At 36.4% G+C, this 60,948-nt stretch overlaps 1 protein-coding gene across 1 annotated transcript; it reads right to left on the reverse strand.

Annotated features, from left to right (window-relative positions):
• Positions 1-8,849: 8,849 nt before the first annotated feature.
• On the reverse strand, positions 8,850-54,092 carry hs6st3a (heparan sulfate 6-O-sulfotransferase 3a). The gene is made up of 2 exons (XM_073852304.1): positions 53,193-54,092; positions 8,850-10,592 (listed from the first exon to the last, which is right to left on the reverse strand). The coding sequence occupies exons 1-2, from the start codon at positions 53,726-53,728 to the stop codon at positions 9,860-9,862; spliced, it is 1,269 nt and encodes a 422-aa protein (XP_073708405.1). The 5' UTR covers positions 53,729-54,092; the 3' UTR covers positions 8,850-9,859.
• Positions 54,093-60,948: the final 6,856 nt, after the last annotated feature.

A 60,948-nucleotide genomic window follows, 5' to 3' on the forward strand; every position in this document is an offset into this window, starting at 1 on the left:
CACACACACACACACACACACACACACATGTTGGGTTTACATGTTTTATGGGGACATTCCATAGGCGTAATGGTTTTTATACTGTACAAACCGTACTTTCTATGGCCCTACACCTACCCTACACCTAAACCTAGCCCTCACAGGAGATTGTGCACACTTTTACTTCATCAAAAAAACTCATTGTGCATGATTTATAAGCTTGTTTCCTCATGGGGACCTGAGAAATGTCCCCACAAGGTCAAAATCTACTGGTATTCCTATCCCTGTGGGGACATTTGGTCCCCACAACGTGATGAATACCAGGTACACACATACACACACACACACACACACACACACACACACACACACACACACACACACACACACTGGTTTACATGTTTTATGGGGACATTCCATAGGCGTAATGGTTTTTATACTGTACAAACCGTATTTTCTATCGCCCTAACCCTACCCTACACCTAAACCTAGCCCTCACAGGAGATTGTGCAAACTTTTACTTCCTCAAAAAAACTCATTGTGCATGATTTATAAGCCTGTTTCCTCATGGGGACCTGAGAAATGTCCCCACAAGGTCAAAATTTACTGGTATTCCTATCCTTGTGGGGACATTAGGTCCCCACAACGTGATGAATACCAGGTACACACACACACACACACACACACACACACACACACACACACACACACACACACACACACACACACACACACATGTTGGGTTTACATGTTTTATGGGGACATTCCATAGGCGTAATGGTTTTTATACTGTACAAACCGTACTTTCTATGGCCCTACACCTACCCTACACCTAAACCTAGCCCTCACAGGAGATTGTGCACACTTTTACTTCATCAAAAAAACTCATTGTGCATGATTTATAAGCTTGTTTCCTCATGGGGACCTGAGAAATGTCCCCACAAGGTCAAAATCTACTGGTATTCCTATCCCTGTGGGGACATTTGGTCCCCACAACGTGATGAATACCAGGTACACACATACACACACACACACACACACACACACACACACACACACACACACACACACACACACACACACACACACACACACACACACACACACACACACACACACACACACACTTTCTGTTTCTGTCGTCTGGAATGTTTAAAGAGAAACCTCATCAAAAAATCAGACAAGATAGCAACTAAAAATATCACTGTATGACAATGTGTAGTCAACTCTATCAAGAACCCAAACTGTGTTGACAAGGCTGCTAGATTCAATAATTCATTTCAACGATCCTGCGGTGTGACAAATGAATATTTAAAAGTACAGTAGTCAGTAGTCTCTAAATGAATGCAAGAGCATGAAAAAGGCATGCATAATTATAACCCCCCCCCCCCCCCAAAAAAAAAAAACTGTTTAAAATAGTTTTGAATGAAGTAACACCACAAGACATGCCACACTGTCATCTATAGAGATAGAGAACAATCTATATACATGATTTTTTCCTGAAATATTGTTAAAGGGAACCCTGGGTATTATCACATGTGTGGCTGAATATAACGTTATTATATTTATTATATGCTTTGTGTTTCTTATTGAGATATGTAATAGAAGACCAACGAAAATATGTAAAAATGGTCACTTTATGCATGTTTTGGACTATGGGGGCACCATTTTTTCATGAAACGTGACATGGCTTAGTAAGCTACTACCACTCCCTGTTGCTATTTTTACAAAGTAAAACACTGATGCAGTGCCACATTGTGTGGCTTTTGGTTGCAATTTTCAGTCGAAGGGCAACAAGAGTAGCAATGTAAGTCTTCACTGCTTTCTTAGCAATTAGAAGAGGAGAAAAGAATAGGAAGATGCCTGTGGATGAATAAAACTTCCTAAAGACCTGCATATTTGTTCTCTCTACTTTAGTCCTGATGCCTTTGAGGCTTTTAGTAGACCACAGCTACTGAAAGAGCTTACAAATGGCAGAAACAAGAAACGCTAGATGCCATCCTGGCAGGATGTAAACATGCCGAGTTTCTCAGCACAGATTGCACTTGATTTCAGAGGCATTAAGACTCCTTGTGGTGAAAAATAGATGGTACAGCATTTGGTTTAAACCCACGCTTATATCCATCGCAACCTGTAAGCTCTTTTAGTAACTGTGGTCATTGTATAATGTTAATGTTATTTTTCGAGTGGTGTTGCCCTCCATAGTCCAAAATATTTATAAAACAATGTGGATTTTTAAAGGTGTCATATGATGTTTGTGCATAGATAAAATCTGTAAAGTTGCAAAGCTTAAAGTCTCAAACCCAAAGAGATATTTATTATAAAAGTTAAGACTCGTTCAAACATGCCCCCACATGTCCACGTCACGGGGTGGGTAGATTTGCATAACACCACCCATATGTATATGGAAAGAAAGAAGGCGTAACTTTTACCGGCTGTAGTATTGTTGCAGCCACCATGTTGTGGAGACAGTGTGTTTCATTACGAAAGTGAAAGTACTTTGTTTAGCCTTCCAAATGAGGACACAACTAAAAATCAGTGGTTAAGTTATATTTACAACACTGTTCTGGAACAGTACAACGCAAATATTCCAGTGGGTGCTGCGCATTTCACGGAGGACTGTTTACTGAACCTGGGAGAGCAGCTTACAATGCCAGCTGTACACAAAGGGTTAAGGCTATAAAGTGGGGCAATTACAACATTGCAAGGACAGTCTGCGCTTCTGACTGACGCCCGTAAGTACGTTTTCATATTTTAAGAATTTGCTACTGACTGTTCAAACGCGAGTTTTGAGCAGTGTAGAGTAGTGCTCGTTGTTTCTCGTTCTGTGTTCGCAAATGCAGACATGGTGTTATGTTTACGCAACACAACACGAAAGACAGTATGAGTCAATATAATCAGTAGTTATATCCCACTGGATGCAACAAATGTATTGTTTATAATGGGTTTTATTGTTTCATATCGTCGTGCCGAGAAACGACATCACAACATGGTTAGGGCCGTAACATTTCCTTCACACGCTTGAGGTGTTTGGCCAATCACAACACACTGGATAACTGGCCAATCGGAGAACACCTTGCTATTCATCAACGATGAGTTTTGTAAAAATCGAAGCATTTCAGAAAGGCGGGGCAGAGAGGAGCAACAATAATGTACAGTATGTAGGAAATAATATGTTTTTTGAACCTCAAACCGCATAAACACATTGCATTACAAAATAATGCTCTTTTTCGCAACATCATATGACCCTATTAAGATAACGTAAATCTGTCATGTGTTTTCCACTACATATTTCAGTTAAGAGACATCATTTACATTATATTTAGCCATACATGTCATAATGGGTCCCCTATTAATCTTTATTGCTCAAAATGTGAAGGAATATTATATACCACTGTTCTACAAACATGTTTGACAAAATATCCAAGGTATTTCAACAAGAACTTTATTTTGATCAGAATTAGAGAACAGTAACCACTGTAGTACAGAAGATTACAACTAAAATTTTGGAGGCATACAGCTTTCAGAAATTATTAGGTAGTGTAGAGGCCCTTGTTTTAAATTACTTTAGCACATCTGTGGCTGCAGGACATCTCACACTGTGCTGGTGTAATCTTGGTCCACTCTTCTTCCACTCTTTTCCATAGTTGGGTTGCTTAAACATAACTCTGACACAAAGGATTTTCCAGACGGTTTAGATCAGGACACTGGTCTGGCCATTTCATTATTTCAATGTTCTCAGCTTTAAGGAACTGCTTTACCTGTTTTGATTGGAAGATGCTTGCTGGGAAGGATACACCGTTGTTTTGGATACACCGCTTGTTCCCTTTGTTAAATCATGTCGCATAGCGTTGCATCTTGTAATTTCTTCCTGTTTTTGGTTTGTTTTTGTATTTGGTCCATAATGCGTTCATATTTCATTCAAACTGCACCAGAGTTCGTTTGGAAGCGGACTGAGACCCATCTTTTTAGCGGTCTCGGTCAGCTTGTTTGGTGCGCACCAAGGTTTGGATGGCAGCGTTTACACTTACTCAAATGAACCACACTAAAAAAAAAAGTCGCACCGGAATTCGTTTTAATCGAACCAAACATGACAAGTGTGAACACACCCTTAAACATGCTAAGACAGATCCAGACCCTGTTCAACGCTGCACTGGCAAGCAATTCCAGCTGCAGTGTTGAACCCATTCCCCATCGAGAGTCTCTGCATTGTGCTGTCTTCTTATTTATTTGTCTCACATAGATGACCAACCTTTTTGTGGGACTTGATTGAATTAATGTCATTGTAAACATTCAAGAAATCACAGATTTGGAATGATTAACTTCTCTTGCAATGGTTGAAAGGGTCATCCTTTTGGCTTTCATCTGGATAACTCCCTGTCACAGGGTTTCAGTCACAATAGAGTGCCCCGCCATATTACAATCTCAGTGAAAATTAGAGAAATGCTGCTAGTTAAATAGGGTTTGTCATATAATTAAGGAAATTAGCACCAGGTGCCAGATTAACACCAATAATCTGGAAGTATCTGTAAGTGTTCTCTGATTTTGATCAGAGTCATGTTTGGAGCAAAATGAACAGGTATGATTATTTTCAGATATATAATACTTCTTTATTTGACTCAATAAGTACACTTGGAAAACAAATCAATTTACACCTGTAGTTGTAACCATGCAGACGTCATTCTCGTTCTATTCATTTTTAATATCTCACAATCTCACACACATTACAAACAGAAAACAAGCAAACATAAAAAGATTCAAGTAGACAAATTGGTCCAGTTAGACCTTTTGGACGTCTGTCCACTGTATGTCCCTTATTTTAACATTTTCCAAAACAGAACAACAAACACAGAAGTGCTGTTTGGTATTGCAAAGTTGTGATAAACCATAGTTTTCAGTCAAGTAACATTCATTGCTCCTCTTAGATAAATGTATTGGCTCTTACTGTGGTATTTAGTCTAATCAGTAACAGTCTCATGTGAGGAAAGATATCTTTCACATGAAGACTTTCAGCTGCTTTAGACAGCCGTATTGTGATGTGCAGAACAGACAGTAAAGCTGCAGGGGGAAACAAGTTTTCAATTTCATCAGAATGGATTTAAACCTTACAATTGCTGGTACAAAGTTTTTTATGATGGTCTTAAATGAGCCTGGGTTCACTGGCCATCAGACACAAGAGGACAAGGACAAGGAGACCTGTTAGAGAGGATGAAAACCGACTGAGGCTTTGTTCAGAATAGAATACTAGCTTACCATTTATCCATGATAAATGTTTCAGTAGTGTTGCTTTGGATAAAAGTATCTGCTAAATGATTAAATGTAAATGCTACATTGCTGTCACATGACAGGAAACCAAAATGCTTATTTTGTGGTTTAACTGTATGCAAAAATGTTGACACGTTTGGCAAACACAACACAATAAAGAAATTTATGAATGCACGGATATTGAAATTGCAAAAGTTAATTATTTTACCTAAATAAGAGGGATCATACAAAATGCATGTTGTTTTTTTATTTAGTAATGACCTGAATAAGATATTTCACATAAAAGACAATAATAGTTGAATTTATAAAAATTACCCTGTTCAAAAGTTTACATACACTTGATTCTTTTTTTTCTTTTTTTTGTTTAGTGATAGTTGTTTATGAGTCCCTTGTTTGTCCTGAACAGTTAAACTGCCTGCTGTTCTTCAGAAAAATCCTTCAGGTCCCACAAATTCTTAGGGTTTTTCAGCATTTTTGTGTATTTGAACCCTTTCCAACGATGACTGTATGATTTTGAGATCCATCTTTTCACACTGAGGACAACTGAGAGGCTCATATGCAACTATTACAAAAGGTTCAAACACTCACTAATGGATTAGAATGAAAAACGCTGAATTAGGTTAACATTTAACTTGTTTGTCTTTTGGGAAACTTGTAAGTATCTTTTGTAGTTTCTGAAGGGCAGTACTAAATGAAAATAAAAATATGATATTTAGGCATAATAAGACAATGGATGTCAGCATCCTCATTCCATTCAAAAGTTTTCACTCCTGGTTCTCAATGCATAGTTTTTCTTCTGAAGCATCAGTGAGGGTTTGAACCTTCTGTAATAGTTACATACAAGTCCCTCAGATGTCCTCAGTGTGAAAATATGGATCTCAAAATCCAGTCATTTTTGAAAAGGGTTCAAAATGCTGAAAAACCAAAGAATTTGTGGGACTTGAAGTATTTTTCTGAAGAACAAAAAACAGCTGTGGATCATTCAGGTAACAACACAGTATTAAGAATCAACTTTTGAACCGGGTCATTTTTATAAATTCAAATATTATTTTCTCTTGTGGACTATACTGTATGTAAACATCTTTTATGTGAAATATCTTATTCAGGTCAGTACTAAATAAAAATAACATGCATTTTGTATGATTCCTCTTATTTTGCTAAAATAATTAACATTTTGCGGATTCTGCAAGGTGTATGTAAACTTTTGACTTTAACTGTTTATTCATGTTATGGCTGATATTAAAACGCTAAATCATTTTACCTAAATGATATGAAAATATTACACTAAGTACTTTTTCTTTTCAAATGCAACAAATTAATTAGCAGGAGCGGTATGTAATATTGACGGCTAATTTAAATACTGGAGAGAATTGTTTCTTCCATCCCTCCTCCTCAGACTTGACGCTCACACGTGTTGCCAGATTGAGGACATGCTACATGAACAAGCACAACTAACAATGGTAGGCGATAAGCCTTACAACTGTAAGCTGATGAGTTGATTTATCCACAATTTAATATGCCTCTTGCCATAGAGCTTTTCAAATGGATGCCAATGCTTTTTAGGTCGGGTAGAATCTGTGATATCTGACCCAGTTAGTTTGCTGGCTTCCATGGTTGCAGAAAAGTTGTGTTTTCCACCAAATGGCAACCCGGGGTGTCAAAATGCTATCAGGTAAATCAGCAGTGGGCGGAGTCACACAGACTAAAACAAAAACAGACATACTGACATGGAATGCACATTTTAGAACTGGCTGTAGCAAACAACTATGTCAACATTTTTTAAATATCTGTAAACATATTATGGTATTTGTTTGGCTTTAGTACAGTCAAAAATGACATACAGCACCTTTAAGCATCAACCGTATGACTGTATGATTTTGAGATCCATCTTTTCACACTGAGGACAACTCATATGAAACTAGGTTCAACGCTCAATGATGCTCCAGAAGGAAACAATGCTTTAAGAGCCCTGGGGGTGAAAACTTTTTGAATTTGAAGATCAGGGTAAATTTCACTTATTTTGTTTTCTGGGAAACATGTAAGTAGCTTCTGTAGCTTCTGAAGGGCAGAACTGAATGAAAAATATATGATATTTAGCCAAAATAAGAAAAATGTATGCATCCTCATTCCGTTCAAAAGTTTTCACCCCAGGCTCTTAATGCATCATGTTTCCTTCTGAAGGATCAGTGAGCATTTGAACCTTCTGTAATAGTTGCATGTGAGTCCCTTAGTTGTCCTCAGTTTGAAAATATGGATCTCAAAACCATATAGTCACTGTTGGAAAGGGTTCAAATGCACAAAATGCTGAAAAACCAAAGAATTTATGGGACCTGAAGGATTTTTCTAAAGATCAGCAGGCAGTTTAACTGTTCAGGACAAACAGGGGACTCATGAACAACAAACAAACAAACAAAACACAGTTGTGGATCATTCAGGTAACAACACAGTATGAATAGTCAAGCGTCATTTTTATAAATTCAAAAATTATTTTCTCTTGTGGACTATAAGTAAACGTCTTTTATGTGATGCTTTATAAAATTTAATCAATTTAATCACAGCTAATCTTACTTCTGATTCATTGATCATTCTGGGAAAGGAAGGTCAGGTTGAGCACATTGCACTGTGGGATACCATATTCTTTGCAGTGGTTCTCAACTGGTGGGTTGCAATCCAAGGGTGTTCTGGAGTTGTGAACTCAAACCTAAATACAATTACTAACCCTATAAATCTGTATCATATTTGATATGCAAAAAGGCATTTCTTGAAAGACCTACTTGATTATCCATACTATTTTAGAAAAATCATGTTAAACCTGTTCCATAAATAAATAATTTTAAATAATGACGCAGTGAGAAATGAGTGACAAACACGCACATGTCATTGCAAAGTGAAAAGTATGTGGAGATGATGCTCACTCAGTGCAGGTAAAGCATATACTGCTTTCATCCATTCACACGATGTGTTTTTGTGCTCCATCTGCTCTATTTTTAAACAACTGAGCTATGTAAACATGCATCAGATGGACATATTTGGCCATTGCACCACATTTGTCAAGTAAAAAGAACTCGCCTTCCGCATTTGTGTTGCTCCTTCCACCTGCAGGATCTTCCATTTCAGTTTATGTAATGTTAATCATTTTCAAACTCTTAAAGAGAATCATTTTCACACTCTTAAAGAGAAACTTCACCCAAAATGTAAAATTACCCCATTATTTACTCACCCTCAAGCCATCCTAGGTGTATATGACTTTCTTTTTTCAGACAAATACAATTGGAGTTATATTAAAAAATGTCCTGGCTCATCCAAGCTTTATAATGGCAGTGAATGGGTGTTGAGATTTCAAAGCAAAATAAAGTGCATCCATCTATTAGGGCTGCTCGATTTTGGCAAAAATCATAATCACAATTATTTTGGTCAATATTGTAATAACGATTATTTAACACGATTATGACTGGTCCAAAACTTTATATTAGTAATTCATTTAAAGATAGCAATACAGCAGAAAAAAAGATACAATTTAAAAAAAAAAAAAACAGTGCTTTAAAAAAAAAAAATACTGAATACTTTTATGCAAGTCTAAATTAGTCTAATGATACTACAGAAATTGAATGTAATTATTTGAATGTAAAATAAAATGGTGTCTTAACTGTAAGAGTTAAACATGCTTTGTTTCTTATTAAAACTACAAAAGTTCTTCATTCAAGAGCAGTGAATGATTTTTTTTTGTATTTTTACGTTTTATTAATATTAAGCACAGAGACGGCAGAAGGAATATTATTTGTTGCCACTTTAAGTGCCACACGGATCAATATACTGTTACGCACGTATTTTCATTCTCTACTGTTTATGATCATTTAAGACGTAACTGACAAGGGTTTACACGAATAATCACCAAGCGCCTTATTTTGAAATACTTTTGCATGTATTTGACCGTTTAGGCGCACACCTTGAGCTAAAAGATAACTTTACGTGTCCATGTTCTGCTCCGTCTCTGAGCGCATACACAGAACAGCGCAAGTTTTCTTATGCGCTATTAAAAACACATCAAAAAAACATTAATAAATCAAGCATGTCCCGTTTTATGAAAGTCACATTACATGATTTTGCTGATTTGCATGTGAAATTGGGCTTTTATGGAAGAGCGAAATCTCACCACTGGTAATCTGAAGTGAATCGATGCATTTGTGTAAGAAAAATATTCATATTTAAAAACTTTATTAGCTGTCGTACGGTCCACTGAAACGTGAATGCTCATACGACAGTTAGCAGAAGCTAGAGGCTTATAAAGTTCTAAATATGAATATTTTTCTTACACAAACACGTTGTTTCACTTCAGAAGGTCTTAACTCCCTGAAACGTACTTTATTGGACTTCAAAATCTCAACACCCATTCACTGTCATTATAAAGCTTGGATAAGCCAGGACATTTTGAACTCATTTGTGTTCATTTGAAGGAAGAATGTCGTATACATCTAGGACGGCTTGAGGGTGAGTAAATCATGGGGTAAATTAAAATTTTGGGTGTACTATCTCTTTAAAAATGCATACTATGCGCATACTACCAAGATAGTATGATGTTAGTATGTTATTCTGAACATAGCCAGAGAGCAAAGCCTCACCACCTCACCACCTGACTGCTGTAGTCCTCTGTCACCCCAGTTAACTCCATTTTTTCCTGCTCTTTTCGTTCATTGTCGTCCTGTTGTTGAATCTGTGATGCTTTCTGTTCCTTCATTCTCCTGCGTTGCTCTCGTTTCCTCTCCCTCTCCTCCTGCCGCTCCTGATGGTGGCAGTACTGCAAGCGTCGTGAGAAAAGCTCCCGCGCATATTCGTATAACTGCATGTCTAGTGCGTTCAACTCCTCTATTCGCCTCCGAGTGGGCGTCGCAACCGTGACCCCGGCCGCCCGCGTCCCGTTAATCTGAGTGAAGGCGGTGATAAAGTGCAACCCAAACGTCCTCTCAAAAAGGAATTGTGTTTTGCGCTGGTACTCAGTTAGGCCGAAAAAAGCCATGCGAAGTAGGTTGCGCTTGGCGCTGCTGAGGAGCAGCTCGGCGCGGCGTTCTTCGCTCATGGACGACAGGTTGTAGCAGCCCACCAGGCTGAGATCGGCCAGCATGCGAGTCTGCCGGTTGTTGGCCAGGTTTGAAGGACAGGCCATGAACTCCTCTAGAGACACGCCGGTCCAGTCTTCACTGCTGTAGCAGGCCGGCAGCTCGTCTGGAGTGGGAGGACGCCCGTCGCACATGTGCAGTGCTGTCTTCCACGTGGCGCCGCGCTGCACGTGCTTCCACTCGCTCAGGTAGCGCGAGACAGGGTCCCGTAACAGTGTGATGTAGTAGAAGTTCCTGCGAAAAGAAGACAGAAGATGACAAATCTAGAATACAGTCAAACCAACATTTCAACATTTCTCACATTATAATATATAGTATTTATACAATAATAAATCAGCATGTTATAATGATTTCTGAAGGATCATGTGAGACTGAAGACTGGAGTAATGATGCTGAAAATTCATTTTTGTAATCACAGGAATAAATTAAATTTTAAAATATATTCAAATAGAAAATACTTATTTTATATTGTAATTACTTTTTCACAATATAACAGTATTTTCTTGTAAAACATACTAATGGAAATCATACTCACAAAAACATGACAAATCATTTTTACAAAAAATATATCAATTATAATACTTATTAAAAGTGTCTAAAATATTATCTGGATACATCAGGTTTTTAACATCCTTGCAAATTTATTAAAATGAAAAAACTTAAATGATTCCATTGCATAAGTATTCATACCCTTATCTGGGAGAGTCAAAATTTAGCTCCGGAACATTCATATCGCTTGTAGATATTACTACACTTTAAGTGGAGTTAACCTGTGGCAAATTCATTTGAATGGGTATATGATTTGGAAAGGCACACACATCTTAATAAAAGGTCTAACAGCTAAAAATGCATATCAGAGCAAAAACCAAGCCCTGAGGTAAAAAAAAAACTTCCTCAGAAACAAAATTGGATCAAGCCACACATCTCGGGAAGAGTTCAGAAAAAAATTTGGCTGCATTGAAGGTTCACAGAAGCATGTAGTCTCTGTTCATTTTAATGGAAGAACTTTGAAATAACCAAGACACTTTCTAGAGTTGGCCTACTGGCCAAACTGAGCAATTGATGGAGAAGGGCCTTGGTTAGAGTGGTGACAAAGATCCTGATGGTCACTCTAGTTGAGCTCCATGATCGTATGCAGAGATAGGAAAGATAGAGAGACAAACATAACTGCAACACACCACCGATCTGGGCTTTATGGTGGTGTGGCAAGACTCAATCCTCTCCTCAGTGAAGACTCATGAAAACACACTTGAAATTTGCAAAAAAGCACCTAAAAGACTCTCAGACTGAGAGAAACAAGATTATTTGGTCTGATGAACCTCAATTCCAAGAATCATGTTTGAAGGAAACCAGGCACTGCTCATTACTTGAAGAGTACCATCCCAAGAGTAAAGTGTGTTGGTAGCAGCCTCACGAGGAGCTGTTTTTCAGCGGCAGGGACTGAAGGACTCATCAGAGTAGGAGAAAAGAAGAAGAAAAGTAGAAGAAAAGCTCAATGCACCAAAATACTGAGATAGCCTTAATGAAAACCTAGCATTCAGAACTTTAGACTGGGCAGAACAACAGGACAATGACCCTAAGCACACAGCAACAGTGGCTTATAGACAACAGTGAATGTCTTTAAGTGGCCCAGCCAGAGCCTAGGCCTGAACCCAAACAAATATTTTTGGAGAAACCTAAAAATGTCTGCCTGCTCCCATCCAAGCTGACAGAGCTTGAGAGGTGAAGAGGTGAGGTGGAAAATGGTAGATAATTGGCAAATGTTGATGTGCAAATCTTGTTGCGTCATACCCCAAAAGACTCAAGGCTGTAAAGGTGCTTCAGCTAAGTACTGAGTTAAGGGTATGAATATTTATGCAATGTACTTATTTCAGGTTTTTTTGTGACAATTCTATTTTGCTTTGTCATTATGGTGCATGGAGAGTAGACTGATGTAGAAAAAAGTAGTTTAAACTTTAACTCAATTTATTTATATAGCACATTTAAATGCAACGTTGTTGCCCAGAGTGCTTCACAAATTTTTAAATAAAATAAAAATACACACACAAACTTACATACAAGTAAAACAACATTTGTAAAAGGTTCCCTAAATCAAACTTTCCCTACTTCAAAGGCCAGACTAAAAAAATGTGTCTTTAACTGGGACCTAAAAACCTGTATAGATCTTGTTTTCAGACAAAATATCTAAAAAGTCTTAAATCCAGAAGGATTTTCTAGATTTTCTTATTTTCTTGTTTTTAGAAAAAACAAGTCAAAATTAAAGGTTGTATCAGCGATTTCTAGCCTGAAACATAAAGCGTCAAATTCAGCTGACCTTTCATCACGATCCGCTCGCTGCCTGCCCCATAAATTGTCTGTGAAAAAACCGCGTCTCTCTGGTCAGCCTAGGGTCCGAGATATGCCAAAAAAACAATCGGCACTACCAACCTTTCCACACATAAACAAACATTGTTCCAACCAATCAGCGTCAGGGGTTTGGTGTTGTGGACTTTCGCTCCGCCTCCCTCACATCCCAGCACCAGTAGGAAAGTCCACAACACCAAACCCCTGACGCTGATTGGTTGGAACACTGTTTGTTTATGTGTGGAAAGGTTGGTAGTGCCGATTGTTTTTTTGGCATATCTCGGACCCTAGGCTGACCAGAGAGACGCGTTTTTTTCACAGACAATTTATGGGGCAGGCAGCGAGCGGATCGTGAAGAAAGGTTAGCTGAAATTGACACTTTATGTTTTAGGCTAGAAATCGCTGATACAACCTTTAAGTGAGTTTTTGTTTAGAACAAGCTAAATAATCTGCCAGTGGGGTAAGCAAATTTTTTTTTTATTTCAAACAGAAAACAAGCTTATTTTTCTTACCTCACTGGCACATTATTTTGCTTGTTTCAAGAAAAACGCACTTAATTTTGAGTATTTCTTTCGGAAAACAAGACAATTTTTATTAGTCTAGAAAATCCTTCTTGATTTAAGAATTTTTAGATATTTTGGCTGGAAACAAGATGAAAAATCTAAGTAAGAAAAGCATTTTTTGCAGTGTGGAGCCTGCCGAATATATAGAGGAAGACTTCTTTTTGACTTCTTATTTGATTGAGGAACAGCAGTTTAAAATAAGGCAGCAACATAAAAATAATGAAGGGGTATGAATACTTTTGCAAGGCACTGTATGACTGTAAATAGAAAATAATGAGATTAATCTCATGATTTTCTGGTGTTTAGAAAACAATAACTGACAAATTCTGTACATTTTAACATTCATTTCATTACTGAATGCTTCCACAGGTCCCAGTCGGTCAATTTTGAAAACCCTTGTTAACTTGTTTTAGGATGCTTATACATTATTTATATATTGTTTACTGGCTTTTTGATATAATGAGTAGAAAAACAACAGGGACAGAGACAGAGGACCAGGACGTGACCCATAGGTCCTCATGTGCACAACAGCTCCGACAATGTGCGTTTTACTGAAAAACAAGACAAAAGCACTGATTATAAATAGTATTTTTGGCAGTGCTCCTCATTAAAATCACCATGCAGGATTTCCTGAGCATTTCTTGTTAATTACGGCAGTATAATTTAGTGGTAGACGAAAGCTAATGATTCAGACAGAAATGCAGTTAAGGACAGAGGAACATTTGCTCATAGTTCATTACGACAGCCTGATCTAAACCACATTACATTCACACAGTCTGAATGCAGCAGGTGATAGAAACTTCTGCCATTAATACTTCACAGCCTCAAAGAGAAAACAAGCTTGCAAATGATATTTATCAGAAAATGAGAAAAACAAGCCTAATAAAACATCCAATTTTCTCGCTCTGCAATGAAATCTCTCAGCGCTCAGAATAGCGCGATCATGCTGGAGCGAACGCGTGGTGAGATGTGGTCTGCTCATTGTCACTGAGTTCCTCGTTATTTGTCTCATTTCCTCTTGCTGGGATTGTTACCTCCTGCGCGAGGAGCACATTATTTCCAATCAGCTCAATAAGAGCTGAGCGTATCTCCACTGACACATGGACACAAGTCATCCAGGAGATTACGGAGACTCCGAAAAACATTCATTTACATCCTATAAGCAAATGTTTTCTTCTGTGCATAAGAGACATGACATGCAAAAACAAATGGGTATGAATTTCATATTTTAGCTTGCAGGGAGCCGTTAAAATCTCTGGGTAAAGGGATACGTCGGGTTGTGATGTCACGCCTGGAATCTCGTCTACGATCTATCAAGTGATCTGCCACATCACGGTCAAATTACGGCCCAGAATGTCATACTGGCTATGGCATTATAATGCAGCGAAATCAATAACGCTCCACTACGGTAATCCATCTGCTCTTCAGCACTGACCTATTGGAGAAGCGCTGTCAAATGCTAACCCGCTCGATACAGTCAAGCTGAGCAGGATATGATATGATAATGAAGGTCAGATCGCTGATCAGAGGCTGCGCAGAGGTCAGTCTGTTACTGCGTAACGCATTCATGAAGCATTGAGAAAGTGTTTTATAAGTGCTCAAAAAAGAACTTAATTAAACTGAGGAAAAGTCTTCTTTGCAATTAGGCCTTTTCAACCAAAATAACCTTTTTAAATGGATTTGGGTTAGTGTTTCTGAAGCTTTAATTCATTTAGCTATGCCTACCGTATGCAATTAAAATCTGAAGGAGTGGGCGAGATTCAGACTCCGGTCAATGGCACGCATGAACCACCACGTAACATATCAGAGCAGATTTCACAAAAACATTATCATTTATGAACAAAGACAATAAAAAAGGTTATTTAAGGAGGATTAATTATCGATATTATCGTTGTCACATGACGATATGAAACGATAGGTCTTCGGTGCAAAAAGTGTAGTTTTTAAAATATATGTAAACTTCTTATTCTAACATAAAAGGTCTTTACAGTTATGTTTTGGGTCATTATGCCTTGGCACAACGTCAAACGAAGTAAAACCGAAAGCGCAATATGGCTTAATCCCTTCAAGTCTGTTTTTGCTCCTTCGTTCAGGTGATCAGCTCATGATCTGGTGTTTTTCTCACCTCAGAACGGTTCAGTTCAAAGTGAATGCAGTGAACTTGTTTATTGCACGTGCTGTGAGTTTAGCGCTTGTTTGTTTCACTTTTTTCTGACTTCAGTTTTCTTAGTTAAAGGTTGTATCAGCGATTTCTAGCCTGAAACATAAAGTGTCAAATTCAGCTGACCTTTCATCACGATCCGCTCGCTGCCTGCCCCATAAATTGTCTGTGAAAAAACCGCGTCTCTCTGGTCAGCCTAGCATCAGGGGTTTGGTGTTGTGGACTTTCGCTCCGCCTCCCTCACATCCCAGCACCAGTAGGAAAGTCCACAACACCAAACCCCTGACGCTGATTGGTTGGAACACTGTTTGTTTTTGTGTGGAAAGGTTGGTAGTGCCGATTGTTTTTTTGGCATATCTCGGACCCTAGGCTGACCAGAGAGACGCGGTTTTTTCACAGACAATTTATGGGGCAGGCAGCGAGCGCATCGTGAAGAAAGGTCAGCTGAAATTGACACTTTATGTTTTAGGCTAGAAATCGCTGATACAACCTTTAAGAACATGGGTTGGAGCTCTTAATTTTGAACTCTCAAAGTGCATTAGATAGAATAATTTAACTTTAAAATTTTATTTTTTTCCCCCTAAGTCTTCATTTGTCTTTTTTTTTTTTTGAATATCGCAATAATTACGTATCATGGACTTCATATTGTGATATCATCCTATCGTGAGGTTTTGATATTGTTATATCCCTATTATTTCTATACTGTATCTACATTAAATAGTTCACCAAAAAATGTAAATTTATTTACCCTCAGGTCATCCAATATGTAAATGAGTTTGTTAATCAGAATAAATTTGAAGAAATTTAGCATTACATCTCTTGCTCTGCAACAGATCCTCTGCAGTGGATGGGTGCCGTCAGAATGAGAGTCCAAACAGCTGTTAAAAAACATTACAATAATCCACAAGTAATCCAGTTCCAGTCAATCAATTAACATCTTATGAAGTAAAAAGATTAGTTTTTGTAAAAAACACTAATCCATCATAAAGATGGTTTTAACTTCTGGCTTCTTGTTTTCAGCTAAAATACGAATCTGCTATGGTTTCTTATCTGATTCAGGAGAGAAATATGCACAGATCAAGCACAATTTAGAGTGAAAACAGTGCAAAACGTCCCAGGTTACGTGTGTAACCCTGGTTCCTCTCCAGGAACTCAAGCTGCATCCAGGGCCATAATTCCGGCATCCCCGGAGTGCTTACTTCATTTTCCAGAAGCTGACGCCAGTTCAGCCGCACGTGCTTTTATACTTCCTGGTCGCTTACGTCACCCGGCCGTGACGTCATGCCTGTCATTCGGATTGATTAAACACGATATTCAGAGCGTGGTTCGCCAATGGCGTTCCCACATAGCGTTTTTGGATGCAGTTCGAGGGGAACAGTTCTTAATTGTATGTTTGTGGATTTTAATGAGAGTGGACCACAGCGGAACAACTTTTTCCTACTAGATCTCATGACGAAAACACACTATATTGCCAAAAGTATTGGCATACCCCTTCTAATGAAAAGGTTTGACTACTTCAGTAATTTCAGATAGGTCACATAACATACATGACAGTACATATTTTGCATCTTGCGAAAAACATTCCCACAGGTACATTTTCGTCAAGATTTCAGGTTGACGTTTTCACTGGCGGAAGCGTTATTATGGATTATGGACATTTAAAATGTTTTATGATGCATTTGTTTACTACAAACACATATTTTTCACATAACAAGATTAGTTGTGGATTATTGTGATGCTTTTATCAGCAGTTTGGACTCTCATTCTGACGGCACCCATTCACTAATGCAATCACACTTACTGGTTTATGAGCATGTTATACTCTACACAAGCACTAACAAACCGCAATATACTTCAAGCACTCAAATCCGGCGTCTCATGAGCAGAACAGCTCTTAATATGTCAAGAGCAGCACAAAATCCTCTGTACCACAGCTCAAACCCTGAAAGAGTTTAAAGCAGATTACATCTAGAAAAGTGTCTATATATATATATAACTGAAATTTCCACGCATGACTTTTAACCTTAATTTCCATTTATTTTCCAGGCCTTGAAGTTTTCCAACCCTGTAAAAGCATGACTGAGCGAGAAAGACAGATTTCCAATCTATTACGACAGAGTAGAAGCTTCCTTCCCGACTTCACGGAGGTGTGCTAATTAATCTCATGAAATTGTTTTTTAAGCGCACCATTTAATTAGTCAGCTCAAAGTCTATTAGTGTTGCTCAGAGGAAGCCAGTCTCTTCTCATTACTGATATACAATCAATGGCAGTAATACTTTCTATCCGGCTGGCAGTCCGGCAGATTACAGGAATGAATCACTATAATGAACTTCATCAATTCATTGAGCATCCACTGATAAACTTACACTTTCTTAAAGTAAACACACATTTAGGAGACTGATACTAGTTGCCACACATTTAGCTGTGAATATTTCTCAGGGTAGCTTTATTTTTGAAAGTCAGTTTCTGTATACACAGAACGGGGAATGTTGTCACACTGTGGGGTAGTTTGCCACAATAAAAATGTCCATTAAATTGCCTTTTATAGGATGTTTATTCAGTTAAATTATTATAAAACACAACAATTCATGCAAAAATAATGTAAAAGGTTGAAAAATATCAAACTATTTAGTTTGGAGGACAAAATTCAGCAAAAATACAATACTCTTCAGAAATTAATACTTATATTCAACAAGGAGATACAGTGGTGTGAAAAAGTGTTGGCCCCCTTCCTGATTTTTTTTTTTTTTTTTTGCATGTTTGTCACACTTTAATGTTTCAGATCATCAAACAAAATCCAAACCCACATGGCCCTGTGTGAAACAGTGTTTGCCCCCTAAACTTAATAACTGGTTGGGCCACCCTTAGCAGCAACAACTGCAATCAAGCGTTTGCGATAACTTGCAATGAGTCTGTTACAGCGCTGTGCAGGAATTTTGGCCCACTCATCTTGGCAGAATTGTTGTAATTCAGCCACATTGGAGGGTTTTCGAGCATGAACCGCCTTTTTAAGGTCATGCCACAGCATCTCAATAGGATTCAGGTCAGGACTTTGACTAGGCCACTCCAAAGTCTTCATTTTGTTTTTCTTCAGCCATTCAGAGGTGGATTTGCTGGTGTGTTTTGGATCATTGTCCTGCTGCAGAACCCAAGTTCGCTTCAGTTTGAGGTCACGAACAGATGGCCGGACATTGTTCCTCAGGATTTTTTGGTAGACACCAGAATTCATGGTTTCATTTATCACAGCAAGTCTTCCAGGTCCAGAAGCAGCAAAACAGCCCCAGACCATCACAATACCACCACCATATTTTACTGTTGATATGATATTCTTTTTCTGAAATGCTGTGTTACTTTTACGCCAGATGTAATGGGACACACACCTTCCAAAAAGTTAAACTTTTGTCTCGTCAGTCCACAGAGTATTTTCCCAAAAGTCTTAGGGATCATCAAGATGTGTTCTGGCAAAACTGAGACGAGCCTTTATGTTCTTTTTGCTCAGCAGCAGTTTTCGTCTTTGAACTCTGCCATGCAGGCCATTTTTGCCCAGTCTCTTTCTTATGGTGGAGTCATGAACACTGACCTTAACTGAGGCAAGAGAGGCCTGCAGTTCTTTAGATGTTGCAAACACTTTTTCACACAGGGCCATGTGGGTTTGGATTTTTTTTTTCCCTTCATAAAAAACCCCTTCATTTAAAAACTGCATGTTGTGTTTACTTGTGTTATCTTTGATTAATATTTACATTTGTTTGATGATCTGAAACATTAAAGTGTGACAAACATGCAATAAAATAAAATAAATCATTAAGGGGGCCAACACTTTTTCACACAACTGTATTTACTTTATCTAAAGAGACAGTATAGACATTTATAATGCTACAAGGTTGAACCTGAAGGAAAAATGTTTAAACCTTCTGTAATAGTTGCAAATGAGTCCCTCAGTTGTCTTGGATCTCAAAATCATACAGTCATTGTTGGAAAGGGTTCAAATACACAAAAATGCTGAAAATCCAAAGAATCTGTGGGACCTGAAGGATTTTTCTGAAGAACAGCAGGCAGTTTAACTGTTCAGGACAAACAAGGGACTCATGAACAAACTAAACAAAAAAAACAAACACAGCTGTGGATCATTCAGGTAACTATACAGTATTAAGTGTATGTAAACTTTTGAACAGGGTCATTTTTATAAATTCAGCTATTTTTTTCTTGTGGCTTATATGTAAAAGTCTTTGTCAGGTCATTACTAAATAAAAAAATAACATGCATTTTGTAAGATCTCTCTTATTTTGGTAAAATAATTAACATTGTGCAGATTCTGCAAGGTGTGTGTAAACTTTTTACCTTAACTATATATAGATATATATATATTACTGTTTTTTATTCAAGTATAAACTAAGTCACAAAAAGAAACAAAAAGATATCTGGATAGATCTAAACACAATGTTGTAGAAAATATTCTTAAATTTTTGTGGGAACAAAGTGACCGCTACCCACACAGTAAATCATATTTCATCCAAATACTGAATATATTCAAAATGGAGTGATCCCATCGTCGCCATTGATTGATGCTGCGTAATTCAAAGTGATTGCGAACTGACAGGCAAAGAAAATTTCAGAAGTCCATTAGTTTCTGTGGGCCTAAGTGAGTGGTCTAGTGCAAATGCTAATTTAGTTAGTGAGAAAAAAGGTCTGTATGTGGTGGCGGACAGAGCGGCTAGCACATTAGACCACTTACTTAAATGACCAGAGGAGTGAGGGATAATGTGTTCTCTGCCTCCTGGACAGCTGAAATATCTACTAATATCAACCGAATTGAATTACTGAGGAGGCGGTGTGCTTGAATGCCAGATCATGCTAACTCATAATGCTAACTGAAATTCCTTTCAACATCAAAGGCCAGATTTACTAAACGGGGCAAATTAGCGTGAGAGCGCAATCCGATTAACCACTGATGGAAGTGGAAAGTTCTGTGGCTGAACTAATGACAATGCGCAACTGAAAGAGCACAAACACAGACAAAAGCACCAAAAGCAGTGCAAATTAGTGTAGGGGTTGATAATAATCAGGTGTACTCTACAACACAAGCGCAAAATAGCTTAAAGGGGTCATCAGATGCAAAACTCACTTTTACATGTTGTTTGAACATTAATGTGTTTTGGCAGTTTGTGTAAACAACCACGCTACAATGATAAAAATCCACCCAGTGGTGTTGTTCTAATCTTTAAAAGTAATATCCCCTTTTTAAAATCAGGTCATTCTCAGCTTCTTGTCGGTGTGACGACACACCAACAGAGGCCACTCCCACAACAGTTGATTGACATGAGCGCCTTACCTTAGACCCGCCCTCACCGAGCTGAAACAGTCCGACTCTGATTGCCATTGTGTCGACTCAGGTGCAGGGAAAGACAAGAATGTCTCTGATTGAGTGATTAAGTTGTTCTGGTGTTGGATGTAACTCAGCCACTGAAGACGCAGAGGATTAACGTTACTTTCGTTTTTGAAAGGAAATCACCAATCCCGATGTACATATGCATCTATGTTGATGCAGCTTCACCCACAGCAGAAGTAGGTATAAGGATTTTTATTAATAATGTGCTAGTTAGTCTCAAGTCTCAAGTCTTGTTTATTTATATAGCCCTTTCTACTACAATGTAGACCAAAGGACTGTACATCTAAAAAAAAAAAAAAACACAAGCCACATACCATACAATGACAGAATCAAGAATTAAAAGCCACAGAGTACAGATACGTTTTCACATGAGTTTTAAAAACATCAACTGATGGTGCAAGTCTAATATCAGGGGGAAGCGCATTCCACAGTCTAGGGCCAATGACAGAAAAAGCTCTATCCCCTTTAGTTTTTAGACGAGTTCTTAGTTATCAAGTTTCGCAGCTAAATGCGGCTAAAGTAAACATTACAGCTTGTCATCCCACGGCAGAGAGGGGCGGGGCGAGCTGAGCTTATTAGCATTTAAAGGAACATGCAACAGAATAGCTCCCTCTAAAAAGGGCTGATTTTGACAAGGTAAAAAGAGTGTTTTTTACACTACCACTGAGAAATTTTAACCAAAGTATGTTACAGACCTTTCATTAAGACCCTAAAGAATCATAAAACAATTGGGCATCCGATGACCCCTTTAAGGCATGCTTTTTGGGGGGGGATTAAATAATGGCACAAATACCAGTAAACTGACTACTGAAAACCTTAGTAAATCTCCTTGCGTGATTCATTTAAATACTCTCCTCCCATAAATTTTTTGTCTGAGGGGGAAACTCCTGCAAATGCATATGCAATAAGGCTAGGCACCAAAATAACTGTCCATGCCTTTTCAGTGCTAATTTTTCACAGTGACAGTAGTTTTTTTAATGCTGACGCAAGCTGTAGTAAATCTGGCCCCAAATCAGTAAACACAAGCTTTTTTGACATCTAATAGCAAATAACCCATGACAAGCAGGCATGGTACATGCAAGAAAACAGTCCCAAGTATCCATCAAAAATTGCTAATTGGAATTGGAATAAAGCACCGTTTCCATCCAAAGAGCCAAAGAGGACAAAACTGGCATTAAATATCACTAAGAAAAGTAAGAAAAGCCACTGAATATAATTATTTTTATATATAATAAATTATTTGCGACTCAGAGCGATAAGACGAAACACAGTAAATGCGGTCATTGCTTTCAAAGGTGAATGCCTGCTTTGTGGGAACACAAAGCATGTGTAAGACAGTTCTGGTAGGCAATTATACAGAAATACTTTGACAACAGACTTTGCTTGGTCCTTTCAGATTGAACATAACATTTCAGATGCTGTGCAACACGACTGGTCCGCTGGTTAGTCACGTCCCACAGGCCAAAGTCACATTTTTTAAATGCATTTCAATGTCCCATTATTCACATTAACTCTTTTCCCACAAGTCAAAAATCACTTTAACGAGTGTAAAAAACATTTTTGCAAATCTAAGGATTTTCTCGAAAATGTGGTGTTTTCATCACACGTTTCTTATGAGATACTTCAAAATCTGCATAAAACAGGGTGATAGTTAGTGTTAAGTATAATTTAAATACCATTATAGTGTTTATTTATTTTAGTAGTTTTAGTTAAAAATAACAACACTATTGTCACAACTATATAGTATAATATAGACCTAACTGTAACTTTCCGGTACATTGGTTCAAACCAATAACTTTTTACAAGATGTAATATAAGTCTCAGGTGTCCCCAGAATGTGTCTGTAGCTCAAAATCCCACATTTCATTTACTATATGATTTTCAAAATGCCGATTTGGAGTGGAAACAGAAACACGCTGTTTTCATGCCCCCTTTTCCAGAATATGACTGACTTTACAGCTTGTAACTCAGATACTCTGGCAAAAACATCTGTTTGGTATTGATTATCATGTCTATCGTGCTGGAATCATGCATTATAAAGCCATATTAATTTAAGCTTCTTATAAACGGAGCGCACACATCCAAAGTACGCGCACAGAAAGCAAAGTTCTCTTTTAGAAACAAAATTATAACATGCATAAGTTACAAAAACACAGTCTGTTATGTCTGTGAAGTTAAACAGTTGGGAAAGAAATCACATGTTTATATTATATCAAATAAAAGATCTAATAAAAGCAGAAAATCCCTCACTTCTCTGGACTGAGCTTTAATAAGAAGACATTTCTTAGCTGAATGCTGCTTGCTCTAGCGTGAAGATAAACATGGAGGATTGTGTGCAGCTCACTCAGGGCTGGGTCTTGGATAATATGGTAGTGTCTGTCAACAGTTGTGGGCAGGGCTTGTAAAATGTCACATTTTATAGTTTCTGTGATCGGCTTGCTCTGAGACACTGCTTATCATTTATCGGGATTAAAAAAAAGGAGTGGGTGAATTTTTTATCATTATAAGGTGGTTGTGTACACACACTGCCAACACACATTTATGTCCAAGCCACATGTAAAAATGAACTTTGTTTCATGACATGTTAAAGAATCTTTTTAAACAATTCGTATAAAAGAACTGCAGAATCGCAGCAAAAAGATGTGTCTTCGGAGCTCATCAAATTCAGCTCAGACTGCAGACACTCAGCCAAAAAAAAAAAAAAAAAAAAGCTAAAACAGCATTTCTTTTGCAATGGTGTTGTAGAATAATCAGTGCTGAAAACCTACAGGAAACAATGTCAGAATATTTTAGTGTAGCGTTTTCCATATGCAGCATCAAAGAACTTTTAATGGAAATGAAGACACTAAAGAAACAGGTGGCATTTTTTGGAAAATGGAATTGTTCTGAATACAGAGTACAGATAAGCTACAGATATGTAAACGGAAACCTTTAATAAATATTTAATATGGTTCTAATCTTCACCGTCCCCTGCTGATGTCATCGCACAGGACAGCTGTCATTCTGTAGATAAATTTATCTTGAGAACACAGTTACCTAACGCAGAACACAAGATGTCCCTGCTATCTCTGGCATTTTAAAATATGTGATATCTGTGTGTCAGAATGATTCATAGGACAGATAATATATCAGAAGAACCACAGGCCATATGAATATTTCTGAGAAGATATGATACAGGTCACGAAATGCCATTTACAGTTCCTCTGTGTGGTTTATTGATCAATCAGTCATATTTCATAAGTGTTCTGCTTGAACCCCAGTAAGACGAACCAGAACTGAGAATTACTTGTATACATTTTGATTAAACGTTACAGATTTAAAAAAATACATTTTAAATTATATATATCAGGGGTTCCCAAACTCTGTCCTGGAGGGCCGCTGTCCTACAGAGTTTAGCTCTACCCCCAATTTAACACAGCTGAACTAGCTAATCAAGCTCTAGGCACACTAGAAACTTCCCGACAGGTGTGTTGAGGCAAGTTGGAGCTAAACTCTGCAGGAAACTGGCCCTCCTGGGCACCCCTAATATATATATATCATGCCTGATAAGTTGAAGACATTGATATTTAAATATTAGTTTCAGTTTGGTTATAAAGGCAAAATTCGTCAAGAGATGAATGGATTTACAGACAGATAGATAGATGAATGGATACACAAATGGACAGATGGATGGATGGATACACAAATGAATGGATGGATAATAGAAAGACAGATGGATGGATAAATGGACAGATGGATGGATGTATGATGGACAAACAGATGAATGGATGGACGAACAGACAGACAGATAGACAGACAGATGGATGGAAAGCACAGATGAAAGCATGGATGGATGGACAGATAGATAGATGGACGGATGGATGGATAGACAGAAGGACAGATAGACGGATGGAAGGATGGTCAAAGGACAGATAGACGGTTGGAAGGATGGATGGACAGAAGGACAGATAGACGGATGGAAGGATGGACAAAGGACAGATAGACGGATGGGCGGATAGACGGATGGACAGATAAATGGATAGACAGATGAAAGGATGGATGGACAGAAGGACGGATAGACGGATGGATGGATGGACAGACAGATAGACAAATGGAAGGATGGATGGATGAATGGATAGACATATAGAAGGATGGATAGATGGACAGATAGATGGATGGATAGACAGATGCAAGCATGGATGGATGGATGATGGACAGAAGGACGGATGGATGGATAGACAGAAGAACAGATAGACGGATGGAAGGATGGACAAAATGACAGATGGATGGATGGATGGATGGATGGACAGAAGGACAGATAGACGAATGGACAGAAGGACGGATGGACAGATAGATGGATAGACAGATGGAAGGATGGATGGACAGAAGAACGGATAGACGGATGGGCGGATAGACTGATGGGGACAGATAGGCGGATAGACAGATGAAAGAATGGATGGATGGACAGAAGGACGGATAGACGGACGGGTGGATGATGGATGGATGGAAGGACGGATAGATGGATGGACAGATAGACAGATTGATGTATGGATGGATGGATTGATGGACAGACAGACAGATAGATAGACAAATGGAAGGATGGATGGACGGATAGACATAAAGAAGGATGGACGGATAGATGGATGGATAGACAGATGCAAGCATGGATGGATGGATGGATGGATGGACAGATAGACAGACGGATGGATAGACAGATGGAAGGATGGATGGATGGACAGATAGATGGATGGACAGATGGACGGATAGATGGATGGAAGGATGGACAAATGACAGATAGACGGATGGATGGATGGACAGAAGGAGAGATAGATGAATGGATGGAAGGACGGACGGATGGACAGATAGATGGATAGACAGACGGAAGAATGGATGGATGATGGATGGATGGATGGATAGAGGGATGGATGGATGGACAGAAGGAGAGATAGATGAATGGATGGAAGGACGGATGGACAGATAGATGGATAGACAGACGGAAGAATGGATGGATGATGGATGGATGGATGGATGGATGGATAGACGGATGGATGGATGGATGATGGGTGGATGGAAGGACGGATGGATGGATGGATGGACAAATGGATGGATGGATGGATGGATGGATGGATGGAAAAATGAATGAAAGGACGGAAGGCTGGATAGTCGGATGGAAGGATTGATGGATGGATAGACAGGAGGACAGATAGATGGATGGAAGGATGGACAGAAGGACAGATAGATGGATGGATGGATGGACAGAAGGACAGATAGACGGTTGGATGGAAAGAAGGACAGATAGACAAATGGATGGAAGGACAGATGGACAGATAGACGGATAGACAGATGGAAGGATGGATGGATGAATGATGGGTGGATGGAAGGACGGATAGATGGATGGACGGATAGACGGATGGATGTATAAATGGATGGATGGATGGACAGAGATGGATAAACAGATGGATGGACGGATAGACAGATGCAAGGATGGATGGATGGACAGATAGACAGATGAATAGATGGATAGACAGGTGGATGGATGGATGGACGGATAGGTTGATGGATACATGGATAGACAGATGGATAGATGAATGGATACACAGAAAAAATAGCCAGATGGATAGTTGGTTACATAGATCGATGGATGATAATACAGCACAAGGATCTTGTAAGGCTGGTCTAAGAACAGCACTAACAAACTCTTAGACATGTTAAGCCATTTCCTTTTGAGGAACGATTTATCATAAAAGGGTCGGTTGACCTAATCAGCCTTTCACCTCAGTCAGACTCACTCTCTAGCTTCATCGATCAGGACGAGTGCCGACTAAACCCAATGCTTTGTCTCCTTGAATCAGGAGGGGAGCCCCCACAGAAAATCGATATGAGCCAAAACAATTTTATTTCATTAACATTAAGGCCACCGGCGTAATTAAAGAGCGGGTTCCATTTGCTTACGTTAGCATGCTTTCAACATCAACTTCTGAAACAACGAGTATCACTGAGAAAAGCAGCCAGATTTAAGGCTGGGATTGCAGTTCATCTGAGGATAGATTTCAGAAGCAACATCTGCTCTGGTTCTTCATGCTCTACTGGGTTAACATTAACTGATGATTTTAAAATCTTCTGTTTCACTAAGCAGGGTGTTTGCTTGAATGAAGAACAGTTTCACAGCACATTTAATCTGCTCTGATAAATTAGGACAGCAAAGATGAGGGTCTGCTTCATTGCAAGAAAGACCTTAAAGGGATAGTTGACCCGCAAAAATAAATGTCTGTCATTATTAATCCAAGTTATTCCCAAACTATATGACTTTCTTTCCTTCGTGGAATTGATCATTTCAGATTATAGATTATTAGTGAAATTTACTAGCAATTTCTGAGTGAAAATTGATTTCTACAACAATTTTTTTTTTCGAAGATTTTTGAAGACTTCTGAGCTTCTATATGTATCTGAAGATGAAGTTTGCATGAAGTGTAGACGCAGACACTGAAGACACGACAAGCTAGATTTTGAAGTCATCTGAAGCCAAACTATAGCTTTTGAGAGCAGAATAGACTCATTTAATTCATTGTTCTCTGAAAATCTTGACATCCACATTCAGTGAAACCCAAATTGTGAGCAAAACCTTCTTTTGAGCTGTATTTTATCAAAGAACTGGCTAAATCTGAATGATTCACACATGGGACCAATGGATTGCAAAGAAAGTCCTACAGGTTTGGACCAACATGAGGGTGAGTAATCTTTGAGTAAATTATTCCTTTAAGATTATCTACTGGTTGGCTCAGGAATACTTCTAACCGTGCTGTTTTCTAAATTTTCTCTACCGCAGCATATTCGGAAAGTACACATTCCTTTCAATTGCATTTTCACTTAAGAAAAGCAGATGGCAGATTTTGCAGTCATCAGGCATGCGGCGGCTCTAGTCATATCATCAATTGCAGAGGGCTGTGGCAGGAACAGCTTGCCATTTCCATACAGACAGCAAAGCATGAACGCCCTATAGGCCGTTTCTGTCTGGATGTGCTGAGTCATCGGCCGCTCGCCGCAGTTATCGCCACTGCTCCAGGCTCTTACACAAATGAGATTGGGTATAGATGGAGAAAAAATATAAAAGGATAAAAATCAAAACTATAGAGAACTCTGTCATCCCCGATTCACTTAATGCTCCGTGAGGAAAGCTTAATGACCTCTGTGGTGATTATGCATTACAACATTTTACTAAAGCAGATTGGTTTGAGCCACTAAGTCTTTCAAATTCTACTTCATGTAAGTATTATTTGAGTATGCAAAATAGAAAGACTAATAAAGGGCTCATATGATGTTGCTAAAAAGAACATTTTGTGTATTTGGTGTAATGCAATGTGTTTACGCATTTTGAGCTTCAAAAAACTTCAATTGCGGTTACTCTCTGTCCCGCCTTTCTGAAACACGGAATTTTTTTTTTTCACAGCTCGTGTGCTCTGATTAACCAGCTATCCAATGCATTGTGATTGGCCGAATATCTCAAGTGTGTGACGGAAATGTTACGCCCCTACCATGTTGTGATGCTGTGTCCCGGCACGATGAGACAAAAACAATAAAACCCATTATAAATTAGGCATTTGTTGCATCCAGTGATAATAAGTTATACTGTCTTTTCATGGGTTATGCGTTGTGCTGCGTAAATATAACAGACACCATGTCTGCATTTGTAATTGTAGAAAGGACAAACAAAAAGCACTCTACACTGCTCAAAAATTGCAATTAAATAGCCAGTAGCAAATTCTTTAAATATGAAAACGTACTTACAGGCTGTGAGTCAGAAGCACCATACTGTCCTTGCAAAGTTGGAATTGCCCCTCTTTAAAGAAACAGCTTTTGTGCACAGCCGGCATTGTAGGCTACTCTCCCAGGTTCAGGAAACAGTCCTCTGAAAAAAGTACTTTTGCTTTCACAACGAAACACACAGCGTCTCCACAACATTTCTGTCACCTGTGGAGTTTTGGTTCCTTGCCGCTGTCGCCTCTGGCTTGCTTAGTTGGGGACACTTTCCAGCGATATCGTATACTATTTGAACTGAACTGGATGATGATATCACTGAATTCATTGATGAACTGCCATTAACTGAAAATTGATTGTTTACAATAATGCGTTACTTACACACTATTGTGCTGTTTAAATACTGTGAAGTTGCTTTGACACAATCTGTATTGTTAAAAGCGCTATATAAATAAAGGTGACTTGACTTGACTTGACATGGTGGTAGCTGCAACAATACTACAGCCAGAATTAAGGTTATGCCTTTTTTCTTAGCATATACAGTACATTTGGATGGTGTTATGCAAATCTTCCCACGCTGTGACGTAGATTGGTGGGGGCATGTTTGAATGAGCCATTTTAGGAAGGTGTACACTCTTAAAAATAAAGGTGCTTCACGATGCCATAGAAGAATCTTTTTTTGTCTAAGTGGTTTCATAAAGAACCTTTAACATCTGAAGAACCTTTCTGTTTCACGAAAGGTTCTTTGTCGCGAAAGAAGGTTCTTCATATTATAAAAAGGTAAGAAAGAGATGGTTCTTTAAAGAACCTTTGACTGAATGGTTCTTTGTAGAATCAAAAATGGTTCTTCTATGGCATCGCTGTGAAGAACCTTTTACAGCAGCATTATTTTTAAGAGTGTAGATGAGTCTTAACTTTTATAAAGAATATCTCTTTGAGTTTGAGACTTTAATCTTTGCAACTTTACGATCTTATATATGCACAAACTGCTTATAACACTCCAAAGACAAAGGAAAACATGAAATCGCATCATATGACCTCAACAGAGAGCACATCCTGACAAAAACTCACAAAGATGGCAACAGGAGTGGGCAAGTTTGCTCACTTTATAATTCAGAAGCTAGAAATGGAATTGGCCAAAACCCACAGGATGCTGAATTTCAATTAGAATGACAGGAAGAACAATTCAATAAATTGCAATTCACTTAAAGTCACACAGCAGAAACAACACAATTTAATTGCATTAAAAAATCCCTGATAATGTACTTACCCCTATGTCATCCAAGATGTTCATGTCTTTCTTCAGTCGAAAAGAAATTAAGGTTCTTGAGGAAAACATTCCAGGATTTTTCAAATCAATAGGAGCAAACTGGTTGAAGGTCCAAATTGCAGTTTCAATGCAGCTTCAAAGAGCTCTACACGATCCTAGCAGAGGAAAAAGGCATTTTAACCACAAATGCTTGTCTTGGACTAGCTTGACTTCACGCATTACGTAGTCACATTACGAAGGTCATGTGTGACGTAGACAGAAATACCGGCCCAGTGTCTACAAAGCAAACGTGCAAAGAAAGTCAAACGCCATTTCCAAAAAAGGTTAAACAACAATGTCAGGCGATTTTGAAGTTGGAGGAGAAAATGATACCATAACTTTTTAAACCAAAGGACACAGACAAAGAAATAACCACACATGACTTTTCCAACGTGGTTACGTAATGCATAAAGTTGTAGACTCGTATCGTAGAGCTACAGGAGTCCAAGATGAGCATTTGTGGTTACAAAGTAAATACATTTTTAGTTATTTTTTTAAAAATGACTGATCATTTCGCTAGATAAGACTTTATTACTCGGCTGGGATGGTGTACAACCCTTTCAAGCATCACTGAAACTGCAATTTGGACCTTCAACCCACTGATTCCAACTGAAGTCCACTATGGAGAAAAATCCTGGAATGTTTTCCTCAAAAAACATAATTTCTTTTCGATTGAAGAAGGAAAGACATGAACATCTTGGATGACATTAGGCAGGTAAATTATCAGGACATTTTTATTCTGCAAGTGCAACTAATGCAACTAATTCTTTAAAATATCTGAAGGTCCGTAAACTCAGTCTAAAAATAAGAGTCAAAACAATGCATTTGCATTTAAAAAAAATCTAATTCAGGAATTCCAAAGCCATTCTGTGTTGAGAATAATGCACAACCTTTCCATCTATAATAAGTTATTCCAAAGTATGAGAATGTATGAATTTTTTGCCATTAATTAATATAATTGTGTATCAAAGTGTATTCATCATGTCACAACTGCTGTTCATTCTCTGTATCATCATCCTGTTAATAATTGGTCCTCATGTAATTACAGTTGTCTGCTGCATCCTTTGACAAACCATCATATATCAAATGCTTTTCCATTATGAAAAGCCAAGATCAGTTTCTACTACACAGCTAATAATTTTCATTTTCCACAAAACTGCATGGAGGACAAGATAGTGATTGTTAATTGCAGTATTGTAAATCAAACTTGATGCCAGCCTGTCGTCTGTCTTAGCCTGTTGCTAAGCATCCAATTAAAGTCACGCTGACTTGACATGCAGACAGCAATATATACTTTAAAGGCACATTGTGAACATTACATTTTACCATATCAGTTTACAGTATCTGAGTCATTATGTACTCGCATAAAGAAACAAGTTGGACATTCTTCTCTTTTGTTGAGTTTCAAGGAATATAACAGCATATGGGTTCTGAACTGCAGTCAAACCAAAATTTATTCAGACACCTTCAACATTTCTCACATTATTATAGTTTAAGAAAATGGTCATAAAATATGACTTGTCAAGAGTTAAACTGTGTCAGAACAAATTCAGTCTGATAATGTCAGATAACTTTGACAGTAATGTAATGGATTACAATCAACCAAACATTTAGACATCTGTTAGTGTGACAATATTTACTGAACTATACATTGTTGGCCAATTACCAAGCAATGCTTAGTTTTGTTCAGTCTTTTTGTGTAAGAAGGTCAGATTAGCAATTAAAGAAAAACACTTAAGCAAAACGTGGTCAATAATTTTTGCTCCCAAATTTTATCAAGTTTACTGGTAGTCCACTGTATGAAGATTTGTATAATATGTCACAGTTTTCTTTATTTTGCTATCCTCACTTACATAAATGAACTATAGTGTCCTGGACCCACTAGTATAAACATATCAAAAATTATATAAAATTATATAATGGTGTCTGAATAATTTTTGGTTTGACTGTACATGAAGGTTAATAAATCATGACAAATTTTCATCTTTGGCTAAAATCTCCACAAAAAAGTATCACAAAAACATTCCAAACATTATTTGTTAATGTTGCAGTCTCATCCAATTATTATTTTGTTGTGTTAGATTTCAAAGTACATTTTTTTATAGAACAAAAAGCCTGCAAAAAGAAGTGACCAGGGCAGAAACTAAACAGACTATCACGGCTCTGCCACTTTTCTCTGGCTTTCTTACTAGTTGCTTCTTCAGTAGCAGTTTAAAACTAATCTAAAACAGGCCAAAAGTCAATAAAACTGCCAGGGATCAGGGCTAAATAAAATTGAGTCTGTAGCCTCAACAACACAGTGTAGGAAGGCAGAGGTGGAGAAATGTTCAACCACCAAAGCAACAACAACAGATTTGTAATTTGCTGCAAGTTCACTGACAGGAACTGCTCCTGAAAACTGAGTATTTCCACATTCGCACAGATCGGATAGTTCTGAAAAACTGAAGGAAGGACTGCATGAGGATTCACACTGGGGGAAATTGCCAGGAAACTGTCATTTGTTTTCCTACGACTTATTATTCACATAATTAGCCGTGAAAAGCTGCGTGTTTATAAGAAACTATTCCATCATTAAGATGTTTTACATTCAAACAGCCCTCTATCCATAATATTGCTTTCTCTAATGAATAAGTTGAGAGAAATATATACCGTTTTACAAGCAAAAACAGTTGTGTGGGTGGATTTTAATGCACAACAGGGGTCTTTTTCATTTTTCAATCATTTTTGAGTTATGGATTATTGAGTCAATTTAAAATTAATGACAATTTAAAATGCCTTAATAATGGATTTGTTTCTCACAAACAAGCAGTTTTATTTCAAAAGATGTTAACTGAATGGAGTGGAACTGTGGATTATTGTTTTTATCAGTTGACTATTTATCTTCCAATTACAAGCATATTTCTCACAATTCTAAGAAAAAAGTCATAAATGCAAGATGCAATTAAAAAAGACACAATTAACTTTTTTAATTTATTAATTTTTTTTTTTATAAATGTCAGAATTCTGGTATTTTTTTCCCAATTGCAAATTTTATATCTCGCAAAATGATAGAAACTCACAAATCCAAAACTCAAAACTGTGAGATAATAAGTTGCAATTGCCTTTATTGTTTTTGTTCAGTGGCGGAAATAAGCTTCCATAGTACAAAACTCAAGTAAAATTAGCAAAAAAGCAATAAATGTCTGAATTGTAGGACGTAAACCTGCAATCAGACTTTTTTTCTCACAATTGTGAGTTATGTAGTCCAGTTCTGTTAAAAAAAGACTATTTTCTTACATTTGTTATTTCCAAGAAAAAAGTCATAAATGTAAGATGCAGGAAAAAAAGTCAAAATTGTGAAATAAAAAGTCACACTTAACTTTTTATCTTTTATTAAGTGGTGGAAACAAGCTTCAATGGTGCAAAGCCCAAGCAAAAAGAGTTAAAAAGCAATAAATGTCTGAATTGGGGGATATAAACTCGCAATTCTGGTATTTTTTTTCCCAATGGCAAATTTTATTTCTCGCAAAATGATATAAACTCACCAATACATGTTTTTTTTTTTTTTTTGCTAAGAATTCTGAAGGGAAAAAAACTTTTCTTACAGTTAAGAGTTTATATCTCGCAATTCTTTTTTTTTTTAAGATTTATTTTTTGGCCTTTATCATGATAGGACAGATCAGATAGGACACGAAGGGGGCGGGATCGGGAAAGATCCTCGAGTCGGGATTCGAACACGGGACGCCCGGAGCGCAACTGCGCTATATGTCGGCACGCTAACCACATGGCGATCGGCGCCAACATATCTTGCAATTCTGAGGAAAAAATCTAAATTGCAAGATGTTAACTCACATCTGTGAGGAAAAAAGTCAAAATTGTGAGATAATAAGTTGCAATTGCCTTTATTATTTTTATTCAGTGGCAGAAATAAGCTTCCATAGCACAAAAATCAGAATTGCAAGATGTAAACTCACGACTATGAGGAAAATAGTCAAAACTGTGAGATAAAATTTGAGTTGCAATTGCCTTTTTTATTTTTTTTATTTTTATTTAGTGCCAGAAATAAGCTTCCATAGTGAAAAGCGCAAGTAAATTGAGTAAAAAGCAATAAATGTCTGAATTGTGGGACATAAACTCGCAATTCTGTTATTTTTTTGCAATTCTGACTTTTTTTTTTGCAATACTGACTTTTTTTTCTCACAATTGTCAGACATAAACTTGCAATTGTGAGTTATGTAGTACAGTTCTGTTAAAAGAAGACTATTTTCTTACAGTTACGAGTTTTTATCTCACAATTCTGACTATTTATCTTCCAATTACAAGATTATATCTCACTATTCTAAGAAAAAAGTCATACATGCAAGATGCAATAAAAAAAAAAATAGGTGGAAACAACCTTCCATAATGCAAAGCCCAGGCAAAATGGGTAAAAAAGCAATAAATGTCAGAATTGTGTGCAATTCTGGTATTTTGTTTTCCCAATTGCAAACGTTATATCTTAAACTTACAAATCCTAGTTGTTTTTCTCAGAATTTGGAAGTAAAAAAAGACTTTTCTTACAGTTACAAGATTTATATCTCACAATTCTGAGGAAAAAAAATCTGAATTGCAAGATGTAAACTCACGACTGTAAGGAAAAAATGTAAAAATGTAAGATAAAAAGTGGCAATTGCCATTTTTATTTTTATTCTTATTCTGTGGTGAAAATAGCGCAAAACCCAAGTAAAATGAGTTAAAAAAAAACAATAAATGTCCAGTTCAGCCTGAGGAAAATTCATCTACATCTGATTTTTGGGTGAAATATACCTTTAACAAGCAGCTATGCCTCATAAAGTGGCCTCTGAGATGAATTGTGTTCGCTACAGAACAGGTTAAAGCAGGGAAAACTGCTGCCATTCCTCCTACTATATGTGTCAAACACACTTTGATAATGAGCAGCAGATGAGGGAGCATAAGAAACTGCAGAAGGAAAATGTGCCTACACACATACTAAAATAAGAGGACAAAGGGAAGATAAGGGTAGCACTCGTTCACTCATTTAGCTCATTTGTGCAACAACAGGCTTTGATGGAAGAAGGTTTGCTTTGATCTGTTATCATTACATGTGAGCCGCAGACAAGGCGTACCGCTGTGATCCCCGTGCGCTTGGGAGAAAAAGCATCTATTCATTGTCTTTCTGTGGAAATATCTGTGTGTGTCAGCATTTTAACCACAGAGGTTATTCTCTTCTTTTCTCATGGGTCCTTAACAATTAAAAGGTTTTCTACAAGAGAGTAAATGGCAAATAAAAACCATTTTTAAAGAAATTTGTGAATTGTGTAATATGAAAGCCTGTTTCTACCCCTGAAGAAAATATTTATATAGGTAATTGCAGCTTTTTACAATCTTTTTACAGCTGATCCTACAATTCAGACTTTTTTTATTACTTGCAATTGCAAGTTATAAAATCAGAACTGCAAGATATAAACTCGAAATTGCAAGAAATAAAGTCAATACTCACAATTCAGACTTTATTCAGAAATACATGATATAAACTCAAAAATCCGAGTTATAAAGTCAGAATTACAAGATATGAATTCGCAATTGCGAGAAATAAAGTCAGACCTCAATTCAAACGCTTTTTCCAGAAATATAAACGTACAATTGCAAGTTATAAAATCAGAAGGGCAAGATATAAACTCACAGTTGCAAAAAATAAAGTCAGAACTCACAATTCAGACTTATTTTCTAAATGACATGATGTAAACTTACAATTGCGAGTTATAAAGTCACAAAATATAAACGCAATTGCAAGAAAAAATCATCAGAATTGTGTGATGTAAACGCGCAATTGTAAGAAATAAAGTCAGAACTTACAATTCACACCCCCCCTCATAATTACATGATATAAATTCAAAAGTGCAAGAAATAAACTCAGAACACACAATTCAGACTTTTTTTTATATTTTTACTACATAAACTACATAAATAATTTTGAGTTATAAAGTCAAAAGTGAAAGATATGTACTCCCAATTGCAAGAAATAAGGTCAGAATAATTGGGAGATTATAAACTCACAAATGCAAGAAATAAAGTCAGAACTCACAATTCAGACTTTCTTCCCCACAGAATTACATTATATAAACTCACAATTGCAATTGGTCCACAATTGGTCAGAACTCACAATTTAGACTTTTTTCTCAGAATTACTTGATATAAACTCACAATTGAGAGTTGTAAAGTCAGAATTACATGACATAAACTCACAATTGCAAGCAATAAAGTCAGAATTCACAATTCAGACATTTTTGCCCTCGGAATTACGACATAAACTCACAATTTCAAGGTATAAAGTCAGAAATAAAAGATATAAACCTGCAATCGCAATTAAGTCACAATATGGAAACATAAACTCGCAACTGCAAGAAATAAAGAACAATTCTGACTTGTTCTCACAATTCTGACCTTTTTCTCACAATTGCTAATTTATCTCACTTTTTTTTTTCTTGCAATTCTGACTTGCAATTCTGACTTTTTTCTTACCAGTCTATATTCTTTGATTGTATCTCACAATTCTGACTTTATAAGCCCAAGCAAAATGAGTAAAAAAGCAATAAATGTCAGAATTGTGGGAAATGAACATTTCTCTATATATGTCACAATTTTGACTTTTTTTCACAACTGTGTGATATAAACTCACAATTCTGACTTATTTTCTCAAAATTATGAGATATAAACTTACAATTGTAAGTTATAAAGTCCAATTCTGAGGAAAAAAATGACTATTTTATTTTTTTCACAATTGCTAATTTATCTCACAATTTTTTTTCTTGCAATTCTGACTTTTTTCTTACCAATTCTGACCAATTATGAGTAAAAAAGTCTATATTCTTTGATTGTATCTCACAATTCTGACTTTATAACTCACAATTACAAGTTTATATCTCACAAAAGAAAAAGTCAGAATTGCAAGATGTTAACTCACAACTGTGAGAAAAAAAGTAACAATTGTGAGATAAAAAGTCACAATTACCTTTTTATTTTATTTTATTCAGTAGTGAAAACAAGCTTCCATATTGTAAAGACCAGGCAAAATGAATAAAAAAAGCAATAAATGTTGCAATTTTGACTTTTTTCTCAAAATTCTATGATATAAACTCACAATTTCGAGTTATAAAGTCCAATTCTGAGGGAAAAAAAGACTATTTTCTTACAGTTGCAAGTTTTTATCTCATAATTTTGACTTTATAACTCACAATTACAAGTTTATATTTCACATTTTCTAGAAAAAGTCAGAAATTAAAAATATGTAAACTCACAATTGTGAGAAAAAAAGTTACCTTTTTATTTTCATTCAGTGCTGAAAACATGCTTCCACAGTGCAAAGCCCAAGCAAAAAAAGTAAATAAGCAATAAAAGTCAGAATTGTGGGACATTTTTTTTTTCGTAATTGTGTGGCATAAACTCACAATTCTGACATTTTCTCACAGTTGTGTGACATAAACTCACAATCGTGAGTTACATAGTCCAGTTCTGCGGAAAATAAGACTATTTTCTTACAGACTTTATCTCCCAATTCTGACTTTATTTTTCAGAATTTTAAGTTTATTTCTCACAATGGCTTTTTAATTTGCAGTTACAAGTTTATATCTCAGAATTCCGCGCACTGGCAGGGGTGGCTGACAGATCTCCTGAGGGCCCCGAAGAGAGGCGGGCACCATGTGTTGCGATGAGACCCGCTCGTCCCCTGGGAGGGGCTGCCCTCAATGACCCTGACGCACAACCGTCAGGGTCTTTTGGCCGAGGACCTCCTTGACTGGAGGACGACCCTAAGGTCAGGCCTGGTCTTATAGGCCCCCAACCCAGAGCGTCGTGAATCCCTGCCCCTAGATGTTGGGGGGGCAACTTACATGTGATATAAACTCACAATTCTGACTTAATTTCTTAGAATCATGATATAAACTCCCAATTGTAAGTTATAAAGTCCAATTCTGAGGAAAAAAAGACTATTTTCTTACAGATACAAGTTTTTAACTCCCAATTTTGACTTTATTTCTCAGAATTTTGAGTTTTCATCTTGCAATTCTGACTTTTTAACTCACAGTTACAAGTTTATATCTCACAATTATGAAAATTTTTTCAGAATTGCAAGATGTAAACTTGCAACTGCGAGAAAACTGTCAGAATTGTGAGACAAAAAGTCGCAATTACCTTTTTTATTTTTTTTTTTCAGAAACAAGCTACCGTAATGCAAAGCCCAAGCAAAATGAGTAAAAAAGCAATAAATGTCAGAATTGTGGGAAATGAACTTGCAATTCTGACTTTTCTCTCACAATTACGAGTGTACATGTCACAATATTGACTTTTTTTCACAACTGTGTGAGATAAACTCACAATTCTGACTTATTTTCTCAAAATTATGAGATATAAACTTACAATTGTAAGTTATAAAGTCCAATTCTGAGGGAAAAAAGACTATTTTCTTACAGATACAAGTTTTTAACTCCCAATTTTGACTTTATTTCTCAGAATTGTGAGTTCATATCTCGCAATTCTGACTTTTTAACTCGCCGTTATGAGTTTATTATCTAACAATTTAAAAGAAAATGTCAGAATTGCAAGATATAAACTTGCAACTGTGAGAAAACAGTCAGAATTGTGAGACAAAAAGTCGCAATTACCTTTTTTATTTTTATTCAGAAACAAGCTACCGTAATGCAAAGCCCAAGCAAAATGAGTAAAAAAGCAATAAATGTCAGAATTGTGGGAAATGAACGTGCAATTCTGACTTTTCTCTCACAATTACGAGTATATGTCACAATTTTGACTTTTTTTCACAACTGTGTGAGATAAACTCACAATTCTGACTTATTTTCTCAAAATTATGAGATATAAACTTACAATTGTAAGTTATAAAGTCCAATTCTGAGGAAAAAAAAGACTATTTTCTTACAGATACAAGTTTTTAACTCCCAATTTTGACTTTATTTCTCAGAATTGTGAGTTCATATCTCGCAATTCTGACTTTTTAACTCACCGTTATGAGTTTTTTATCTAACAATTTAAAAGAAAATGTCAGAATTGCAAGATATAAACTTGCAACTGTGAGAAAACAGTCAGAATTGTGAGACAAAAAGTCGCAATTACCTTTTTTATTTTTATTCAGAAACAAGCTACCGTAATGCAAAGCCCAAGCAAAATGAGTAAAAAAGCAATAAATGTCAGAATTGTGGGAAATGAACGTGCAATTCTGACTTTTCTCTCACAATTACGAGTATATGTCACAATTTTGACTTTTTTTCACAACTGTGTGAGATAAACTCACAATTCTGACTTATTTTCTCAAAATTATGAGATATAAACTTACAATTGTAAGTTATAAAGTCCAATTCTGAGGAAAAAAAAGACTATTTTCTTACAGATACAAGTTTTTAACTCCCAATTTTGACTTTATTTCTCAGAATTGTGAGTTCATATCTCGCAATTCTGACTTTTTAACTCACCGTTATGAGTTTTTTATCTAACAATTTAAAAGAAAATGTCAGAATTGCAAGATATAAACTTGCAACTGTGAGAAAACAGTCAGAATTGTGAGACAAAATGTCGCAATTACCTTTTTTATTTTTATTCAGAAACAAGCTACCGTAATGCAAAGCCCAAGCAAAATGAGTAAAAAAAGCAATAAATGTCAGAATTGTGGGAAATGAACGTGCAATTCTGACATTTCTCTCACAATTACGAGTGTACATGTCACAATTTTGACTTTTTTTCACAACTGTGTGATATAAACTCACAATTCTGACTTATTTTCTCAAAATTATGAGATATAAACTTACAATTGTAAGTTATAAAGTCCAATTCTGAGGGAAAAAAAGACTATTTTCTTACAGTTGCAAGTTTTTATCTCCCAATTTTGAATTTATTTCTCAGAATTGTGAGTTCATATCTCGCAATTCTGACTTTTTAACTCGCCGTTATGAGTTTTTTTATCTAACAATTTAAAAGAAAATGTCAGAATTGCAAGATATAAACTTGCAACTGTGAGAAAACAGTCAGAATTGTGAGACAAAAAGTCGCAGTTACCTTTTTTATTTTTATTCAGTGGCAGAAACAAGCAATATATGTCTTATTGGTTCCTACAGTGCTAGTGTTAGATCAGTCCTACACACTGTGCAAATCACTGCTGAAGTTTACACTTGTCTTTAGTGAAGTAAATAACTGCCTGGATGAATTATTCTGGCTCAGGTATTGTCGTGAGACTCTGAGCTGTACTGAAGTGCTTGTCACGCTGTGACAGATGAAATGCTCATGCTTTGTGCCACCAGGGCCCCAAAGTAAACAGTCTGTGCTCGAATTTAAATTTCCACTCAGACGTTTGACACTTCACGCTTTCATGACCTTGTTTGGTTTAATAATGTCTTGCTTATTTATTTACTCGTGTTTTGAAACGGTTATCACTGCAGGACTTCGGCTTTCACTCACGAGGGAGCTGTCACAATCAAAACACAAGTGCCCACACAAGAGCGCTCAGATGTGAAATTATTCAGGTACAAATATATGAAAGGAAGGGACAGTGATTAAAAACATCAATCATTCAACTGTCTGGTTAGCTTGGACAACAAAAATACATTAAAGGGACAGGTCACCCAAAAATGAAAATTCTGTCATTACTTACTCACCCTCATGTTGCTCCAAACCCATAAGACCTTTGTTCATCTTCAGAACACAAAGATATTTCTGATGAGATTTCTGATCCTGCATAGGGTAAGTATGAGGGTGAGTAATTAATGACAGAATTTTCATTTTTGGGTGAACTATCCCTTTAAGAAATAATAGTTAAACAAATTTGGACTGTGGAAGAAGTTTTGGGTTTCAATTACAGTAAGAATGTTTATTTGAATAGACAAAGGAAACTTGGATTTCTCATGAGTTTTTAGACAGGAACACTTCACTAATCCACATGTTCAACATACAACTGCGGCAAACTACAAAACACGTATTCTCTAACAATCATGTTCTCTCTGTCTGCCTCCTTCATTCTCTCCGTCTGTCTCCTGTCCACCTACACGCATAGGAAACCATGTCTTTCTGTCTCTCTGATAAAGAGGTCTGCAAAGGAAGTGATTTCTCATGGCTGATGCCAACTGGTTGGCACTGGATCCCTGACTGACACTCAAATATAAAAGCTGCACAAAGATGCTGACACTCTCACTGCTGCCCAATTTGATCTGTGATACTATTAGAAAAACAAGCCTGAGCCAAAGCCTCACTCAGAGATTCCTGCTCCATCTGGCTCTGACGCGACAAACTAGTGCTATAGAGGGCAAATCATGCGTTCATATGCACACAACGAGCAGTACCTGTGCATTGTGTGCTTTCATCATAAAATTCTCTGATATTAAACACTTTTGGCATAAACCATGAGTCAGTAATTGTTTATGTAATGGCCAATAACCAATACATAGCTGATATTGAAATTCAATATAAAATGCAAAAAACAAACATACAAACAAAAAAAAAAACGAATGACGTGAAATCGATTAATCTCGATTAATCACATCCAAAAAAGTTTGTGTTTACATAATGTATGTGTGTGTGTTCATATATAAATATTTCTAACACAAGCTTTTATTTTGGATGCGAATAATCGCAATTAATTGATTTGACAGCAATAAAAAACACTCAAATTAATTGTTTTAAATGCTACAAATCATTCTGAAATTTGTGTGTGTGTGTGTGTATATATATATATATATATATATATATATATATATATATATATATATATATATATATATATTATAGATATTATATAAACACAAGCTTTTATTTTGGTTGCGAATAATCCCATTTAATCGATTTGACAGTAATAAAAAAATACTCAAATTAATTGTTTTAAATGCTACGAACGCTAAAAAAACTTTCAGAAATTTGTTAAATATTATATTTAAGAGTGTTATTAAATTATTTGCATTTTTAATCCAAATCTAAAACAGGAAAAATGACTATGCATAACTATATATAACTATATATATATATATATATACACACACACACACACACACACACACACACACACACACACACACACACACACACACACACACAAACACACACAACATATATCAATAAATAAACAATAAGATACAGATATATTGTACATACCCAATATAATAAGTAAGTGATCATATAAAGTATTTAAATTAATTTAAAAGAAATACTGTGTCAAGTGTGAAAAAAATCTAAAAAGCAGATGCAAACAGATTCAGCGTAAAAATTATTTCTTTATTAAAGAATATTTCTTAATATTTTCTTAATATTATTTTCTTTCTTAATATTAAAAACTAGAAAGCACTATTTGTCAATTTACTTGTGGAGCAAAACTGCAAAATATTAAGCTTTTTAATACATACACTACTACCAGTCAAAAGTTTTTGAACAGTAAGATTATTAATATTTTTTAAAAAGTCTCTTCTTTATACCAAGCCTGCATTTATTTGATCCAAAGTAAAGCAAAAAACAGTAACATTTAGAAATACTTTTACTATTTAAAACAACGGTTTTCTATTTGAATATATTTTAAGATGTAATTTATTCCTGTGATCAAATTGACATTTTCATCATCATTACTCTTCAGTGTCACATGATCCTTCAGAAATCGTTTTAACATGCTAATTTTCTGTTCAAGATTTTTTTTTATCACATTTGCAATTTTTTTTTCTTCTTGTTTTAAGCAAAAATCTGAATTTGCTTTTATTTTAATATTAAAAACAAGAAAACACTATTTGTCAATGTACTTGTGGAGCAAAATTGCATATTAAGATTTTTTTAAATACATATTTAATGAATTATTTTTTTTCTAATCACATTCGCAAATATGTTTTTCTTCTTTTAAGCATAAATCTGACTTTGTAATTTAAATATTAAAGTGCTATTTGTCAGTTTACTCAGAGCAACATTGCATAATATTAAGATTAATTTTTAAATGCATATTTAATGAATTGAAGTTATAATTTTTTTTAACCTTATCTGCAAATAGCTGTTTCTTGTTTTAAGCATAAATCTTTTTATAAATATTTAAAATGAGAAAACACTACTTGTTGATGGGAGTACATATTCAGAATTCAAGGTAACTTTTTGTGAGAACTAGCATAACTTTGCTTCTCAGGTAAATTTATCTTGTTTTGAAGACGTTTGAATATTTTTACTCTTAAATGTGACAACTACTAATTAATAAAGTGACTTTTATAGTGTGGCGGAGGCATTTTATTTATTTTTTCTTGAAAAGAGGCCACTACATGAAGCAACGCTAGCCAGCTGTGTGTGTACAAGAAAGTAAGAGAGACCTATAGGCTCAGAGACTAGCTAGTTCACACATATCAGTTTCACTGCAGCCTGTACAGTGTGCCTCAGTACTGATCCCAGACCAGAGTGCAGTCTATTCTTGGAAGACGCTGGAAACCCCAGGGGATGCAAGACTGGAAATGGAGTAAAAGGAGAATTTAACAAAGGCAGCGAGAGTGTGTGTGTGTGTCTGTGTGAGCAAACGTGTGCAGTGTGTTCATGCATAAATCTGCTTCTGACTTTGCATACCCAAGCCAGGACTCTGAAACCAGATAGCATTTAAGAGCTCCAGCACTGAACCCTAAAGGCTCTTGGACCAGATTCAACACACCTCTGGCATCAAGCGCTCTGTGCTGCACTCTCTGCATATCTCTCTACATCGGCTCTTAAGTTGATTGGTGGCCACATCACACTGTGTCTCAAAGTTTATAATATATGATCCGTCCCGAACTGTTTAAAGGTACGCTGTGCCACCGGGCCGACGTTATTTTATTGCCACATGTGATAGAGGCACAATCATTCAGACCGGTCTGAAGATATTTGTGTCCGGTCATTGAAATAAAATAGATCATAAATTTCCAGTTCTGTTTTCACATAATGAAAAGGCTCTTTTTCCCTGGACATTTTTTTGATGGATTATGAGTATAGCTGAATCAAAGTGAAATGTCTGTAGTATGTGAATTATTCTTGCTAGACAGCAATGATGTGGTTTATACTGTAGCTCTACATTTTTACTGTACATAAAAAACTGTTTTTTATACTACTGTTCAAAAGTTGGGGAAGCCATTTTTTTTTTAATTTGAAAGAAATGAAGGTCAAGTTTATTTATATAGCACCTCAATAGCATCGAGTGCTGACCAAGGTCAGAAAATCAGAAAATCAACTAACAAAAGCATTAAGACACATAAAATATAAATAAATATAAATTAAATTAAATATAAATATAAGTCATTGAAAAATCAATAAGTAATGCAAACATCACAAGACAATTAATTAATACTTTTTTTCAGTAAGTAGTCTATTCTAATTATCAAACAATCCTGAAACGAATGTGTCATGGTTTCCACATAAATATTAAGCCGTTTTCAACATTCATAATAATAAGAAATGTTTCTTGAACACCAAATCAGCACATTCAAATGATTTCTGAAAAATCATGTGACACTGAAGACTGGAGTAATGATGCTGAAAATTCAGCTTTGCATCACTAGAATAAATGACATTAGAAAATATATTAAAATGGAAAACAGTATTTTAAATTGTAATAATATTTACTGTTTTTTCCACAGTTTATACCTCAGAATTCAGACTTTACTTTAGATCAGTTGCAAGATATATGCCTGCTTTCACAGACAGGGCTTAGGTTAAGCCAGGAGTAGGCCATAGTTCAATAGGACATTTAGTTTTTATAAAGATGCCTTAGATAAAAACATTACCGGTGTGCATCTTGAGACAAAACAATAAATCTGACGTATTTTAAGATCAGTCACTGCAAGTTTCCTTCAGTTGAAACAGCTCAGACTTACATTTTAGCCTGGGACTAGGTTTAAGCCTTGTTTATGAAACCAAGGGATAAACTCAGAATTCTTTCTTACAATTCTGATTTAAAAAAATGAAACTCTGAATTTTAAGGTATAAAGTTGCAAGAAATAAAATACTTTTTTCTCTAAATTTTAAGTTTGCATCTTACAATTCGTTTTTTGTTTCCGCCACAAAAAAAATAAAAAAGGTAATTCCAACTTTTATCTCATAATTCGCAGTTCTGAGCTTTTCTCAGAATTGTGAGCAAAAAGTCTAAATTGTGAGCTTAAAAAAACACAAGAACCTTTTCCATTTATATATATAAAAAATTGTATTTCATGACAGAAAAAAGTCTTCATAGACAGTCCTTTGCAAAAGTATACATACCCCTTCATTTTTTTAAATGTTTTGTTATGTTGCTGCCTTAGGTTAAACTGCTTTAAATGACTTTTTTTCCATTTCAATCTACACTCCGTGAACCATAAAGACAAAGTAAAAAAACAGAATTGTCACAACTTCGTACATTTACTAAAAATAAACTGAAATAAGTACATTGCATAAGTATTCATACCCTTAACTCAGTACTTAGTTAAAGCACCTTTACAGCCTTAAGTATTTTTGGGTATGATACAACAAGATTTGCACATCAACATTTAGCAATCATCCGCCATTCTCAAGCTCTGTGAGGTTGAATGGGAGCTGACGACCATTTTCAGGTTTCTCCAAAAATATTTAATTGGGTTCAAGCCCAGGCTCTGGCTGGGCCACTGAAGGACATTCACAGAGTTGTCTATAAACCAATCTTGCTGTGTGCTTAGGGTCATTGTCCTGTTGGAAGGTGAAAATTCTGCCCAGTCTGAGGTTCTAAATGCTCTGGACTCAATATTTTGGTGCACTGAGCTTTTCTTCTTCTCTGACGAGTCCCTCAGTCCATACTCAGATTTTTTTTTTTTTTTTTTTTTAAATTTGCAAAGATGTTAGAACACTGTTTTTTTTTTCTTTGCCATTATGGTGTATGGAGTGTAGACTGGTGTGGGGAAAAAGGATTTTAAAGCACTTTAACCTAAGGCAGCACCACAACAAAATGTGAAAAATATGAAAGGGTATGAATACTTTTGCAAGGCACTGTATATTTCATAAGGAGAAACATCTGAGACAAAGTTTGATACTTCAAGGAAACATAACTGAGAACTGATTGAAATAAATGTGCTTTTCACACTTATAACATTTTCTGCTGGATAAAGCTAAAAAAAACATTAAGTATTACATACTGATGTGTTTGCATATTGAAAAGGAAAACCATTCTCGAGTGCTGGTGCCAGTGATGGGTATCATCAGCCTGATTTCCATTAAAAAACGCCATGCTCTGAATTCTGGAGGAGTGAAAGGGCACGACATAAAAAACACATTAAGAATGAACCCACGGGAGCTGATGGCAGAGATCCCTAGTGCAGCGGGAGGACACACAACTGGTATTAAGACAGAGACTTTTGCATAAATCTGGATGGTAATCTCTCACTCAGATGATGAGATTGCCGCTCTCGCTTGCACTAATCTTCCTGAAGGAATCCGAAGATTACAAGCATCTCAAGAATACCTTCTTGGAAGCGATTGATGCCTCTCTGATTAGTGTCTGATGGCAACAGGGGCTTAGACACAAGTTTGATATGTAGAATGGGATTTATCTACATAAATGGGAGGAAGGGGGTGAAGAGAGAGAGAGAGTTCAAATAAATAGACCAAACCTGTATTTGTGCTTATAAATAAAAATCGTGTCATGGCTAAAGGAGAAGTTCACTTTGTAATGCGCTGAGTCAGGGTTAAGGGATAGCTCGCCTAACTCACGTTGCAGCAGAAAATTAACCAAACCGCACATGGGTCGCATTCCACATCTTGAGCTTTATTCTCCTGGCGTGGCAACAGCGTTACTTATTAAAAGAAGACAACTTAAATGAGCAACAGAAATTAAAAGTAAAACCATCGCACCTGCACACATGCGGTACTCATGGCATATGCAGACTGTGCACAGAACGGAACTCTGCTCTTAAAGGAGCCACAACATTTTCACCCGTTACAACTTCCAAAATGAAAATTTCCTGATTATTTACTCACCCCCATCTAATCCAAGATGTTCATGTCTTTCTTTCTTCAGTCACCAAGAAATTAAGGTTTTTGAGGAAAACATTACAAGATTTTTCTCTATACAGTGGACTTCAATGGTGACCAATAAGTTGAAGGTCCAAACTGCTAAGTTTCTTCTTTTTTTTTTTTTTTTTTTTTTTTTTTAGAAAATGCCAGATCGTTTCACTAGATAACACAATTTCACACAATTCCTCTGCTGGGATTGTGTAGAGCCCTTTGAAGCTGCACTGACTTGTCAAAATTTACAATTTGGACCTTCAACCCGTAATTGAAGAAAGAAAGACATGCCTCAAATAAACTTTTCATGTTTTGCATTTGCAAAAGAAAAAATTAAGCCAGCCATAAATACTAGTATTCATTTTAAAATTAAAATAACAATTTTTATTATATTTATATTGTTTTACATTTGCAAAAAAAAAAAAAAGGCAGCAATAAACACTAGTATTCATTTTAAAATTTAAATAACTATTATTATATTATATCATATTTTTTTATTTTACCGTTTAAATTTTAAATTACATTTTACTGTGTAAATTTTAAATTATTATTTCTAAAAAAAAAAAAGTTATTATTATTATCATCATCTATCATTATTATTATTACTCATTATAGCCATACTGATGTATAATTACAAAATTTTGTCCAACCTGTGCAGCCCAACAATCTGGAATGTTTTCAGTTTTATTTTAAAACCACTTTTTTTTTTTTTCAGAAAAATCGAAAAAACTCAATTCGACTTTTTCCCAGTTGTATTGACTTCCACTGTACGAACAAAAATAGAGTGGAAGTCAATAGGAAACTGTTTGATAACCAACATTTTTTTAAATATCTTCTTTTATGTTCCACAGATTAAATAAATGCATAATAGTTTGGAACGACATGAGGGTGAGTAAATGATGATGTGAATTTTTATTTTTGGGTTGGACTATCACTTTAAGTTCCCTTTCTTTGTTGCATTCCGGTCAAAACTCTCATTGTGGTTTTCCCACTGCTTCCTTATGGATATTCAGGGAGTAATAAATAAATAATAAATAAATAACACAAACTGACAATGCAGCAAGCCTTTTAAATATCCCAGAAGCAGCTAGATTAATGAGACACCAACAGAACGCGCTTCTATTGCGAGAATGCCAAGCAGTCTATATAAAGGATTGTTATTCTATCGCTGCACATAGGACATGCTGCACTCCTTCATGCATTGCTAATGTAATGTCTGTAGTGCTCCATTTCCAAACATGTCTGATGCCTTATGCTGCCTTATGCATACACACACACAAACTCATCACAGGTCATCTCTTCTCCAATGCACACGCTTTCCACAATCCTGCATCTTTACTTACAATACAGTAGTCTTTCTCAAATGCCAACGCAATAATACATGATTATAGGGGACAAGCACTGCAGAAGCACTTGTCTTCAAAAGTACCCAATAAAAGCTATTAATGTGTCTGAAGTTGGATCTCAGAGCTATCTCTTCTGGTCTATCACATCTCGTTTTGCCTTTATCCGCTTGAATGCTGGAGTGCCTGCTTGACGAGGCATTGCCAGCGAACGGAGGATTTAGAAGATGAGAGATTCGGTGTGTGTGTATGTGGGGAGGGGATTAATATCCTGAATCGTGGCAGCAGATGGGATTTTTTTCACTATTGTCTGCCGTAGACCTCTCAACGTAACACGATCGTGTAAATGAAACCACATTCATTGTTGCATGCGGAAAAGTGAGAAGCTGCGGTGCAATACATATAGTTTTCCACTGCGTTCTGCACTGTGCCTTGCAACATTTCTGCATGCATTTCTTCACACTCTCAAAAGTTTTAAAATGCCACAGAAAAACGATTTTGGGTTTTCCCAAAGAACCAAAAATCTGAATCTAAATCTAACATCAGATGCTAATATAGAAGCTCTATTTTTTGTGTATGTGTAGAAACTATTCTTATTTTTTAAAGGGATAGTTCACCCAAAAATGAAAATTTGATGTTTATCTGCTTACCCCCTGGGCATCCAAGATGTAGGTAACTTTGTTTCTTCAGTAGAAAACAAACTTATTATATATTTTTAACTCAAACCGTTGAAGTCTGTCAGTCATATATTGGCAGTCAATGGGACCCACGGCTTTGAGAGTCAAAAAAACAGACACAGACAAAATTAAACCCTGCGACTCATGGCGATACATTGAGGTCTTAACACATGAAACAATTTGTCTGTGCAAGAAACTGAACGGTGTTTATATCATTTTTTTACCTCTGATCCACCGCAATGTCCAACTGTCCTGAGCGCGTTCACAACAGCCGTGCATGTACGTCACTCATTATTTACACAGAGATTATGGATACGACAGCTACTCAAAATGGTAATTATTTGTGCTTATCCTGATTTTTGCAACCTATTAAAAACTAAAAGATTATGTTTTCACCGACTCCCAACTTTTGAGCCTGATCGACTGAAGTTATGGTTTTCTTGCTCTTCGTCAAGCGGCGGCTGTTGTGAACTTGCTCAAGACAGTTGGACATTCCGGTGGATCAGAGGTAAAAAATTATATAAATACTGTTCAGTTTCTTGCACAGATTGACTGTTTGGTGTGTTAAGACCTCAGTGTATCGTCACAAGCCGCAGGGTTTAATTTGGTTTTGTCTATGTATGTTTTTTTGACTCTCAAAGCATTAACTGCCATTATATGACTGACAGACTGCAATGGTTTGGGTTAAAAATCTTTGTTTGTGTTCTACTAAAGAAACAAAGTCATGTACATCTTGGATGCCCTTGGGGTAAGCAGATAAACATCAAATTTTCATTTTTGGTTGAACTATCCTTTTAAAAGTGTAGCAGCAGATCATGCATCACACTTGGACTATTTTGTCAAACTAATGAACAACAAGACATTAAATCAACTCAAAACAAACAAAAAAGCTGTTTTTCTGTTGTCTCAGTAATTTAATGCATCATAGCAGGATGTTTATAGTTGATAATGCAGTACTTTGGCTATTCTTGTCCATAATAACATTATAATGATAGAGTATACAAGCCCTGTGCAGTGGATCAACACCTCTGACTCAGTCAGCTGAGAGTATCGATTTATGTTCTGTGGTAAAGAGACCCTTTAGAGGAGGATCATAAACATGCTTGAAGATGCTCAGCAAGGCCAACTGAGACGAGGAGGGTAATGAGAGGGAATATTCATGTGGCTGCAAACACATGTTACAAGAGGTGTGCGTTTTATAGCACAAACAGGCCTCGTAACCTATCCATCAAGATGAATCTCTCTCACTGTAATCAATAAACAAGTCTTAAACAGACAGTTCATCCAAATTCATCAAACCTGTATGACTTTCTTGCTTCTGCAGAACACAAAATAAGATGCTTTGAAGATATCTAAAGGACACTGGACCTCACTGACTTGCATTGTGTCTCAAAATATCTTCTTTAATTTAAGGTAACATATCATGAAAATCTGACTTTTTCCATGTGTAAGATGTTTAAGTGCTATAACTGGGTCCCCAGTGCATCTACCAACCCAGAAAATGTGAAAAAGGACAACCCACTAACTTTGTTTTGGTAAGCGTGAAAAAATGAGTCAGATTTCACTCCCCTGTGATGTGGTAAAGGGATCTTTTTATAATATTACCCCTAATCTGCACCTTTCCACCTACGGTGCTGCCATTTTGTTTTCGCAAGTGACAATGGTGTACCAGTTCTTACGCCATGGTGAAAGTTTAAGCAAAGCATGCTATTGCTAACTTTTCTTTCTTTGGCTGAGTCCCAGCCTCAGAGGAGACAAGAAAGCAGTGGATTTATTGATTTATTTACTGTATATCACACCACTGCCACACAAATCTAATATAAACGTACAATTTCTTTAATAGACATAAGTGACTATTTTTGTAACTCCTGTGTGTTTTTAACATACACTTGTGTGTATTTGACCGTTTAAGCACAATAAAACATGAAAGAGAACTTAGTTTACTACTCACATGCTGAGAGACATCTGCTTTCTGTGTGCATGCTTCAGATGTATGTGCTCAGAAAACTCTATATTAGAAGTTTAAACTAATATGGCTTTAAAAGACATGAGAATCAAAACCAAATAGATGTTTTTTTAGCATAGTATCCAAGGTATTAACTGTAAAGGCACAGCCCTTCTGGAAAAGGGGGCGGGGAGCTGCAGCTCATTTGCATTTAAAGAGTCATGCACGAAAACAGCATGTTTCTGCTTCCACTTAAAATAGACATTTTCAAAATGATATGCTAAATGATCGGTGGCGTATTTTGGGGTAACGTCACAGACGCATTCTGGGACACCTGAGATGTAGATTACATATTGTAAAAAAGGGTCACAACAGACCTCTTTTAAGTAAATTCCAACAGATATTTCAATTTTGCATGAACTGTCCCTTTAAATCTTATTTAAGTAGAAACATACAGTAGACATTCCATTCCTATTAAGCTTAGTTTGACATAAGCAGTTGTGCAACATATTTACAGCTGTCTAAAGCTGTCTCACACTCAGTCACACACATATTCAAAACTGCATGACTCAGAATGGCCCTCAGCAGGGAGCTGATATTCACAGATGTGGATCATTTTTAGACACAGACAGTGAAGAATTCAAACTCATGACACAAGCAAAAATAATGCAAAGCACTGACAAAAAATAAAGATATATCATTTGTTGCCAAGGCATATCGCTTCCATGCAATGCTGATGCACATGTAATAAATGGTGGCAACTTATATTTTTACATATGCGTAGGCTTTAGCTTCAGATATTCATAAAACCTCATATTTTCATATGTCTACAGGCCTATATGAAAATTAAAGTGTTGTAACACAGGAAGAGTTGTACCATCAGTTTAACCAAAATGAGCTACACTTAAAAATAAAGACTCCAAAAGTGGGGTTTTACAGTGAAGCCACAGACAGAAGAACCATTTTGGGTTCCACAAAGAACGTCTCAGTGTAGGGATGTAACGGTATTATCAATATCGTGGTATCGTGATAGCAAAACTATCTTGATATTATCACAGTCTCATGATGATATGAAATGATAGTGTTTTTAATATATATTTTTAAACTTCTTATTCTAACATAAAAGGTCTTTAAAGTTGCGTTTTGGGCCATTATGCTTTGGCACATCTGCATCTGTCAAACAAACATCAAGTCTGTTTTCACTGCGTGTTTCAAAGCAAAGTGCGCACTTCGTTCAGGCGATCAGCTTGTGATCTGGTGTTTTCCGCGGCTCATAACGGCTCAGTTTACAGTGAATGCAGTTAACTCATTTATTGCATGTACTGTGAGTTTAGTTTGCATTTAGGAACACAATGGTCACCAGTTATGCTTTATTTCTGTGGCAGATGATTACAGCATTTAACTAGATTTGTAGTGAGACACATTTTTGTAAGCCTATTTAACTGAAGTCTATGAAATATTCATTTTCATTTATTTTACAGTGCAATTGTTTTACAATATATGGCTATTACTGTCAAAGGAATAACATTGTTGTTGTTGTTGTTGTTATTATTATTATATTCTAATTTGTTTGGCTTCCTAAAACACTAGTGTGACTGTAATTTAGACTGAGAAAGTATACCACAAATAAAAACAGGGTTGAGTCCCCTTTAAAGTTCAGGTACAAATCAATTCACTGACTTTTTTCTGACTTAAGTAAATGAACTGGAGCTCTTAATTTTGAACTATCAAAGTGAATTAGATAGAATAATTTAACTTTAAAATTATCAAAATTTTCTTTTTTTTCCCAGTGTCATTTGTCTTTTTTTAAAATATCGCAATAAAATCATGTGGCAGGCTTCATATCGTGATATTATCGTATCGGGAGGTTTTGATATTACTACATCCCTAGGTTTTAAAAGATCCATTTTCCACTATGAAAGAACATTTTGTCCAATCAAAAGGTTCCATGGATGTTAAAGCTTCATGGAACCACAGATGCCAATAAAGAACCTGTTTTTAAAAGGGTGTGAAATCACTATCATGTTTGACCACCACCCTTCTGACTAAAGATCTCTGGCTCTAACATCTGTAATGGTACAAATGTATACATTTCATCATTATACCAATACAGTAGCCTAAATCTTTGTTTTTGTTGGTGTTACAACTCAAAGTTGTAACTACAGCACTTTTTGTACTTCAGGTTACTTTATACCGTTTGGTAATACGGTTTTAAAACTAATTTGTACCATACAAACGTGTATGTTTATCAAATTTCGACACGTTACAGATGTTGAAACCAGGGTTCTTTCCTCAACTTGTTTTATATTATAGCTGAAACAATGTTAAATGTATGATTTACTACTGAAAGTAATTTTAAAATCTCACCAAATTAACTTTGGATCACTTTTATGAGGAGCCAAACACTTACCGCCTGTTCAATGGCGCGTCTTTCTTTTGCTTTTTATTCATCACAGCAGGGACACAGCTCGTGAGCTCGGTCCAGTCCGCGTGCAAACCGCAACTCCAGCCCGTGGAGAAACGCGAGAACAGCCACGACTCCGCTTTACCGGGTCGGTGACACGTGCATTTCTTCTGGCCGGAGCGGCAGTCGCACGGGCGTTCCAGGTGGATGTTCCGCACCAGGTGCCTGCCGAACGTCGTTCCTCCGGTCTTCTGGATGTGGAGGAACACGATCACGTCGTTCCCCTTCATGTCGAAATCCACGTGTCGTTCGAGGTCCTCCCGCGTGAAGTTGAATTTAGACTGGAATCGAAACGAAGCATCCTCGTCCGGATCCGAAGACTCTCTCTTGGCGTCTGCTGGATATTTGGAGAAGGGAAAACTCTCTCCATTACCGAACCGACAGGACGTGCTGCCCGCAGGACAGATGTACTGATAGCCGATCATGACAAATAAAACGGTCAAAACAGGAACTAAAAGGAGTTTGTTGGATTTATCATCCATTGCAAAGACAACGATCCGTGATCACGCCATTGGTGATGCTGTAGCCGCTGAATGATTCCTCCAGGTGCTTTCAAGATGATGCTCACAGGCAAAGTCTGATCCGGCGAGAAGAGCGTCTCAACGCAGACGAAGCGCCTTCAGTTAGATCATAGTTACATAAAGGACAGTTGGACCGTCAAAACGTAGTCAGAAAGGCAAACCAAGCCTTGCGTTTCCACATTGTAATCTACTAAACTTGAAAATGATGCTTTTACAAGCAGCTTCATAAACTATCAGATAAAACGACGCACGTTTTTGAGCATCCATTTGCAGTGCAGAGCGTCTTAGTGTTTAACGTAAATTTAAGCCGTATTTTGGCTGTGGAGATGAGATCCGGACCCATTGTAAAACACATCCAGAGATCCGCTCTGTCGCGCCGAGCTTTAGCGCTGATTGCGCTGCTTTGTAATGCAGCTTTCCGAGATGAGCTTTGAGAAGTTGAGTTCCTGTTGCAACTTGCTCATCGTGTGAGGAGAGAGAGAGAGATGCCTCTAGAAGTCATTTGGTGCGTTGCAAGAGAGCTTGTTATTATGTTGGGTCTGTCTTGCTTGCGGAAGGGTGATCCTCAGAACTTGTTATATCAAAGAGATCAGATGAAAGTACTTATCCGGTAGTGTACAAATATCCAATACAGAGTGGGCTGTACAACAGAAAAGATGGGCAGTAAAATTTGTTAATTAAGTTATTCTGACAATCAACTGACCTCTGCAGCCACAAAACCAGCCAAATAGCCAAAAAGACATTGTATGGGTAGAAATGACCAAAAATCATTAGGATATTAAAGGAGTAGTTCACTTCCAGAACATAAATTTACTATAATGTACTCACCCTCAACCTCAAATGCTCAAACTCACAGAACCATGGAAGTCCACTATATGGAGAGAAATCTTGAAATGTTTTCCTCAAAAAACATAATTTCTTTATGACTGAAGAAAGATAGGAAGACATGAACATTTTGGATGACAAGGGGGTGAGTAAATTATCTGTAATTTTTTGTTCTGGAAGTGAACTTCTACTTTAAGTAGCACTGGTATATTTGTTGCAAAAGCCAAAAAATGCATTGTATGGGTCAAAACGATTTGTTTTTATTTTATGCCAAAAATCATTAGGATATTAAGTAAAGACTATGTTCCATGAAGATATTTTGTAAATTTCCTACCATAAATATATCAAAACTTAGTTTTTGATTAGTAATATGCATGGCTAAGAACTTCATTTGGACAACCTTAAAGGCGATTTTCTCAGTATTGAAATTTTTTTTGGCACCCTCAGATTCCAGATTTTCAAATAGTTGTGTCTTAAATTTCAACCAATCAAATGATGTATAAATGTCAGTTTCAAAAAATTGACCCTTATGACTGGTTTTGTGGTCCAGGATCACACATCTATTTTTTACTTTTGGGGTCTTAAATCGATGACGCCCCATCGAGGAGCATGGCAGAGCTCAATTCACAACCAACCGCAAAAAAACTGATGAGGAAAACAACAAAAATCTAAGGTAAAACTTGTTAATGTATAAAAAGTAAAAGGTCATTTAAAGTTAAAGAACAAGGAAAGATGACTTGAGTAAGATATTTTAAATCAGATAAGTGAGAACTTATAATCGAATATATGGAAATGCTTAATTTTATTGATATTTTAGGGAGAATTGGCTACTTATGTTAAAGGGGTCATGACATGGATTTTTTATTATTTAAATATGTTCCTTGAGGTTTAATTTATAATAAGTTGTTAGCACAAAAAATAAGAATAAAAAATCTGAAAAAATGACCTGCTACCTGTTTTAAGGGGTGTGTCCTGTAAGTAGGGCTGGGAATCGATTCCAAAAATCGATCCCATCAAGGGGAATCGACTCCTCATTCAGAGCCATTTTTAGGTCAACAACGCTTATCTAAACAGAAGGCTACGTCCAAAGGCTGCTTATCTCAGCTGCTACGTCATTAAACATCAATGAACGCTGATTCACAAAAATAAAATTGTATGAAAACGAGTCAACTAAGCTCGTGTGAGTTTGAGGATGCAGCCTTCTGTTAGAGAAGGACCCATTAATTCACCTTTTGCTCGCTAATAGTGATTAGAAGTTTGATTCGTTTCCAAGTCTTAATGAACCAGTTCAAATCAAGTTCAATGATTCATTGATTTTATGGTGGAACTGTCCACAATTTTTCAAGAATCGAAAACAACAGTGAGGAATCAGTTCTTTTAATTGAATCCCATCGATACCAGAACCAGGATTCAGACTTGATTTGCAACATTTCGGAATCGGACAACCCTACCTTTAAAGGAGTAGTTCACTTTCGGAACAAAAATGTACAGATAATGTACTCAACCCCTTGTCATCCAAGATGTTCATGTCATTCTTTGTTCAGTCGTAAAAAAAATTATGTTTTTTGAGGAAAACATTTCAGGATTTCTCTCCATATAATGGACTACTATGGTGCCCCCGAGTTTGAACTTCCAAAATGCAGTTTAAATGCAGCTTCAAAGGGCTCTAAATGATCCCAGCCGAGGAAAAAGGGTCTTATCTAGCGAAACAATCGGTTATTTTCTAAAAACATGTACAATTTCTACACAGAGTACACACAGAGCTAGACAAGATGAGCATTTGAGGTTAAAAAGTATATAAACTGTAATTTTTTTTAGAAAATAACAGATCGTTTTGCTAGATAAGACCCTTCTTTCGTTGGCTGTGATCATCTAGAGCCCTTTGAAGCTGCATTTAAACTGCATTTTGGAAGTTCAATCTCGGGGGCACCATAGAAGTCTATTATATGGAAAGAAATCCTGAAATGTTTTCCTCAAAAAACATAATTTCCTTACGACTGAAGAAAGAAAGACATGAACATCTTGGATGACAAGGGAGTGAGTACATTATCTGTCCATTTTTGTTCTAAAAGTGAACTACTCCTTTAAGGCTTGTCAGTAATCTGCCACTGTTATGCTATTAAAATAAACTGTCCACTTGTTCCTTACGCTGGCATCCTTCTGATATCTGTACAAAGACGTGAACGAGATGTTTAAACCAAAAGCATCAAAGACAACAGACTCAAGTGTGTGAACTGTGTCAGAAAGTTACCGCGCATCTGTATACTGTATCTATTGTAGACATGTACGCGACACTCGCATTCAGCTTAATCAAGTGATCAGCCGTTAAGTGACTAACCTTAGCCAAAAACGTCAAGTACAAGCCCCTGTCTTGCTTGTTAAAGAGACAAAAAAGTTTTCTACTTTTTTGTCCTACTTTAAAAGTATTGCCTGACAAAAATCTAGGGTGTTTATAATGTTCTTTCCAGTATTTGGAAGTTCTTTCCATAATAATGTCAGGTTATATGGCATTTGGGTTTTAATTGAAAGTGCAAGGAAATGTACAACTTCCATTTCTTTTCTAATTGGTTCTAGTAAACCCATTACAATACTCCCTGGTCTCTCTTACCCCAAATAACCTCTCAGTCAGAGCTGTGGTTCAGAGGCTAGCGCATTGCTCCTGACATATCAAGCAGCGTTGAGGCTTGCGGGAATGTGTTGTGGAGCCGGCCTGGGTCACGTCCCGTTTCTGTTCACCCTCTTCCTGTACTCTTGTGTCACTTCTCCTCCGACCTACTAAATAAAGACGAAAGGCTGATAACAAAGTTAAAAATACCCACTCAAATCAGTATTACAAGCAACATTCAGACATAATAGAGACCAATTAATAAAAGATTGAGATCTAAATATATATGCAAATCCACTGTTGTCATAATAATGACTGTATTTTGAATACAATACATCATCATTCTGGAGAGAATAATGGGTTTTCTACTTCAAAATTTCATGATTAATTAACTGTGTTACTTATGTTTCTGTGTGATTGAAAGTGAAAATTGTTACTACACTTTTCTTTCAGCTACTTTTTGACATATTTTATGACATAGCAGTGAAGCAAATGTTGCACTTTTGGCCTTGATTTGCCTAATGATGCAATCATCCATTCATCCACAACATATATCTTTTTGAAAGCGATTAGCAATGAAAAAATCTGGTATAAAATTAAATTTTTTCTAGCCATCAACCTTGCACTACTTCAGCACCACGGACAGCTCTAAACAATAGTTTTGAACACTAAGATTTTTAATGTTTCTAAAGATGTCTCTTCTGCTCACCAATCCTGCATTTATTTAATCCAAAGTACAGCAAAAACATTAAAATTTTGAAATATTTTTACTATTTAAAATAACTGTTTTCTATTCAAATTAATTTGAAAATAAAATTAATTTCCTGTATTTTTTCAGCATCATTACTCCAGTCTTCAGTGTCACCTGATTCTTCAGAAATCATTCCAATATGCTGATTTGCTGTTAAAGAAATAGTTTTATTATAATTATTATCAATATTTAAAACAGATGAGTGCATTTTTATTAATAAAAGGTTCAAAGATCAGCATTTATCTGAAGAAAAAAGTTTTAGAAATTATAGAAATGGTTTAAATTGATCAAAATTGATGATAAACATAAAAATGTATAATGTTGCAAAAGATTTTTATTTCAGATAAATACAGTTCTTCTGAACTTTCTATTCATCAAAGACACCTGAAAAAAATTCTACTCAACATTTCAATGTAATAATAATAGCCTACTACATGTTTTTTAAACAGCAAATCAGAATATTAGAATGATTTCTGAAGGATCATGTGACTGGAGTAATGATTCTAATCAATTACATTTTAAAATATATTCAAATAGAAAACAGTTATTTTAAACAAAAATATTTCAGTTTTTGCTGTACTTTGGATCAAATAATTGCAGGCTTGGTGAGCAGAAGAGACGTCTTTAAAAATTAGTGTATATTTGCCTATGTTTTCACATGCTATCAAATCTGCATCAATATATTGTGCTTTTCAAGACTATAATCTATAATTGAATCAAGAATTAGATAATCATTTGAAAGCTTCACTTGTCAGAGATAAGACAACAAAACAATAATCCAACCATTTGGCTTTTGTTGAACTTGCTGTAATTGACTGTCTGTATTTATCTTCAGGCCTCTTGGTGTTTACAGCCTGCGGGAGTGGAAAAACATCTTGTTCCTCAAACCATTTAAATGGAGCTACGAATTCATAAAAACGTCACCTCAAAATCATTCCTAACGTCTTTGCATATCAAAGTGATCAGTCCCGAGCTAAAATACAATCTGCAAATAGTTATATTCCACTACACTTTTATTCATCTTGTGTGAAAGACAAGCGCAGATAATTTCTCCCATGATAATTGGAGATGCATCCAGCTTTGACAAGTTTAAGATTATTAGAGAGTGCATGGCTATGTCTGTGTAGATTCAAAGAAGCGGCTATCTTTGGAACAGTAAACATCTCATGAACACAGAGCTGGTAATTTATCTTTCTGTTGAGTGCATTTACATACATTAGTCATCAAGCGCCACAGGAGCCTTGACAACAAGATGGGGACAATTTTTTTTTTTTTTTTGAAGACATGACGCAGTCTGGTGGCTATTAATGGTTAGGCTGCCTTAAGTGTCACTGTTGTCTTCTTATGTTACAAAATAAAACATTTTCAAACGGCAAACACAGACCTGATTCAGCGTGGATGCTTGAACATAGTTTCTTTTTCTTTTTAAATGTATGTTCTCTAAATGTAGATGTCTAGGGAATTGTATTGGCAACACTTCAACTTGAAAATACAACTTTCAACAAATTTCCATTATTTTTTCGGGAAAACAGTCTTTTTCCGAAAAGGATGATTGAAGAGATAGATTACTCATGTTTTATTCTTCTTTTCAGAGATAAACATTGTTAACTTTTTTATAAAAAGAATTGTGTTTCTACCTGTTCTCTGGGTCTGGGCTGAAGCCCCTCCCAATGCACCTGTTACCTTTTTCCTGATTACCTACTGAGTATTAATTGACTGCATGTCTGGTGTTGATTCATTACGAACATTGAGAATAGCTGGATGGCTGAAACGTCTGCTCTTGCTCCATTAAAACACTTGATTCTTTTTGTTAAAGACTTTGTCTTGTTAGTGCGAACCACTTACAGCTTCTTCCATACTATTATACACAGACAAAAGTTTGAAAAGCAAGATTTTAAATGTTTTTTAAAGTCTCTTCTGCTCACCAAGCCTACATTTATTTGATCCAAAGTACAGCAGAAGCGGTTATACTGTGATTTTTGCTATTTAAAATAACTGCTTTCTATTTGAATATATTTTAAAATGTAATTTAGTGATCAAAGCTAAATTTTCAGCATGATTACTCCAGTCTTCAGTGTCATATGATCCTTCAGAAATCATTCTAATATGCTGATTTCCTGTGCAAAAACATTTTTTATTAAGCAAATATGCTTTAAATTGATCAAAAATTATGACAAAGACATTTAAAGGGATAGTTCACCCAAAAATGAAAATTTGATGTTTATCTGCTTACCCCCAATGCATCCAAGATGTAGGTTACTTTGTTTCCTCAGAAAAACACAAACGAATATTTTTAACGAAAACCGGTGCAGTATGCCAGCCTTATCATGGACGTTGATGGGCACCAAACCTTTAAAAGTAAACAAAAACATGCACAGACAAATCCAAATTACACCCTGCGACTCGTGACGATACATTGATGTCTTAAGACACGAAACGATCGGTTTTTGTGAGAAACTGAACAGTATTTATATCATTTTTTACCTTTGATACACAGCCACGTCCATCTGTCATGTGCACGAGTTTGGCATCAGTCACGTCACATGAGCACGCGCTTCTGGCGTAGAATCCGCAACGCCGTAAGGGGAAATCAGTGAAAAGTCCCGGATGAGTTTGCGCAAACTAATGTAATCTTTTAGTCTTAAATCGGTTTAAACAATCAGGATAAGCGCAAGTAATTACCATTTTGAATAGCCGCTATACCCACAATCTCTGTGCTCTGTGTAAACAATGAGTGTCGTATACATGCGACAGATCGCTTACGGTGTTTGCGTATACTACGCCAGAGCGCGTGCTCATGTGACGTGACTGATGCCAAACTCGTGCACATGACAGATGGACGTGGCTGTGTATCAAAGGTTAAAAATGATATAAATACTGTTCAGTTTCTCACAAAAACCGATTGTTTCGTGTCTTAGGACATCAATGTATCATCACGAGCCGCAGGGTGTAATTTGGATTTGTCTGTGCATGTTTTTGTTTACTTTTAAAGGTTTGGTG

The sequence above is a fragment of the Garra rufa genome, chromosome 12 (assembly GCF_049309525.1).
Source record: "Garra rufa chromosome 12, GarRuf1.0, whole genome shotgun sequence".
NCBI lineage: Eukaryota > Metazoa > Chordata > Actinopteri > Cypriniformes > Cyprinidae > Garra > Garra rufa.

Coding starts and splice junctions, on each gene's coding strand:
- hs6st3a (XM_073852304.1), bottom strand. CDS start 53,728: ATGGATGATAAATCCAACAAACTCCTTTTAGTTCCTGTTTTGACCGTT. Junction 10,593..53,192: donor GACGCGCCATTGAACAGGCG/GTAAGTGTTTGG, acceptor TTCTTTTCGCAG/GAACTTCTACTACATCACAC.